This window comes from Amblyomma americanum, chromosome 10, assembly GCF_052857255.1.
Source record: "Amblyomma americanum isolate KBUSLIRL-KWMA chromosome 10, ASM5285725v1, whole genome shotgun sequence".
Lineage (NCBI taxonomy): Eukaryota > Metazoa > Arthropoda > Arachnida > Ixodida > Ixodidae > Amblyomma > Amblyomma americanum.
The window spans coordinates 5,060,435-5,132,320 of record NC_135506.1 but is presented as its reverse complement, the minus strand read 5'-3'; the positions used below and the strand labels follow the sequence as shown (position 1 = coordinate 5,132,320).

The 71,886-nt window shown below is 48.7% G+C and overlaps 1 protein-coding gene across 5 annotated transcripts; it reads left to right on the top strand.

Annotated features, from left to right (window-relative positions):
* Positions 1-52,334: 52,334 nt before the first annotated feature.
* Positions 52,335-69,225, top strand: LOC144107887 (uncharacterized). 5 transcript variants are annotated; one of them, XR_013309427.1, is made up of 6 exons: positions 52,335-52,972; positions 60,420-60,485; positions 62,308-62,483; positions 65,833-66,100; positions 66,950-67,030; positions 68,247-69,225. XR_013309427.1 is itself a non-coding variant. In XM_077641109.1 (4 exons), exons 1-4 carry the CDS (start codon positions 52,961-52,963, stop codon positions 68,282-68,284), a joined length of 399 nt encoding a protein of 132 aa, XP_077497235.1. In that variant the 5' UTR covers positions 52,341-52,960; the 3' UTR covers positions 68,285-69,225. The 5 variants fall into 5 exon arrangements, 2 of the variants coding, with proteins under 2 accessions (XP_077497235.1, XP_077497234.1); XR_013309429.1 differs by lacking the exon at positions 60,420-60,485 and having other exon boundaries at positions 52,340-52,972; positions 62,288-62,483; XR_013309428.1 differs by lacking the exon at positions 60,420-60,485 and having other exon boundaries at positions 52,342-52,972.
* The last annotated feature ends 2,661 nt before the right edge of the window (positions 69,226-71,886 follow it).

The following is a 71,886-nucleotide window of genomic DNA, read 5'->3' as shown; positions in this document are numbered from 1 at the left end:
AGGCCCTTATTGCTAGCATTTCTGGATATTAGGGGAGCCTATGACAACGTTACTCAGGAGCATTTGTGGGACATATTGGGCACATTGGATGTGGAAAATGGAGTAATTAATCTTTTAAAAGATATATATAGAGGTAACAGAGTGCTCATAAAATGGGAAAAAAATGTATCAGGGCCTGTAGAGATACAGCGGGGGCTTAGACAAGGATGTCCTCTGTCCCCTTTTTTGTTCATGTTGTACCTGCAAGGTTTGGAGGCCAAGCTAGAGGGGAGCGGACTAGGCTTCAACCTATCTTTTTTCAAGCAAGGGGAATTGATTAAACAGACATTACCGGGACTAATATATGCGGACGATATAGTGATAATGGCTGACAACAAGGAAGACCTGCAGAAGTTGTTAGACATATGCAGTACAGAGGGAGATAGATTAGGCTTCAAGTATAGTAAGGAAAAATCTGCAGTCATGATATTTAATGAAGAGGGCGGCGAGCATAGAATACAGGAGTTTGTGCTAAAAGTAGTGAATGAGTACAAGTATCTTGGGGTGTGGATAAATAACAGTGTTGAGTATCTGACAGAGCATGAAAAATATGTAATGAATAAAGCTAGTAGGAATGCAGCTGTCATGAAAAATAGGGCACTGTGGAATCACAATAGGTATGAGGTGGTAAGAGGGATCTGGAAAGGGGTGATGGTCCCTAGCCTGACCTTCGGGAATGCGGTCCTGTGTATGAGGCCAGATGTTCAAGCAAGGCTGGAAATTAGGCAACGGGGAGTAGGGAGGTTAGCTTTGGGAGCACATGGCAATACACCAAATCAGGGGTACAGGGTGATATGGGATGGGCGTCTTTCGAGAGCAGAGAGGCTAGCAGTAAGATAGCATTTGAGGAACGATTGAGAAGGATGGAGGAAAAGCGGTGGGCTAGGAAAGTTTTCAGATACCTGTATATAAAGAATGTTGACACGAAATGGAGAAAGCGAACTAGAAAATTGACAAGCAAATATCTGGACAGCAGTAAGGGGGCAAATCAGCAATTATCGGTTAAGAAAAAGGTTAAAGGAACAGAGAGAGCTTTGTGGAAAACAGGGATGCTGACGAAATCGGCACTAGAAACATACCGGACCTTTAAACAGGAAATTGTCAAAGAAAATATCTATGATAATTGTAGGGGAAGTTCTTTGTTGTTTGAGGCCAGGACTGGAGTTTTGCGGACTAAGACGTATAGAGTCAGGTACCAGGAGATAGACAATTTGTGCATTACGTGCGGAGAGGAGGAGGAAACAGCTGAACACTTGATACTTTTCTGTAAAGGGCTTCACCCTACAGTGGAAGGCAGCGGGGCTGACTTACCCAAGGCATTGGGGTTTAGGGATAGTGAAGGGAAAGTGGATTTTAAGAGGTTAGAAGTAACCAAGCGGAGATTATCTGATTGGTGGCTAAAAGCAAGACAGGAGTAAAATTTCACAAAACATGGCTAGGTGGCTTGAGCCACCGCCCGATGCAAAGGGTTCAGCCGTATCCATCCATCCATCCATCCATGGTCCATTCTCTGAAGCTCGACCGCGTTCAAGCAGGAGAGAAAAAGCACTCGACTACAAAAATAGATTTGTGGGCAGGCCAACACGTGCAAAGCATGGGCAAATCTTACTCATTTGAAGAGGAAGCACGCGCTACTCGCGCAGCTACTCATTGGAAGGGTTAGGAGGAGCCCCCCCCCCCCCCCCCTCGAAGCTGTGGTCCCCTTGTCGAACATCATGTAATCGCAGAGCTGGCAGACAAAGGCACAGAGAGACTGGGGGGGTCTCTCTCTGTATCCTTGTCTGCCAGCTATGCGATTCCACGACATTCCCTCTCATGCAAATAAAGGGGCATCTCCTCTCTCCGTTTTCGAAAAAGAATGCGAGATTGCCGTCTGCGAACGAATATTTTCTGTTGGAAAATTGTAGAGGTGGCTGACATTCTGCAAAATTTATACGTTTAACGTCCGTTCCATTCGTCTGCTCTCCCTGAACCAGTTCTGTAATGTTCCGCTGCGGTACCGTGTCGGTGCCGCCAGTGTGGAGCGCCAGTTTCAGAAGTTCAAGTGCAGCTTTGGCACTGGCTGCATCCAAAACGAATGGTCGAGTGCAGGCTTGGTCGTCTGCTTGCCTTTTCGCCGCCACCAAACTGCAGTCGGCAGTGTGGCGCCCATGTCAACGGCCTCCAACATCCCGAACCACGTGAAGAATTTTCAAACAGCACATCGCAGCGAAGTGTTCCCCATGAATAAGCCTCGATGCAACCACGCGGCAGCTAAGCGAAACGCACGTGTGTTCTTTCACTGAACACGACTGAGGTGTACGTGTTTACTTTTTTAGTTAACGTAACCGGCTTCGAGTACTTATAAAACTTTATTAGTACAAAGGAAAGACGCCGCTGACGGGTCCGTCGAGAGCACGATGGTCGAGAGATGCAAGGTGGCAGCGAGGGCCGCCGTCCCCACCTCCGTCGCCGCCTCCTCGGGTGGCCAATTACGATCCATAAGAGTCGGCGGGCCCGTGTGAGGCACCGTTCTCATCGACGAGTGGAACAATTTGAGTTTCTGCGCCATTTATCGCAAAGCGCAAGCCGTCGTCTGATTGCATTGCAGCTGCACCATTTCAGCACCGACAAATGAGGAGGTGCACAGTTTTCCTGGACTACACCTGCACAACGTCTGCACATTTTTGGAAGGAATGGCGTCGTGCAGACGGCGCCATCTTGCACGCGGCTGAAGCGAATGGTGAAGTGCAGCACCGCGAGAGTCAGTTTACCCGGTGCACGGTTTCGCCGATGAACCTTGCGTCACAGTCGGCGCAAGGAACTCTGTAGACAATGCCTGGGGCTCTTTCTCTCCATGGCCGGCCTATGGGAAGAGGCAGGCAAAGCGCAACAGAGTGTCTATGCTTGCGAGCAACCTGTAGGCACCCATTTTTCAGGTTTCGGCTGTTCTTTCCTTTGCTGGCAACCTCGGACATAAGCCAGAGGGACGTCTTTTGGTGGCGGCGGTGGCTATTGTGCATTGCTTTCTAAACGCATCTTGCTCTGTTTTTGAAGGCGAATGGTTTGATTATCGTGCGTTGTTCTTTTCTTCCGAAGAGTTCCGTGCCGCAGGTGTGTCTCAGCTCTCCTTAGTAATGTCTTCACCTCTGATGCTTTATGGACTGTCGGGGTGGTTCGAAGCGAAGTGGAGATACCGGCCTGAGTTAATGTGGTTGCGGTACACGGAGAATTTAAAGGCGCAGTGTTCAAAAAACAAGGACGTCCAAAAATGGCAGGTAGTTTTTTTTTTTCAAATGGGCAGTGAATTAAATATTCGGTTCAACGGAGTTTGATTGAGACTGGAAAATTAGGATTTCAGATCTCCTGATGGGTGAGAAGCAGTCCTCGATCGAATCACCTGACGAACACCTTTGCTCGAGGGTGCAATGCGTTGAGGGCTCCTTTTTCGATGTGTTCTATGATTGGATTGTTCATGACGACAGACATGGAGGCTCCCATTGCCCTTCCTTTCACTTGTTTGTTAATCCTGCTTTTGGCGAGAAATACGTGTTTGATAGGCGCAGTTCCAGGAGCCGGTACACATCGTCTAAACTCACCAGGGTTCGAGCGCCGAGAGTGTCGTCGCGTTGTAGGGCGTCTCGGGTAGAGGTCACCGCTAGATTGACGGGGATTCCGACCAAGGGGAAAATGGGAAGAGGGGGACACCGGACGTCCACAATCGGCAGCAGAAGGATCTCGGGTTTCTGAACTTTGGGCAGCCAATCCGTTGGTACTTACTAACTGGAGGTAGAGGATTTCGGAAGTTGAGGCGCTTTTGAAAGACTTATTTCAATGTTTTGGTTAGCGTTGATTAGTTAGTAGTAGTGGAGTCCTTGAATTTCCTTATTCTTGACTGCTACGTAAATTTGATATTTTCTCTTCCTATGTTCCCATCAGTCCAGATTTACTACTGTGTTGCACTTGTCTGCTGGAAGGATCACGATGTTGATACCTGTCTCGAGTTATCCTACCGCTTGCATTTCATGCGCTGGAAGGATAGCTCCTCTTCGGTGCACTTGGGTTTCTAGGTTAAACTTTTTGGCTAGAGATGCGTCATAGTTTTTTAATAGTACACGGGAAAGCATATGCGGTGCAAGGTGCTCGGTTGCGGCGATTGCGTACTGCTCCAATGCTGTGGCCAAAGTTGATGAAGACGACGGTACCCGAACCCAGCGCAAGAAACTGGCAGTTTGGCGCGCGGGCTGTTGTGAAATACTATGTCGAGAAAGAAATATAATGAAGCGGTCACTACTCTGATATCGTGACCAGCGAGTCTGGTCAGTTCGCGTATTCTTCGGCCAGACCAGACCGCAGTAGCACACTGCAATATCAAAGTCCGTTAGGTCCTTCCATCAAAGTCCGTTAGGTCCTTCCATCAGCCAGATTGTTTTAGGTTTTACAGGAGCCAGAAAAGAGACCAGGACTCGCTGTTCTGCACTACAGTAATTCTCTATTCTCCTCTCATGGGATTTAACGCCGCGTTCGCCAAAACCTTTTCTTTGCACCTTTGTAGCATTCATTGGGCAAAATCAATTAGGGGGAAGTGGAATACCTTTTTTGGGGGGGCGGGGAGGGGGGTCAGCGAAATATATCCTTTGGTTAGTTCTCCAATGTTAGTAATGCGCTTGCCTTAAAATTTCCCTTTCGTGGAAGCGGTCGAGGAACTCTAGAAGTGCGATGAAAAGAAAAACTGGGAAGAAAAAGAGGCACAAAATACGGGCTGTTAAGCGAAACAAGAGACAACCGAAGCAACGCCAGAACTTCTGTGTTCAGCTGGCATAAAAATGAAAATTTTCAGCGGAAATACTGACCTCCCTTCTTGGGGTGCCCTCTTCCTTTTCGGCAGTGCTGCGCAAATTACATGCACGTTTTTCAACACACAAGCCACTGTTTCTGTATGTCCAAAGCGAAAAAGGCAAAATGCTTTATTTGTGATAAAAGGGTCTCATGGAGTTGAATTCACATTTATTAGCAGACGAGAAACGCGATGGTCTGCGAAGTTAATCGCTACAACATATTCAGGAACGATGACTTGTGTCATTTTTACGTCTTTTGAGACAAGGAACTAACGCGGAGCAACCAACAAGCAAAAAGCCAGAAAAAGTGACAAAAATAAAGTTTCAAATAAAACAAATAAAAGCATTGCGAGTTGCGTTGCCTCCTTCTACTTGGCAATGCAAGCATTATCTGCTGGTAATCATTTAACATATAATCAATGGTAAGAAATTTATTAAAAACTTATAGCTGTTATTTTTAATATTTATTGGTCAATTAACTTTATTATTATAATATATTTGTTTTTCGTTCCGTTCTGGAGAAATTACTAATACTTCACCAATATCATGACATACTCAAAGTAATTAGCAAAATTGATTGCTTTATTATTTATTAACTTTCATATACATTAGTTCAGTGATTTGAGCACCAATTCTATCATCATTAATCATTACAAATCATAGTTCCGCGCTTATGGATGGTCGACAGTTCGTGAGGACACGCTCGGTCCACACGTGCTGTCCACAGCCCGTGGTGACATGCACTGTCCACGCGACTTGATCATGAGGCCAGAAATGCTTTCGCCTTAACAGAAGTAGCTGTTAAAATAAGCATACACAAAAATTACACGAGAAATCACTAAAGGTTTGGTGAAGAGCGCACCAATGGCAGTGGGGTTCTGGAATCTGCTGATTCCGAGTAGCTCGGGTAGAAAAGGTTAGCAACGGATCCCACAACCTCGACAAACTCAAAGAGCGAGAAATATTCGGTGTGGACGTCACTATAAAAAAAAAACAGCTTCCTAGCGCATTCCAGGCCGGTCTACGACGTCCGCCACGCGCAGATATTGGCGCAAGTGCAGCCAGCAGAAAAACGGCAGCGCATCGAGGCCGTGGCGACAGTCGCAGACGACGCTCTCCCGGACAACACCGGCGGCTCTCATGAAGGCGTTCATGTCGTCCAGGTCGTAGAGCTTTTTTCTGGTCGCGGCCTCGGCTTTCATCTCACCCATTGACAGCATCTCTCGAACTTTGGAGACGACCACGGGATCCGGGCCGAGTAATTCAAGAGCCTCTGCGCCCCTTTTGTCCACAGTGCGGCCAGTTACAAACCATGCGGCGCGGAACGGCAGCGCGTTGTTGCGTGCTAGCACTTCTTGAATGCGGTCCAGGTGCCTGGTTTCAGCATTTTTCCAGCGCGCCTCCACCGACAGTAAGGTGCAGTTGGTCTGGATAGCCTTGGCAAGCTGGCAGAAGAACTCCAGGCACGTTTTCTCGCTTAGCAGGTTGTACGTCAATGCACGAATCTTCTTGCTCGAGCAGACTATATCGACGAGAAGAACTGCGGTTCGCTCGCACCGACACCAGTTCTCAACGTGCAGGACCGTGATGCTTGTGTTGTCCCTGAGTGCGTCTAGCAACACGCGTGACTGCGCACGTTTTGCTTCGAAGTTCATTTCGACCTCGTTCAACGACCTAGTCTCCCTCAGGAACTGAGCGAGGACTTCAGCCTGCTCGGCTTCAATTTTCCATAACCTGGTGACCTTCAGGGTTGTCAGGTCATGCAGCTGTCCAAAACGGCGGAGTGCCTCGGCAATGTCATCGATATCCAGGCACAAGCTGCGAACCCGCTCTCCCTCGAACATCGTGTTCCTCAGCGGATGGTAGTCATAACTCCTTTCGAGTTTCCATCCGTGGCCATTGCCGGTGTCGCGAATGAAGCTGCTGCATCCGAAGTGGGCAACCAAGCATAGCTCTTCGATAGAACTGTTTTTTTTCAAAGCCCCAAAAAACAGGTGGCTGTTGTATTCCAAGAAATTGAAAGGCAGCGTGAGTTTCCGAAGAGACGTCAGTGTACGCACCATGTGGAAATAAAGCCGGTCCGCAATGCAAACTCCAGGGTACAAGTCGCCTTCGTATGCCGTTCCTGAGATTAGCACACGTGTCTGCTTTGAGATCCAGAATGAGCAGCTGCCTAACGCCAGCTCTTGTATTATCCCAACCCTAGATATGGACCTCACCAGGGCCCAGTACTCACTGATCTCGCCGTGAAATTCAGTGAGCTCTAAGCTAATCAGTGCCGTCGAGGTTTCCACCACTTCTGCAACTGCAGCCACACTCAAGGTTCTGTTTTCTGTTTTAGCGATCAGGTTCAGCGATTTCAGCGCCTTGTGTAATTTTAGAGCTTCGCAGAAAGGATGATATTCTTCCTTTTTCAGTAGGGACACGTCCAGGCAAAGGTCGCTGATGGCGGCGTTGCTCCTTAAAGCTGCTGTGACACACGACATCACTGGTAGCGATGTCAACGTTTTCCGAAATGACTTGACCGCCAGCCGATGCAACTTGGCATTTTCAGCGATCAGCCTTGCCAGGAGATTCATTCTCTCTCCCTCATTGCCGGGGTCAAAATATTCAAAGGTGATCTCCTCGATGTCGGGCAGGGAAACCATTGCATTTAAAACCGGTTCGAAACCAACTGAATTGAGTGGTATGCGCAAATGTAGGCTTCTAAGGCGAGTGCACTTGGGCACACCGTCACTTAAAAAGGGACGGTTCCACGACCTATCAAACACCCCCCCACCTACCGCTCGGATCGCGGTCACGCAGCTATGGTTCACGAGCAGCCAGTGGAAGAGAATCATCGCGCGTTGTCTGCGGCAGTCGAAATCCGAAGTGTGGAATTCGTCAGAGCAGAGGACGGCGACGACAAGTTCTCCAGAGCCGTCCCGTATCCCGAGCTGCGCGTTCATCTGGCCCAAGACTCTGTTCCATTGTTCCAGATGCTTCTGCACCTCGCAGCCAAGCGGGCTGCCTGGAACGCACCGCGCCGTCAGGTTGGCTCCGCGGCTCCACAGTAACGCCTTCAACTCCTGCAGTCTGGCGTACGCCACGTCGGCGGACGAGAAGTGCTCCGGGCACAGATCTCTCAAGTAGGCCGCATGCTGATGCAGAGCGCTGTCTTTTGGAGCCATCGTAACCTGCAAGAAAGCAGAACGTGTTCGAATCAGACTTTTGTGACATGGCATGATCTACGCAAGTGTCGCATGTTGTTTCTTTTTTGTTTTTGCTGAAAACAATTATCAAGAGAGAGCAAAAATGAAACAGAGAAGCACCAGAAAAAGGAAAGCTGACGCTGTATGCCAAATTGTCTGCACATTTTCTGCCTGGTTTATTGAACTCCGAGAAATTGTCCAGTCGGCTGAAAATTTATTTTTTTATCAAGGAAAAATTGTGCGCCTCACACCTCCCAGCATTTATGCTCCTGTCTCAGCATAACATGGTATTATACCAGCATATAAAGTTCATCATCATTATCATCACACATTCAATCCTTGAAGACCTCGTAGAGCGAATAAAGTAAAGAGGACGATGAGGAGCTTCTGCGTAAAAGTAAAAACAACGAGGTGATTGATGCTGATGCGCAGCACAAATCTGAACAAAACGCTTTAAAAAATTAAAAACAAAAAGGGAAAGGAAAGTACAAATGAGCTGCTAAAATATGCACTCGGAATGTAAGGGCAGATCGACATAATTATAAAGCTGAAGTGACACAGTAACAGCTCTTTAAATTTGACAGGGTTACGTTCAGTGGGAGCTGTGTATGGTAATTAATTTATTTCCAGAATTTACATGAGTAAAAGCGTTTTACGAAAAGTATCAGCTGATCCTGAAGGCGCTGAGTGCTCTCGGTGGCCAACAAACGTTGTCGCGAACGTGCTTCTGAACGAAGTCATTAATTAGCACGGACAGCAGTAGTTGTAGAATATTGCCGCCAACATTTGCAGTGTTTGTTCATTCTTCAAATCTGCCGCCACACAACTTTATCGCCTTGTTTGCGACACAAGACGCGACTAGATTTATCACAGCCTGGCAGCGCTGATTCTGCGTTGTTCCGGAATGTTCTAGTGACTCTGCACTCTTTATCTCGAAAGTTCGCTATTAGCTTTAAATTGCGCACTGACTGACTGAAAACTTTATTTTCAAAATATACACAGGGAGCTAGTGGAGCGGTCCTTTAGGGTCCGTTCCTTACAAATGCTAGGTGGGCTGCTCATTACAGCAGCCAATTGGCGGTAGCTGCTGCTCGGGCGCGCCCGACCAGGGCCTTTTGGCTCGCCAGGTCAGAGCAGCCGAGCAGGGCCGCCTCCCAGTCCTCCCGGGCAGGGTTGGGGATAGGGGGAAGTTGCGGAGTTGATTGGCATGCCCACACCATGTGGTAAATGTCCGAAGACTTTTCCCTGCAGTGCGGGCACTCCCCTGTGCACGCAGGGTCGAAATGTTTGATGCCTGCATGGCGCAGAAGTGTTTTATACCCCTGTCACACGGGACGTTTAATGTCATTCGCAGCAAATGACATTCACAACGAATGTCATTGCCTGCTGGCGTTCCCGTTCTACACGGGTACACAAAACGGCATTTGCAAATGATGGCGATGTCCATCGGCTAACTGCTACGACAGCAGAACGTTACAAATCATGTTTTTCATACACATATTTTATGTTTATTGCTAGTATCACACTGTTACACATTAATACACTCTTTAAAAATTTTTTGCAACGCCTTGCGGCAGCAATAGTCAACAAGCAATCCACTGAAATATCCAAAGCAAGACAGGATCAAAGCCGCTCACGATCCCTCCCGTACATGCCGCCCGCACTTCCTCCCGAATTCTTGACGTTTCGTCGTCAGTTCAACACGCCTTCTGCTGGGCTGGCGAAGCTGCAGAGTTGTTTTCTATTGCGAGCACTGAAGGCAAATGGAGTGACGACCACGCTACTCAGGCAAGATGGAGGACGGCTTGTAAACAAACGCGGCCGTCTCTACAGTAACTGGCGACAACTGGGAACAAGAGTGTAGTTGCGCAAATCGCTTCAAATACCTTATTTTACGTCAAAAATGATTCAAAAGTTCATTGCAGCAATTAAAATAAAGTATTCTTTGAATACGTTTTGTTCTCGCTAATCAGTTTTGTAATTTTTCGCCAAGCCGCTGTCGTCGAGATTACACAGGTCGCGCGTGCATGAGTTCGGGAAACTCATTCAATGGGCGAATGTCGTTAGCTGTGAATGTCATTGACTGTGCCCGTGTAGCAGCGAAAAAAACGCCATTCAAACGTAATGTCATTCGCTGCGAATGACATTCAACGTCCCGTGTGACAGGGGTATTAGTATAAAGGCGAAGGAGTAAGTGTTCCTCCGCCTTCGTGAGGCCCTTGCAGGGCTTACGAAAGATTGCGTGGCCGAATTGGTAATACTGGATGATTTCCTTGAAGGCAAAAGCCGGATTAAGGTCGGAGTCCGCATCGGGGGGAGGCGAGGGTGATGCCCGGAGAGTGAGCGCGCGGGCAGCTGCGTCGGCCGCCTCGTTGCCCTCGAGGCCCGTGTGCGCGGGAGTCCATACTATTGTGCGGGACGCGGGAGCCCCGGGATAATTACTATGTTGAAGAATTCGGTATGCCAAATAGGGAATAAAGCCCCTTTCTATGTTCCTGCAGGACCCCCGCGAGTCGGTAACGATGACCCGCGAGTCCTGATCGGCGGCGGCGAGCGCGATTGCCACCTCTTCCGCATGAGTACTGTCTTGAGCTTTGAACGTAAGGCTGTTCACTGCGGTGTTTTGGTGGACGACTGCGGCTGTGTACCAAACCCCATGATGTGGGCCGGTGGCGTCCACGTAAAATACTCCGTGTTTGTTTCCATAGTAGCGTGCCAAGGCTTCCGCCCGCGCGAGGCGCCGGCCACTATGGTCGTCTCGTGTCATGTTGGCCGGAAGAGGGCGTACGTGCAGGGCGTATCTCCAGATCTCGGAAATGCCCACGCGCTCTTCCGTTAGTGTTGGATGGTGGATGTGAAGTCGGGCAAGCAGGCGGCGACCCGACGGCGTCTTTCAGAGTCTTGTGCAGTGGTTTGTCAAGTGTGTTTCTCGGAGCTCCATGAAGGTGTTGACCATCCCCAAGCCCAGGAGGCGCTGGTTGGACGTGGTGACCGGGAGATCGAGAGCACGCTTGTAAGTCTTACGGAGAACCACCTCAAGGGCTTTCTCGTCACATTTGCGAAGGTGGAGGTAAGAAGTCGAGTACAAGACTCGACTGGTTACGAATGCGTGCGCCAGCCGCAAGGCATCTTTGCACCGTAACCCCCCGCGGTTATTGGAAACCCGGCGGATCATGCGGCCCACCTGGTCTCCCACCTTGCGCAATTTGGCCAGTGTTGTGTCGACACGGCGGTGTTTATTGATAAAGAGACCCAGTACTCTGATCTCCGCGTGTTCTGAGATGGGTCCGCTCGCTAGGGACAGTTCGATTTTGGTAGTGCACTTCGGCGAGGGTCGAACGTGCACAAATTCCGATTTGGCCGGGGAGCATTCAAGGCCGCAGCGGCGGGCGTAAGCGTCCACAATCTCCGCCGCTTGCTGCAGGTTGGCTTCAATGTCTCCTACCGATCCGTGCTTAGCCCAGATGGTGATGTCGTCGGCATATAGCGCGTGCTGTATGCCCTCGACACTTTCCAACTGCGTCGGAAGTTTCATCATTGCCAAATTGAATAGTAGAGGTGAGAGGACCGCGCCTTGCGGGGTACCTCTCGTACCTAATTGGTAGGGGCCGTGTTCTTCATCTTGTATCCGGATATACGATTGCCGGTCGGAGAGAAATTTCCTAATGTACTGAAACGTGTTGTGTCCACAGTTGGTTTGGGAGAGGTGCGTCAGAAATATGTCGTGTGTTACATTGCCGAAAGCCCCCTTCAAATCGAGGGCGAGTACTACCTTGTCATTAAGTGGGTATTCGACGGGATTGAGAATTTCGCGGTCTAGTTGAAGCAGGACATCCTGCGAGGACCGGTGCGGGCGGAACCCGAACATGGTGTCTGCGAATACATTTAGGTTTTCCAAAAACTCGGACAGCCTGTCTCGCACCATAGTCTCCATCAGCTTTCCCGCACAAGACGTGGGGGAGATGGAGCGGAGGTTGTCCATGTTTATGGTTTTGCCGGCTTTAGGAATGAAGGTGACCAGGGCGGTCTTCCATTCGATTGGGAGGGGTGCCTCACCTTGCCAGATTGAGTTTATATACGCGAGGAGTGTCTCGTAGGCCGGGTTGGGAAGGTAGGCAAGTAATTTCACAGTTATTTTGTCTCTTCCCGGCGCCGTTCCTCGTTTCATTTTACTCAAGGCCGCCTTCAGGTCGTGGAGCCGGAACGGTTGATCCAGCTCCGCGTTCTCAGAACCTGCATACGAGTACGCTGGCCCTCAGTGGTCCTTTTGGATGCAGAGGTATTGATCGCGTAGTTTCCATGCTAATTTAGAGGTATCCCCGTCGAAGCTACGGATAGCCCGTTGGAGATGTTTTTGTGTCTCGGCTCTGGTTTTAGTCGGATCGATCAAGGCGCGAAAGAGACGCCAAGTGCTCCGGCTAGACATATGTCTAGCGGCCGTGTTGCACCGGTCTACCCAATTCGAGTCGGCGAGCTGTGCCGCGTAGTCAGCCGCTCGCTGGGTGAGCTCGGCGATGCGAATTTTGAGCTTCCGATTATGTGTTTGGCGGCGCCATCTGCGGTCGAGGCTGCGCCGCGCCTCCCAGATGTGCAGGAGGTGGTTGTCCACCTCCGGCGTGGCCTCCGATAGTTGAACTGGAGTTTCTACCGAACGAAGGTGTGTAACCAATTCTTGTGACCATGCGTGGTAGCCTTGTTCGTGAATAGAGGCCGGATTAGTGTAGGTCTGCCGGAACTTTGTCCAGTCGGGTAGGCGTGCTTGGGCGTGGGATATTGCCAGTGGTTTAGTTCTGACGCTGGTGTTGAGTATGCAGTGGTCACTGCCGAGGGTTTCCTCGGTGTTGGCCCATTCTGCGTGTCTTATGTTTTTGGTGAAGGTAAGGTCCGGAGTTACCCACCCGCGTTGGATGTTCAGGGTCGGTGTGTAGGGTCAGGCCCAGCGTGGACGCAAGTTCCGCTAGCTTGCGGCCGCGCTTCTCTTCACACACGTACCCCCAGAGTGTGCTGCCGAGCACGCTTGTCGCTTCGCCGCCGTCGAGGGATTCAGTCCATTTTGGGTGCAAGTCAGCCCAATAAACAGTTTTCTTTTAGAAGACCTTTTGTCCGTCTTCATCGCTGCTTCGACTGCCGTCACCACTACGTGACATCTGGTGGAGGTGCTGGGTGGCCTTCCATGTTCCGAACGCCCCCTTCAAGTCGTGGCGCCAGCCTTCAGCGCTTCGTACCCGATGACGAGCCAGCAGTTCAGCGAGCCAGCCGACGTCTCCAGGGAGAGGAGCCTGAGTTAGGGACCCTGCCGGACCGAACCAGACAGCGAAAAGACGCTGCTACGAGCACCGCAACCTCGCCGAAGAAGTCGACACCGATCATACTGCAGCAGCCGCGGGTGCCGCCAACTTTCAATGGATCCCTAGGCGAAGAGCCTGAAGAATGGTTGGACCAGTTTGAGCGCGTGGCGTCATTCAACAAGTCGTATGATGCGGCAAAAATTGGACACGTGTTTTTCTCATTGGATGGCTCCGCACGCACGTGGTACGAAAACTACGAGTCGTCCCTTACGACATGGGAGCTATTCAAGAGAGAACTATTGAAGGTATTCACGAGTGTCGTAAAGAAAGAAAGAGCCGAACGACTCCTAGAGTCCAAGATCCAGGACAAATATTTTGTGCATATTAGTGGTTGTGCATATTAGTGGTTTTCCAAACAAGTTGGTGTAGTAGACGTGTGAGGCAATAATAATTGTTTTTTTTGTGGGGGGGGGGAGGGGAGGAAATGGCGCAATATCTGTCTCATATATCGTTGGACACCTGAACCGCGCCGTAAGGGAAGGGATAAAGTAGGGAGTGAAAGAAGAAAGAGGCGCCGTAGTGGAGGGCTCCGGAATAATTTCGACCACCTGGGGATCTTTAACGTGCACTGACATCGCACAGCACACGGGCGCCTTAGCGTTTTCCCTCCATAAAAACGCAGCCGCCGCGGTCGGGTTCGAACCCGGGAACTCCGGATCAGTAATCGAGCGCCCTAACCACTGAGCCACCGCGGCGGGTACGTGTGAGGCAAATAATGCATGATATAATCGGAGCTTGATTTGAATTGGAATGATTGTCCGGCAACGTGAGACAGCGCCAATTGCCTTGGAGACTTTCTTGCATATGTCTACAACATGCAAGTCCCAGATTAGAATACTGTTGAATATAACTCCTAGTATTTTGTGCGACTCAACTATTTCTACATTCAGGCCTTCATAGGTGATTGGAGGGTTTAATTGAAACACTTTATTTTTCGCTCTGAAAATCATTACTTTCGTCTTTGTTGGGTTGACTTTCAGTCAGTTTAACTTTGACCATGAGGACAACTTTATAAGAAAGTTTTGGCACTGCTCTCTCAGCACATTTGCATCTGGACCGGGCATAAGTATTGCAAAGTCGTCGGCGTACATGAAGAATTTAATTGATTTGTCAATGTGCTCAATATCATTGACAAAGACATTGAACAAGAGCGGTCCAAGTAGGCTTCCTTGCGGAACACCGTTAGTGACTGGTAGAAAGTTTGATCGATGGTTACCCAAGCTTACGATTTGTGCTCTGTCGCTTAAATAGGATTTAAATAATTCCAGGGGTGTGCCACGGACACCATATCAAGATAGTTTTGTTATAAGGATGCTATGGCTTAAAGAGTCAAAATCTTTCGTGAAGTCTACGAAAAGGTCAAGGGTAACAAAGTTTCTATCAATGTTATCCAATACAGTTTCTTTCAGAGTTAGGAGAGCAGTTTCGGTTCATCTCCCTGCTCTGAAACCATGTAAGTCATCGCTGAAAACATTTTTTAGTGCAAAATATTTCATGACACGTGTGAACACAAGCTTTTCCAGCCCTTTAGAAAAGACGGGAAGGATACTTATTGGCCTGTAACTAGCCGCGATGTTCTTATCACCACCTTTAAAAATGACCGAAACTCTAGATCGTTTCATTTCAGTAGGATAGACGCCAGATTCGAAAATTAATTTAAATATGTGCACCAATACTGGAAGAAGAAATTCCAGTACAGATTTTACTGGCTTGATTTGTAGATTATCACAATCTAATACCCCTGTCACACGGCCAGTTTCAATGGCTATCGAGTCGAAGGCCTTCGAAATTCTCAATCACCATCGAACTCGAAGGAGTTGTGCCGCTCCTACACGGCAAATCCCAATGGCCATTGAAATGGTTCTCGTGTCTTACGCCAACCTTTGTGGCGCCACAATCGCTACTTTGGATTTTGTAAAATTAACAAAAATATTTTATAAATGTATACTAAATGCTGAGATACACCCATACACGCAAGTCGTTTAAAACCCTTTTAATTGCACGTACGCGACGGACAGATGCAGGCACTGCTGTGGCCACTCGAACACAAGACGAGCCAAAGCCAAGCCACTCCAACTGCGTCGGAGCGCTGCTTCGTCAAGCTTAACACCTGGAAAATCCCCTTGATATATGAAAAACAAAAACTATTTGTCTCTTGAAACTTTATGCGAGGGTAAGAATGGGCAAATCGAAGGCGAATGCAACAGTTTATAACACGATATTGCTTTCAGCGACCCGCCGCGGTGGCTCAGTGGTTAGGGCGCTCGACTACTGATCCGGAGTTCCCGGGTTCGAACCCGACCGCGGCGGCTGCGTTTTTATGGAGGAAAAACGCCAAGGCGGCCGTGTGCTGTGCATGTCAGTGCACGTTAAAGATCCCCAGGTGGTCGAAATTATTCCGGAGCCCTCCACTACGGAACCTCTTCTTTCTTGTTTCACTCCCTCCTTTATCCCTTCCCATACGGCGCGGTTCAGGTGTCCAACGATATATGAGACAGATACTGCGCCGTTTCCTTTCCCCCAAAACCAATTATTATTATTATTTCAGCGATTAGCCACGAAGCTGTTATCGCTGTGAAGCGTGCGGGCAGGGCGCCGCCGTATTGTCAACGCTAAGTACGCAATTAACGCAAAGACCGCAACGCGAAATTAATGCGCTTATTGAGCTTAAAACCAGACTGATACAATTTTAAAATTATTGTACAGACTGCTTGCATTAAAGTTTAGGCGAATAATGTTTGTTCATGCTTTTGTACCGTGAATGTATCGTGTACGAAAGTGCTCTTGGCGCCGCTCGAAGCAAAGCTAGCAACCTTGGGCAGCGCTCGAAGGCCCTCGAAATCTCAATGGAGCTCCGCGCTGCGCCGTTGACTCGATAGACTATGACTCGATTGCCATTGAAATTGCCCGTGTAGCAGCGCTCGATCGCCTTTGAGTCGATAGACTATCGGTTCGAGGACCTTTGAAATCCCCAGGTGTGACAGGGGTATAAAGCAACGTTGTTATTTAGGCTTTTGAATGTTCTGGACATTTCGGTTTCGTCAGTGGGTTCCATAAAAAGACTGCATACGGGGCTAAGGAAGTTTAATGTGGAGAGAAACGAGCATGCTATAAAGAACGGAGGTAGCCTAAAAACAGTGAAGAGGAAACTAGGCATAGGTAAAAACCAGATGTATGCATTAAGAGACAAGCAGGGCAATGTCATTAGCAATATGGATAAGATAGTTAACGTAGCCGAAGAGTTCTACACAGACCTGTACAGTAGCCAATGTAATCAGAGCGTTAATGAGAAAGACAGCAGTGCACAGCAATGCGTCATCCCGCCAGTAACGAAAGATGAAGTAAAGAAAGCCTTAGAAGCAATGAAAAGGGGAAAAGCAGCTGGGGAGGACCAGGTAACAGCAGATCTGTTGAAGGATGGAGGGGACATCGTGCTAGAAAAACTAGCCACCCTGTATACGCAATGCCTTATGACCTCGACGCTACCAGAAGCTTGGAAGAATGCAAACATTATCTTAATTCATAAGAAGGGAGATGCCAAGGACTTGAAAAATTACAGGCCGATCAGCTTACTATCCGTTGCCTACAAAGTATTTACTAAGGTAATCGCTAATAGAGTCCGGGCAACGTTAGACTTTAATCAACCAAATGATCAGGCAGGCTTTCGTAAAGGATATTCCACAATAGATCATATTCACACTATCAATCAGGTGATAGAGAAATGCGGAGAATATAACCAACCTTTATATATAGCTTTCATTGATTACGAGAAAGCATTCGACTCAGTGGAAACCTCAGCAGTGATACAGGCATTGCGTAATCAGGGGGTAGAAGAGCCTTATGTCAAAATACTGGAAGATATATATAGCAACTGCACAGCTATTATAGTCCTCCATAAAGTCAGCAATAAAATTCCAATAAGGAAGGGCGTCAGGCAAGGAGACACGATTTCGCCAATGCTGTTCACCGCGTATTTACAGGAGGTATTTCGAGGCCTGAATTGGGAACAGTTGGGAATAAGAATAACTGGAGAATACCTAAATAATCTGCGATTTGCTGATGACATTGCCTTGCTGAGTCATTCAGGAGGTGAACTGCAAATCATGATCAATGAGTTAGACAGGCAGAGCAGATCGATGGGTCTAAAAATTAACATGCAGAAAACCAAGGTAATGTTCAACAGCCTAGCAAGGGAACAACAGTTCACAATTGGCAGCGAGAGCCTAGAAATTGTGACGGAATACGTCTACTTAGGGCAGGAAGTGACAGCTGATCCTGATCATGAGAGGGAGATAACTAGAAGGATAAGAATGGGGTGGAGCGCATATGGCAAATTCTCGCAGATCATGAGTGGCAGTTTACCAATTTTTCTCAAGAGGAAAATGTACAACAGCATAATCTTACCGGTACTCACCTACGGGGCAGAAACGTGGAGGCTAACGAAAAGAGTTCAGCTTAAGTTAAGGAAACGCAGCGAGCCATGGAAAAAAAAATAATAGGTGTAACGTTAAGAGATCGGAAGCGGGCAGAGTGGGTGAGGGAACAAACGCGGGTTAATGACATCCTAGTCGAAATCAAGAGGAAGAAATGGGCTTGGGCTGGGTATGTAATGCGAAGGCAAGATAACCGCTGGTCCTTAACGGTAACGGAGTGGATTCCAAGAGAAAGTAAGCGTAGCAGGGGGCGGCAGAAAGTTAGGGGGGCGGATGAGATCAAGAAGTTTGCAGGCAAAGGGTGGATGCAGCTGGCAAAAGATAGGGTTAATTGGAGAGACATGGGAGAGGCCTTTGCCCTGCAGTGGGTGTAGTAAGGCTGATGATGATGATGATGACGGGGCTGCAAATTATATTTTCATCCTGTGTCACGAGGTGTGCTGTTGCGCATATATGCTGACAAAATGCTTATTGAAGTAATCTGCAAGCGACTTGCCGGTCGATGGTGACATCGTCCGCGTATCTGAACACAGGCACAGCATGGGGACCCACCGGCAGGACAGTGCGTTTAACGCGCGTGTCGGCTGCTGGACGCTGCACCTGAGCTTCGGTAGCTAGGACATACAGAAAAGGGGAGAGCCTTGTGTAGCACCGCGCGCATCCGGGTGCGACTCTGGAACAGCTAAGGACATCCACGGAAACTGCGGCGGCCCTCCCCTGGTCCCCAAGAGTGATGCCCTAAGGGCCCAACATACGTCAGGACCAGTATCCCTCTTTCTAGCAACAACCACGATCACCCAGAGATGCGTCCCTGGACGATTACTGCCGCGCGCGGCGCAGCATAGAGAATCCGAAGAATGCCTAAGGAGCCTCCGCCTATGCGTGCGTGTTCTAGCTGCTTTATTAAGTATATAGCTATGGTTGAGGCGACCGAAAGCTTTCTCCTGATCGAGGAAGAGCAATAGGCCCCCCAGATTGCGAGACCCCAACCAGGTAAACAAGTCTTCTAAAGCCAGTCCGTGCAGCTCTATACCGAGTGCCCTGGGACACAGCAACCCTTCTGCGGCCCGAGGATAGTGCAGAGCTGGCGTTAGCCGCAAAGAGAGACACTTGGTAAGCAGCTTATAATCGCTGTTTAGCAAAGTTATAGGCCGCCATGCTGTCAAGTCGGTAGACTTGCTGCAATCCGTGCACAGCAAGGCGATCAGCCCTTCATTCATGCTCTCCGTTAGCGCACCTTGCTCCATCTGCTTGTTGAGGAGGTTCGCAAAAGGGCGCTTCAGGAGAGGCCAGAATGTATTATAGAAAGCTGGCGGAAATCCGCCTGTGCCCGGGCTGCGGTTCAGCTTCCTTAAATGCAGCGCCGCGTATCATCCTGCGGGCCTTCCAGAGGGAACTCATCCTGAAGCACAAGGCGTGGCTGTGTATAAGTCATCGTAGAAATTCCGCGCGTCGCTCTTCGTGGCGAGTCGGCGGTGCTACAAATGTCCAGCACACTACGCCTCGCGCTCCCATCGCTCGGCAAGCGAAGTTGCGCGTAACCGGTCCCAGCAGCGGTTGAGCAGGTGACGTAGTTCCCTGCGCAGCGCCGTCAGGGTTGGAGCGATGCTTGGTATCTGCGATAGGGCGGCGGATAGCGCGATAATGCTATCAGACACTATTCTAATCTCCTATCGCTCTTCCCGCGCTAGCTTTTCCCCCATTCCTTAAATGTTTCCATAACGCGTTGCTTCCTCAAGACTGCGCTGCCATATCGACGGGGCGATGTGCTGTTTGATCACACACGCGGCATCTTGGTCTATGCGTTCGTCATCGAGGAGCCTGACATCCAGTCTCCAGCACCCCTTGGCGCGTGGTGAAATGTCTGGGGCACACAGACGCAACCTGTGGTCGCTCAGGGCGGTTGGAAAAACACGTGCGGACTGAAGGCTCACAAGCGTCAATTGCTGTGCGAGTTGGTGCGTGTTCAAGAGAAAAAAACAGCGAAAAAAGTACGCAGTACCAGGAGATGACACACACAGACTGTCGCCGAACTTTTCAACTGATTTATTATTGGTTCCACCACGTATTTAGAGCCACTACTTGCGCAAGCGCACATGCACGCCACATTCATCAAAGTCCGGAAGTCATTACAAACTAGATAAAAAAAAATGCCGCTCTTTGTCAGTGAGAATAACCAGAATAAGATTACAGACCAGATAACAAATGCCACACTCTGTGAGAATAAAAGACGGATCGCTGATGTAAACACGTTCCTTCTTGTTGATTAGAAACGCTTCTAACTGTTCGCGCTCGTTCCTAGACTCCCCACGGCTGGTAATGGCTGTGCTGTTAACAAAAACCCGAGCAGTTTTGGCACTCCTTCACATGTATGGCGAGGTTGCTCCCTGTACCAAAACGCAGCATTCTGCCGTGTTCCCTGAGTCGCTCGTTTAAGCACTGTCCCGTCTACGCAATGTAAATTTTTCTACAAGAAGTAGCGATAGAATATACTACCCCCAGAGCACACTTCGTAAGCCTCGTTTGGTCGATCCCGGCGGTAGAATTTTTATGGAGGCGAAATTCCGGAGGCCCGTGTACTGTGCGATTTATTTCAAGAACCACGTTCCGCATTAAAAAGATACAAACACAGGAAAAGGCCAAGGAGACGGAGAGAGCGCGTTGGTGCACGTTAAGGAACCCCAGGTGGTCGAAATTTCCGGAGCCCTTCACTACGGCGTTCCTCATAGCCCGTGTCGCTTTGGGATGTAAAAACCCCATTAACCATAAAACTTCTTTTGCTGCCTTGTTTTGCAGGCAGGTTCTCGCTTGAAGTCGGAGATGCGGACGCAAAGACAGGAAAGCTTTCAGGGGGCCGAAACACCAAATTCACTCGAATGTTTCGGGAAACTTTTTTCCGCCAATGCAAAATGCCATGGTAGTAGGGAATCACCTCGAAGTTCCTTGTCCTCTCTGTTGCGTGCTCGGTATTGGCAGCAGGCTTCTCCATTTCTTTCCCCAACGTTTCAGCGACCGCCAACAGCAACGAGGAAGGAAAACCAGAGGCCCCTCGTCGGACCACCTGCTCGACAAGGCTCTGCTGCACAGCATGCGGGAAACTTTTTCTCAGTGCATTTCAGAGGCACAGGTTCCCAATCCCACGTTTCAGCATTTTCGAGTGAGCGGAAGCATAGGCTTAAGGCCTGAAAAAATTATCCCAAAAATTTCGAGTGAATTTGGTGGTTTTGGCCCCCCGAAAGCTTTCCAGCCGTTGCGTACGCATCTCCGGCCCCAAGCGAGAACCTGCCTGCAAATAAAGCACCAAACAAAGTTTACGAAGTGTGCTGTGGGGGAAGTATATTCTGTCCCTGGTTCTTGTGGAAAAAATTTCATTGGGCAGACGGGACAGTGCTTGAACGAGCCACTCTGGGAACACGGCAGAACGCTGCGTTTTGGTACAGGGAGCAACCTAACCATACATGTGAAGGAGTGCCAAAACTGATCCGGTTTTTCTTAACAGCACAGCAATTACCGGCCGTGGGAATTCTAGGCATGAGCGCGAACTGTTAGAAGCGTTTCTAATCAACAAGAACGAACGTGTTTGCATCAGCGAACTGTCTGCTATTCTCATTGGCAAAAGAGTGGCATTTTTTTAACTAGTTTGTAATGACGTCCAGACTTTGATGAGTGTGGCATGCATGTGTGCTTGCGCAAGTAGTGGCTTTAAATACGTGGTATAACCAATAATAAATCAGCTGAAAGTCCGGCGACGGTCTGTGTGTGTCTCCTCCTGGTCCTGTGTCTCTTTATCGCGACTGAATCCTGCTCGAGAGATTCGGCGAGACATACACGCTGTCGATTTCCCTCTCGCTACCACGGCCGCCCAGGTCCTGCCCGCACGACCTGGGTTTAGTACGCGCCAGCAGTCAGTCAAGTCCAACTCGTCTACGAGAGCACGCAATGCTCGTGTGCCCCTTGGATTGCGCCCCTCGCGCAGTGCTGTGACGCGATGGCATTAGCAATCGTCCGGATACGACACACAATGGAAATCGACAAGGGGTATGACTCGTGCAGGGCGCACCAGCTTATCTTCAAACCCCTCAAAGATCTGATGCTATTGGTCGCGGTGGCAAAGCGCGTAAATGTTTAGCACGCGCAAGCCATTGCTCAAATCCACGGAGATGATGCGGCATTCACAGTCCCGGTAACAACGCAGCACCTTGAGTCCGATGTCGCGAAAGAAAATTAGGGCGACACCCCCGAAGCCCTCTTGACAAAACTCCAGTAAGAGTTCGTACCGAACGACGTGTCAAAGTTAGCAATTTGCTCCTGCCTATGGACATATGTCTGTTACAAGGCTAACACATCGATGGGCTTGCTTCGCGCCACATGCACGACTTCCACCTGTTTAGCTGTCCATGTGATCTATCTATCTGTTGTTGCCAGAAAGAAAGAAAAAGGAAAGTGCACAGGCCTGCTCACTGGCTCAAGCCATGTGAGGCCGCGGCAATTGAGCATGCTTAATACAAGTGAGAAAGCCATGCTGGTGTGGGGCGAGAGTAAGAAAGGCGGGGTGGGGCAAGTCTGTTAGTGAGACGACTAGGGGGAGCACCCTCCGCGTCCGCGACAGGCGAGCCGAGACGGGTGTCTGGAGTTCACTCAACTATTGTCAGAGGGAAGCTCACAGTCACATGTCCGGCAGTATTGACAAGGCTTCTACTTGGGAGTGTCCTCCTCACTCTCAGACTCGCTTTCCACAGAACTAGTTGGGAGTGGTGGGACGCGCGCTTGTTTAGGGGCCCCCTTGCTGAAGAGCTGGAGCTAGCTGCTGCTGGTGGAGGGGAGGGGGGGGGGGGGCGGTTCTTTTTCTTGGGGGGCTGCGTTTCCGCTTCGCGGGGGCGCTCGTGGCGTCCATTTCTTCTTCCTCGTGGTTCTGTTGCTGCTTCTCCTGAGTGGCCGGAACCTCGTCCACTGGACCACCAGCCACGGCTGAGGTCTCTAGAGGCTTGCATCCGGCTTCTTCCGCTGCTACTGCTGATTCCGCGGGCGTCTGCACCTCGGCGGCTGCACTAGTGCTTGTGGCTTCATCTGTTGTCGCTGTAGAGGTTGCTGCCTGGCTGACGGCGGGCATGGGCTGCTCCCAGTCCACTGGCGGCTGCTCCTCTTCATCGTCATCGCCCACAGTCGACGTGAAAGTGCGTTCCTAGCACGCCCTCACGTCGTGGGCTTCGCCGCACTTGGGGCCGGCGGTCTCGCATGTCTCGTGCCCGTAGGCACCGCACCTAACGCACTGCGGAGTCTCGCAGCTGGTCCCCAAGTGGCCCTCGAAGCCACACTTCCGGCAGACGCGAACCACGACCTCGTACCCGCATTGAACGCTTGGCATCGACCACATTAGGCAAGTTGCGGACCGCCTTCTTCATCTCAATCTTAACGCGCCTGATACCCGTGGTGACCGCTGGGAATCCAGGCACGCTTTCCCTTGTCCCGCTAACAATCTTTCCGAAAGGCTCCAGCGCGTTAGCGAGCTCTACATCATGGGGCTCTGCGGAGTACCGGAAGACAAGCACCACCTTCGCTCTTGTCCCTCTATATTCGAAGGGCACAGCAGTGCCCGTCACCACGACCACGGGGTCTTGCACAATCCTCCCTACAGCAGCGCGCGTTAAGAAAGACTTTGTACTTTCTACCGGTAAAGTCCTGCACTCCACTTAACTCTGTCTTGCTGGACCTTTTGACTAATATCTTGGTCAGCTCCAGCGTCGTTGTGCCATGCGGCACTGGCAAGAAAAACGTAAAAGGCTTAAGCCTTTTCGCGGCCGGCATCGCGGCGCAAGCGCCCTGCACGCGCTCGCCTTCCCGCTCGGATCGGTCCTCAACACCCAGCGTTACGCACAAAATACACAACGCGGGTTAACGAAAACAGGCCGGCTGGCCAACTCACCCCTGCACAGCGAGGAGATCCACAACCGCCAGGGGTCAGCAGAGGCCTCGTCGTCGTACCCTCGTGTCGTGGAGCAAGGCAGTCCTAACCGCGGGGATCACCAGGAAGTCCAGCCTGGTCCCTGGTCGCCTGATGATGCCGATGATGAAGAAAGCGCCACCTGTACGCTCCGATGCGAGAACGGGAAGCGTTGAGCCTTGCGCACTCCGGAGGTGATGGGAAAGTGCGCTGCGGACAGCCTGGATGGATCGCAGCCCGACAGCGGATGTGCGACATAAAAGTATATAATATTAAAAATAATACATTAATATAATAATAATAATATTAATAATATATATTATATCCATAAAAGTATATAATATATAAAAAACAAAAAAGCAGGCCGCATAATGAGACTTTTCCGGAAACCATAGTAGGTGTTTAATTTTAACTTTCAAACCCGTGACGTCATGACAATTCAGGTGCGCTGTCGTTTTTGCGTACAGAAAGAGCACACGTGGTTGGCGTGGCTGCAGCGCCCATCTTTTTTTCTGTTAAATTGCATTTTTTATCATTTTTAAAAATGAACCACTATTATCAACTTTGTCCAGAACAGTTGGAAGTCGCGTGTGCAGTGACGAAATTTGCGTTCAAAGCCACCACGAATAGCAACAGAACGATCTCAGTGCTTTTGCAAACCACACATCTCACCCTTTTACCCAAGTTTGATTTGTTCCGTCGTGAAATTATATGCATGCAGTGAAGGAGACATGAAACGAAGTATTTCAGCAGTAATTTATTTACTGAAGTGACTGTCGCCCATAAATAAAGCGAAAAATTCGGCGACGCCGATAGCAACAAACGTGCTCGGTGGTCATCGAAGAGGAACCTTCAAGATAAGGCGCTAAAAAAGAACTGCAACAACCCAGAATAATGTCGAAATAGTAGCGCCTGTCTGCAATCCTTCCAGTTAACGCTGATCGCGCCTCGCTTAACAAAGTGATATTTCCGCGCGAACAGTGTTGAGCTCGAACAAACAAGTAGTACAACAGTCTTGCGGCATTACTTCTGTCAAAGAAGCATCGGCCGGATGATTAAACGAAAAGTAAGGTCAAAAACAAAGCAAAATAAACACTGGCAGTGCAAACACTGAGAGTGCAAAAAGTTTTTCACTGAGGCCGCGTCGTTAAATCGGCGTCGACACTCGTACGCGGTCACCAGGCTTGTATTGCGTGTGTTAAAACGGATGCTTGGGCGAGTTGGGAAGCCATTTTAAACAGAACAGCGCGAAGTTTGACAGCGGCAACCAGTCGTGTCTCCCTCGTTGTCCCTGTCAAATTGCGCGCTGTTCTGCTTTAAAAATGTATATAATATTGGGTGTGGCGACGGAGGATTACGCGGAATACGGAACAACCGGCCAAAGTGCCGAAGCGGAGGTGTTCCCAAGGTGTGTCAAAAATGACTCACACTCATCTGTTCTGGCTAGGCGTAACCAACACTGCTAACTACGGGCTGTATACCCCACCTTACCATTGTAAATGTATTTGCGCAGAAAAGATGCGAGGGAGCTGAAGGAGACCCAAACGGGAAAACGTACTGTTGCTTGTGGCAGCTGAGTGGTGGGTTACTGGAAAAAAGGTCCATTCTGTGACCACCACCCCTAGGCGAGTCATTCTTTCGTGCTTCCGTCCCCCAGCTTTGGCAGGATATGTACAGAAAGTTCTCGGCCCTACTTTTTGTTCGTGGAAGAACTAATACTTTCGTGCCGCGGTCTAGGAGGTGTCGCGGTAGAATTTACACACCTGGAGGGGAACTAAAGGTTCTTTCCTTTTTATGGTACTTAAGTGCTGCCATCTATAGACAGAAAAAGCTCAAATCTGAGTTGCCTCGTAGCTGATGAGCCCTCTTAAGTCTGCGAGTCAGCCCACCCTCTGCGATGCAGTTGAGGGTTGAGCCAACACCCTCTAAATACTTTCTTCAGGCCTCTCCAGGCCCTCCTTTCCACACGCGCTACGTCACGCCAAGTGTCCGGTCAGGCTGCTCACCAAGCGCGGCTCCGCTCCGCTCGGTTGTCTCCCTCGATGTGCTCGCGCTTGCCCGGGCAAGCACAGACACGAACGCAGTCTTGCAGTGAGCGTCTAGCTGCTGCTTGAGTCTTTCAGCCTGGCGTTGGGTGCATTTCCGTTCGCTCCTCGCACGGCTGTGTCTGTTTCGTGTGGCCGTTTCTTGTGTGGCGTGCGTACCTGTGCTAGCGCACGAATGGGAAACTGATTGCCTGCCGTGTAGCGAGTGCAACTTCGTGAAACATGGGCCGGTGCTGTGTTCCCGGGTGCCGCGGGAACTACCAGAATGGTCCCAAAGTACGTGTTTATTGCTTCCCAAGAGACGAAGTACGAAGAAAAGCCTGGTTGCGAGCCATTCCACGGAAGGATTTCACACCTACAGAGCATTCGAGGGTAAGACTCTGAAATATTGCTTAATAGGCGCTGGTAATTATCTTAGTTGTGAGCTGTCGCTCCCGGAAAGGCATGCTGTCTTTGTAGGCAATGATATCACTTCTTACACTTATGTATGAATTGTCCAGGAAGCATTTAGTTCTGTGGATGTGCATAAGGCTTGTGTAAAAGCTGTGTAAATATGTAAAAGCTGTTCACTATTCAGACTCTTTTTACTTAGTGTTTTAGGCAATGGAGAGTCATGGCGAATGGCCTTGCTTCATTTTCTCGTGCAGGTGTGTGAACTGCACTTCCACGCAGGCGACTTCATTACGACGTTGTCACACCAAGATGAACTGACAGGGAAAATAATAGAGGTGAAGCGTGACAGGCTACAGTTGAAGATTGATGCTGCGCCTTCTGTTTTTCCAAACTGCCCAAAATACTTGTCCTCAACGCCTGGACGGAGTGAATCGCCAGAGACGAAAAAAGCAAGAAGGGAAAACGCTGCTTTGCAGGAGGCTATGAGGAAGTCACTTCAGTCTAATGAGCTTGAACAGAAAAGAAACAAAGTTTCATCTTACGAGGAGTTCAAATCTAAGTTGCCTGGAATCTGCAACACGAAATTCTGGACCGTTTCTGTCGATGAGCAGTGCGTTAGGTTCCTTCTCATCGAGAATGATCCTTCACCTAATGTGAAATGCGCCTTGGTAGTTCTCCCTGATCTGTCACTTTCTGTTTTCTTGAATGGAGTGAAGCTTCTGTCGCTTCCTTCAGGCAGGATTCTGCCAGCTCAAGTATGCGACACCTCCAGCCTGTCCTTGCTGCTAGAAGAACTCGAGATAGGCTTGCATAATATACCTGAGGTGACGAAAGAGTCGAAACATACTAAAGTATTGCAGTTTGTCGGTTCACTGCTTGCAGACCTCATTGAGGACAGTGATACGACGAAAGAACAGTCTTCTTTGCTGAAATTTCTGGTTGAGCAGATAGAGCTTCTCCTCGCGAAACAGCATGTGTATAGCGCAGAGCTGCTGGTATTCGCCAGTATTTTGAATTCAATTTCTCCTCACGCATATCACTTCACAAGAGCTGCATCAAGAATCATTCTGCCCCATCCTTCCACACTGCGCCGTGTTTGCTCAAATTACAAAGCTGACCCTCTTGTGGAGCAAAATCAACCGCACTGTCTCTCCTACATCCGAGAACGAGTCAAATCAATGAAAGACCACGAGAAGACAGTGACCCTGATGATCGATGAGATCCACATAAAACCATACTTCGACTACAAAGGGGGCACAATAGTAGGATCGTCGGTTCATTCAACGGAACCAGCAACAACAGCCCATGTGTTCATGGTACAATCACTCCTTTCTGCAAACAAGGACGTCATTCACATATTACCTGTGAGCAAACTGAGCGCAGAAATTTTGCACGAGCATGCTAAGAACATAATCATTAATGTTGAGAAAATGGGGCTCAAAATTATCGCTGTGATAACGGACAACAATGCTCTGAACCGCAAGATGATGTCGTTATTTGCTACAAGTCCTCAGGTGAGCATTGTCTATCCCCATCCAGCCGATAACGCTCGCCCTCTTTTCTACGTGGTCGATCCTGTGCATCTCTTGAAGTGCATTAGGAACAATTGGATTAACCAGAAAAACCCTGGAACATGCCTCTATTTCCCTGAAATGGACTTGAGTGGAGCAATGCCCGAAGGGCCTCCTCGTATGAAAGCTGCTTCTTTCGCAGCTGTGCGGCAGCTTTATTCTTCAGAGAAGACGTCGCTTGTGAAGGCTGCTTACAGACTGAACGCAAAAGCCGTGAATCCAACCTCAATGGAGCGGCAAAATGTAAAGCTCGCTCTCGACGTCATTAATCAGTTTGTTTCAAATGCCCTCAGGACACATGGTTCCGCGTTCAAGATTCCTCAAGCTGAGTCGACTGCTCTTTTCATTGACGTTATCCTCACATGGTGGCAAATAGTCAATGTTAAGACCCCTTGCAAAGGCCAGAGGCTAAGGGACAGCATGCAAGACCCTGTAAGGTCTGTTGATGACACACAGTTAGCTTTCCTGAGCGGCGTTGTGGACTGGTTGGACGCTTGGGCAAGAATAAACATCACCAGTGGCTCGCTGACGAAAGAGACTCACAGTGCTTTGCGACTGACATGCTATTCTCTGGTAGAACTCTCGCGCTACTGCTTAGAAGAACTTCACTTCAAGTACGTACTGCTGGGCAAATTTCAGACGGATGCGCTAGAAGACCGGTTCGGCCGTTACCGCCAGCTGGCAGGATCACAGTACCACATTTCCGTGCGTCAGCTCTACGAATGTGAGAAGAAGCTTCGTCTTCAAAAACTTTTGACATTTCCACGCGAGGAAACAGAGTTTGAAGACGTAAGTGAGGATCTTGTCCCATGCAACTTTTCTGTGGCTGTCAGCGACGACGATATTACACACGCCCACTCTGACATGGATGCTATTGTCTACATTGCAGGATACGCTGCTCATGCTGCTTTAAAGAAGCTTTCATGTTCTGCTTGCTTCAGCACATTGGTGATTGAAAATCGAGAGATCGAAGCGGAAAATACTGCCATGATAGCTAACCTGTCGAGAGGAGGGCTGAAGTTTCCCCAGCCATGCACAGTTCACATGGTACTGATGACTAAACTAGTTGCAGAGAAGTTGTCTTTTGGAGCAACCGCGGAAGATTTTCTCTCCTGTAGAAATCAACGTGGTGTCGTGATTTCACAGACGATTTCCCTCCTGGACGAACACGACATTGAGACATGTGAAAATGGCCACACTGCACAAACTCTCCTGCGCTTGGTAGTACGCGTTGCAACCAACGTTGTTCTAAACAACTTTTGCAAACTAAGAAATGATGCCATACAAGACAATGCGCAGCAGAAGGCCGCAGCCCGGAAAGCAGCAACGCTTAAGAAGAAGTAAGTTTTATTCCCAAGCAATAAAAATGCTTTGCGCACACTTCATTGCTGGTGTCTCGTCGTTTTTTATTGTAAGGGTCAGATTAGCTGTACAAATACTCAACAGCGCAACATTATTGTGAGTGTCATTATTGCTGTGTGTGAAAGCTTTAAGCAAAACACAATACAGAATAAAACTAACACAATGCGCAGTAGACGGTGTTTTTTTTTTTCAATGTTCACGAACTTCTACTTTAACAACTAGATATACGCATGTGCGGTCTGTGCGGATGGATTTTACCGCACGGCAGACATCATGTATGTGATAGAACCTAATAATTAGATGATTAATTGAAATTAACTAATCAATTTTTTATTATAATGACCAATAATGCGAAATTGGCGGCCGTATGCTAAATTGTTTATTATAAAAAACTGTATTAGCAGCTCGAACTTTCTTGACAATAAGGTGTTCTGCAATAAAAAAAATATATAAAGCAGATAAAATGATAGCCTAAGGCGCGCACAAACTAGCGAATTTCTTTTCTGCAGCAACGACAAAAATGAAAATGAAGGAATCACTTATAAGGCAGCTACGTACGGCAGTACCCGAATAGTGCAGACGGGCGCGGCGCGCTGAAATCGCGGAGCGCGGGGCCTGCACGGTCCCTTGGCGTGACGTCACGCGGCCGGTGGAGAGGCCTTAGCATTGAGAGGGTGTTGGTTGAGCCCAGTCGACCCCCCCCCCCCCCCCCCCCACGATCAATTCAACTGAATTCAATTCAATCACCGTGTTGGAGGCTTAATCCCATATGTTGTCGTTCGCTGCCTGGTCGGCACAAAACGTCATGCAGGGGCTCTATGTCGGCATGCCCAAAATTGCAGGGTTTTAAGGCCGATTCACAAGACGGAGCGTTCGCCCGCGGCCTGCGCATCACGTGTTCGTGCGTCACCAAACTGTCAGGCGTGCTGTCGGCCCGCGGACTGGACAACCAAGGAAGTTCAAGCAGGACATGAAGTTGGGCTACTCGGTTCATAGTTGATGCAAATAAAAAACTGCGCGAAGTCGACGGGACAAGGAGAGAAGCACGCACAAAGCGCAGGACTTCCAACTGATTTTATTTTTCGAAAACGGGGAGCTTATAAATGCAAGAAGCATGACGAACAAGGTACAGACGCAGCACAAATGGAGCAGCGAGCGTAGGGCCACGACAGCATCAAGAGAGCCGCATGTGATTAGGACCCCCGGAAAGCCCGGATATGACCATCTTAGAAGTCAATCTTTTCTTGATAGAGAAATCGGAGGCGAGCTAACACAGCTGTCACCCTTTTTCGAGGCGAAGAACGCCTCGATAACTTCTCTTTCGGGTTTTGATTTCGCTCTTGAAAGGAATTTTGTTTTTTTCTAGATAGGAATGACAGTTGGTACCGCATTTCCTACAGTGCCGCCGAAGATTGCTGCCTGTTCCGATGCGTAAGGACCGCCTGTGCTCCAGAGCACGCTCATTAAAACATCGGCCAGTTTGGCCTACGTAGGTCCGTCCGAACTAAAGAGGAATTTCATAGATTACTTCTGAAATGCACCTAGTGAACTTGGTGCTGGTGCTTCTTTCTGCAAGTGGTGGTGGGGGGGGGTTGTTGTTCTGGTCAGTAAAGGACACAATATTTTCAGTTTGCGTGGCGCCGAAAAAACAACGCGGATCCCTTCCCTCTCCGCAACCTTCTTAATGTCGTGTGAAAGACAATGGAAATATGGCATGACAAATTGTGGCTTGGTTTCTGAGCGCTGTCCCTTACTATCGGAAGATTTTAACCTTTGAAGCAAGCTTTCGCAAGTGGTGAGGATTAGAAATTGGGGGCAGCCAGCTGAGAGAAGGCGTTCGACCGGATCTTGAAAACTAGATGACATGGAGTGGGAACAGGACTTCTGTAAGGCACATAGACAGCTAGACATAATGATGCCACGATTCACTATCTTGGAGTGAGCACCCTTAAAAGACTAAATTTTTGTTTGACTGTGGGCTATATTACAAGCACACATGGTCATCTGTGAAGTGCAAATTTTTCTAAAGACTGGATGCGGTTGTCCATTGTCAATTCAGGAGTAAAATGCAACCCCTCAGAGGAGAGGGCGTTAAGAATGTTAGTGACAGCGCTGTCAAGGTCATAGTTAAAATGCTTGTCTAAGATAGGTGGAAAGTCAGACAAAACTAAACACATGTAAAACAGGTTGCTTTAAAAGCTGTTTTTTTAAGCGTCTATCTAAAAATGTCATGAAAATGTCACACACTACAGGAGCGACAGCGGAACCAATCCAAATTCCAGACTTTTGAACATAAAAGCGATCGTCATAAAAGGTGGCTGCGGAACTAAGGTAAAACTGCAAAAGCTCTAAGAAATGCTCGGTAGAAATGCCAGTAGTATAAAGTGCCTCTCCCCTCGCGGGAGTTAGCGCAACACCCTCTCAATGCTAAGGCCTCTCCACCGGCCGCGTGACGTCACGCCAAGGGACCGTGCAGGCCCCGCGCTCCGCGATTTCAGCGCGCCGCGCCCGTCTGCACTATTCGGGTACTGCCGTACGTAGCTGCCTTATAAGTGATTCCTTCATTTTCATTTTTGTCGTTGCTGCAGAAAAGAAATTCGCTAGTTTGTGCGCGCCTTAGGCTATCATTTTATCTGCTTTATATATTTTTTTTATTGCAGAACACCTTATTGTCAAGAAAGTTCGAGCTGCTAATACAGTTTTTTATAATAAACAATTTAGCATACGGCCGCCAATTTCGCATTATTGGTCATTATAATAAAAAATTGATTAGTTAATTTCAATTAATCATCTAATTATTAGGTTCTATCACGTACATGATGTCTGCCGTGCGGTAAAATCCATCCGCACAGACCGCACATGCGTATATCTAGTTGTTAAAGTAGAAGTTCGTGAACATTGAAAAAAAAAAACACCGTCTACTGCGCATTGTGTTAGTTTTATTCTGTATTGTGTTTTGCTTAAAGCTTTCACACACAGCAATAATGACACTCACAATAATGTTGCGCTGTTGAGTATTTGTACAGCTAATCTGACCCTTACAATAAAAAACGACGAGACACCAGCAATGAAGTGTGCGCAAAGCATTTTTATTGCTTGGGAATAAAACTTACTTCTTCTTAAGCGTTGCTGCTTTCCGGGCTGCGGCCTTCTGCTGCGCATTGTCTTGTATGGCATCATTTCTTAGTTTGCAAAAGTTGTTTAGAACAACGTTGGTTGCAACGCGTACTACCAAGCGCAGGAGAGTTTGTGCAGTGTGGCCATTTTCACATGTCTCAATGTCGTGTTCGTCCAGGAGGGAAATCGTCTGTGAAATCACGACACCACGTTGATTTCTACAGGAGAGAAAATCTTCCGCGGTTGCTCCAAAAGACAACTTCTCTGCAACTAGTTTAGTCATCAGTACCATGTGAACTGTGCATGGCTGGGGAAACTTCAGCCCTCCTCTCGACAGGTTAGCTATCATGGCAGTATTTTCCGCTTCGATCTCTCGATTTTCAATCACCAATGTGCTGAAGCAAGCAGAACATGAAAGCTTCTTTAAAGCAGCATGAGCAGCGTATCCTGCAATGTAGACAATAGCATCCATGTCAGAGTGGGCGTGTGTAATATCGTCGTCGCTGACAGCCACAGAAAAGTTGCATGGGACAAGATCCTCACTTACGTCTTCAAACTCTGTTTCCTCGCGTGGAAATGTCAAAAGTTTTTGAAGACGAAGCTTCTTCTCACATTCGTAGAGCTGACGCACGGAAATGTGGTACTGTGATCCTGCCAGCTGGCGGTAACGGCCGAACCGGTCTTCTAGCGCATCCGTCTGAAATTTGCCCAGCAGTACGTACTTGAAGTGAAGTTCTTCTAAGCAGTAGCGCGAGAGTTCTACCAGAGAATAGCATGTCAGTCGCAAAGCACTGTGAGTCTCTTTCGTCAGCGAGCCACTGGTGATGTTTATTCTTGCCCAAGCGTCCAACCAGTCCACAACGCCGCTCAGGAAAGCTAACTGTGTGTCATCAACAGACCTTACAGGGTCTTGCATGCTGTCCCTTAGCCTCTGGCCTTTGCAAGGGGTCTTAACATTGACTATTTGCCACCATGTGAGGATAACGTCAATGAAAAGAGCAGTCGACTCAGCTTGAGGAATCTTGAACGCGGAACCATGTGTCCTGAGGGCATTTGAAACAAACTGATTAATGACGTCGAGAGCGAGCTTTACATTTTGCCGCTCCATTGAGGTTGGATTCACGGCTTTTGCGTTCAGTCTGTAAGCAGCCTTCACAAGCGACGTCTTCTCTGAAGAATAAAGCTGCCGCACAGCTGCGAAAGAAGCAGCTTTCATACGAGGAGGCCCTTCGGGCATTGCTCCACTCAAGTCCATTTCAGGGAAATAGAGGCATGTTCCAGGGTTTTTCTGGTTAATCCAATTGTTCCTAATGCACTTCAAGAGATGCACAGGATCGACCACGTAGAAAAGAGGGCGAGCGTTATCGGCTGGATGGGGATAGACAATGCTCACCTGAGGACTTGTAGCAAATAACGACATCATCTTGCGGTTCAGAGCATTGTTGTCCGTTATCACAGCGATAATTTTGAGCCCCATTTTCTCAACATTAATGATTATGTTCTTAGCATGCTCGTGCAAAATTTCTGCGCTCAGTTTGCTCACAGGTAATATGTGAATGACGTCCTTGTTTGCAGAAAGGAGTGATTGTACCATGAACACATGGGCTGTTGTTGCTGGTTCCGTTGAATGAACCGACGATCCTACTATTGTGCCCCCTTTGTAGTCGAAGTATGGTTTTATGTGGATCTCATCGATCATCAGGGTCACTGTCTTCTCGTGGTCTTTCATTGATTTGACTCGTTCTCGGATGTAGGAGAGACAGTGCGGTTGATTTTGCTCCACAAGAGGGTCAGCTTTGTAATTTGAGCAAACACGGCGCAGTGTGGAAGGATGGGGCAGAATGATTCTTGATGCAGCTCTTGTGAAGTGATATGCGTGAGGAGAAATTGAATTCAAAATACTGGCGAATACCAGCAGCTCTGCGCTATACACATGCTGTTTCGCGAGGAGAAGCTCTATCTGCTCAACCAGAAATTTCAGCAAAGAAGACTGTTCTTTCGTCGTATCACTGTCCTCAATGAGGTCTGCAAGCAGTGAACCGACAAACTGCAATACTTTAGTATGTTTCGACTCTTTCGTCACCTCAGGTATATTATGCAAGCCTATCTCGAGTTCTTCTAGCAGCAAGGACAGGCTGGAGGTGTCGCATACTTGAGCTGGCAGAATCCTGCCTGAAGGAAGCGACAGAAGCTTCACTCCATTCAAGAAAACAGAAAGTGACAGATCAGGGAGAACTACCAAGGCGCATTTCACATTAGGTGAAGGATCATTCTCGATGAGAAGGAACCTAACGCACTGCTCATCGACAGAAACGGTCCAGAATTTCGTGTTGCAGATTCCAGGCAACTTAGATTTGAACTCCTCGTAAGATGAAACTTTGTTTCTTTTCTGTTCAAGCTCATTAGACTGAAGTGACTTCCTCATAGCCTCCTGCAAAGCAGCGTTTTCCCTTCTTGCTTTTTTCGTCTCTGGCGATTCACTCCGTCCAGGCGTTGAGGACAAGTATTTTGGGCAGTTTGGAAAAACAGAAGGCGCAGCATCAATCTTCAACTGTAGCCTGTCACGCTTCACCTCTATTATTTTCCCTGTCAGTTCATCTTGGTGTGACAACGTCGTAATGAAGTCGCCTGCGTGGAAGTGCAGTTCACACACCTGCACGAGAAAATGAAGCAAGGCCATTCGCCATGACTCTCCATTGCCTAAAACACTAAGTAAAAAGAGTCTGAATAGTGAACAGCTTTTACATATTTACACAGCTTTTACACAAGCCTTATGCACATCCACAGAACTAAATGCTTCCTGGACAATTCATACATAAGTGTAAGAAGTGATATCATTGCCTACAAAGACAGCATGCCTTTCCGGGAGCGACAGCTCACAACTAAGATAATTACCAGCGCCTATTAAGCAATATTTCAGAGTCTTACCCTCGAATGCTCTGTAGGTGTGAAATCCTTCCGTGGAATGGCTCGCAACCAGGCTTTTCTTCGTACTTCGTCTCTTGGGAAGCAATAAACACGTACTTTGGGACCATTCTGGTAGTTCCCGCGGCACCCGGGAACACAGCACCGGCCCATGTTTCACGAAGTTGCACTCGCTACACGGCAGGCAATCAGTTTCCCATTCGTGCGCTAGCACAGGTACGCACGCCACACAAGAAACGGCCACACGAAACAGACACAGCCGTGCGAGGAGCGAACGGAAATGCACCCAACGCCAGGCTGAAAGACTCAAGCAGCAGCTAGACGCTCACTGCAAGACTGCGTTCGTGTCTGTGCTTGCCCGGGCAAGCGCGAGCACATCGAGGGAGACAACCGAGCGGAGCGGAGCCGCGCTTGGTGAGCAGCCTGACCGGACACTTGGCGTGACGTAGCGCGTGTGGAAAGGAGGGCCTGGAGAGGCCTGAAGAAAGTATTTAGAGGGTGTTGGTTAGCGGCGGTCCGCGAAGATGCGCCCGCTAGCTCCGGCAGCCACTGCTCTTGCCAATAGACACTTTTAGTTGGGGCGTATACGCAGTAAGTTTGCTTACGCATGTAATACTGCGTTGCGTACGTTGTGAATAGTGTAAACACGACACTTTAGTTGGCCGTGCCGTAGCGTCCCTCAGCGCACGCGTAAACAGCAGCGCCATCTAGTCACAAGACGTCAAAGCACATCAACGCTCGGTGGAAGAAATTTTTAACCGTGATTACTGATAACTAAAAAGAGTGCATTGCGAGTTTTTTTTTTTGTTCTAAGAAGAAAAACTATGTAAACCGAAGCAAATGTAAGAACTGACTAAAAGCTAGAACCCTGCTTCGCCAGGGGTCGTTGCTACAAGAAAAACACACCACATTTAGTTAGGCTCAGGAGCTTGAAAATCGCGAAATTATCCGAAAAACAGGGGCTAGTATCGCTTATACTGGTACGTGTGGCCAAGAGTAGGCGAAATAAAAGCGAACCGCTACCATTTGAGCGAACTATTGCGTAAGAGAATCCAGCGCCGCCATCTTGTCCACGCGGCACGTAGCGTCCCACATTGCGTACGCTACGCGGGCGGGCGTTCGCAACGCGCGGTTATGTACGTTGCGTTCTGCGCATGCGCATTTGTTACCCGCGGTGTCGTTGCGTGCGCAAGCTCACTGCATACGTCCAACTAAAGTGTCTAATATTTCGGCTGCCGCATTTCGCTTAGTGACGTTTAACTAGCGCGCTGTTTTCACAAGCTGTAATGCGTTCGCTAGCAAGACTGCTTACGCCATTGAGGTATTGGACAAAGGGCCGCACATGCACCATTCCGTCGCAGTCATGGGTCGCGAGGAAAAACCAGCTTCACCTGTGTTGCCAAACGCTTTGAAATAATCTGGCAACAGTGGTACATCCAGCGCGTCGTCTGCTCTCTTGGTCCGTCGCATCCACATGACGACATAGGATCGCATGCCAGTTTTTAGTGGCGCATGAACACGTGATGCGCGGGCCGCGGGCGAACGGACCGCCGTGTGAATCGACAGCGTGCAGGATTCGGGGATAATATTGTTCAGAAGTACCCGACTCAATAATAAATTGACCATTTGCGGAAAAGTTTCTGCGCATGCGTGGTGAAGGCGCAGCCAGCGCCCCCTCTAGGCGATTCGATTTTGGTTGTGAAAGCAAAAACAAAAAGACAAAACCAAAACAGCTCCATTCTTTCCCGAAGCACGCGCCAGAAGCGAAAACGCGTTTGCATCGCGTACGTGATATGCGCGAGCGAGACGCTGGCTGACATTCTCGCTAAAGAAGGGGTGCTAACAACGCACAAAGCGACTACCACCGTCGGACTCCTTCTCCCTCCCCCGAAGGACCCTCACCCTAAAGAAAGGGCCCAAGGCGTTGTATACAAAATCCCCCGCTCGGTCTGCCCGGCCTCGTACACAGGGGAGAGGAGGAACTTCGCAAAAAGCGCGAGTCAACACAAAGCGACGTCCGACAGATGAACCGTCAACGCTGCGTTGAGGCCGAATACTGCGAGGCATGTGCGACCAGCGAATTGGCTTTTATGGCACTATTGTACTGTAAACCGAAGCTAACCCGCGCAGGAGGCTTCTCCGAGTCGTGGCGCATGCAACGGACACGGAAGAATGCTAATCGCTCCCTGGGGACACTTCTCTCTTCTTACATTCATGGTTTGCGGCCACCGACCCGGAGGTCTTCCACGCGTGGGCTTAAAAATCCAAGCTGGGCCTCCGCCGCGGTGGCTCAGTGGTTAGGGCGCTCGACTACTGATCCGGAGTTCCCGGGTTCGAACCCGACCGCGGCGGCTGCGTTTTTATGGAGGAAAAACGCCAAGGCGCCTGTGTGCTGTGCGATGTCAGTGCACGTTAAAGATCCCCAGGTGGTCGAAATTATTCCGGAGCCCTCCACTACGGACCTATTTGTTCCTCTCTTCTTTCACTCCCTCCTTTATCCCTTCCCTTACGGCGCGGTTCAGGTGTCCAACGATATATGAGACAGATACTGCGCCATTTCCTTTCCACCAAAAACCAAACCTCGCCCGAAGTCACACCGAGCAGAAGGGATCAAGCCGGTCCCGAAACGTCGTTTTTTTTTTCTTCCTAAAATTAACTTGGTTGGCGTCAGTCATCTTTCTCCTAAATTAAATTTCCCAACCAGAGAGACTTTTGTCAAATGTTTTCTTTTGAGTCAAAAACACTGTCATGTCGGGTACATAACAGACATTACCGACGCCTCTTGTTTTTCATACTTCAGCTGCTTCGTCAACCACTGATTAGAGAGCTCCCCCTACGCGCATTGCTCTTCTAAGCTCTAGCACCTTCACTGATCATGTATTATCGAATGTTATTTCACCATGTATTATCGAATGTTAGATCGCAGGAGTCATTAGTTATACTTTACGTGCCATTGCCTCGTTTCCATTTTAATCTAGTGCTCTAATAACGCTACCCCCAGAAAACGCGGCAGACAATCAATTGATAGAAATCTGTTTTGTTGAAGTAGCAACCGAGGCTAACTTAGTAGTGTACTACGAGAAAAATGCGCCAATTGCACGTGAAGTAATTTTCCCGCGAAGTTAAAAAAAATAAGATACACATGCACATTGCTGCGCCCCGACCGCGAGACCCCACGATGTCGGAAATAAAGTTCATTCATTCATTCACGAGTAAGTCCGACCACTCATTGGCATTCTGTTGCCCGGAACTCATGGATAACCAAAGGTTTCCCAAGCTGTACAAAATTAAAAAAATGCGTGCTTAAAAAAGTTCAAAATCAGCTATTTAATGTTCGCCTAAAACAGCGCTTTCAAAAAATACTCGGATATCCTCTGTGAAATGCTTAAACACACTAAACAAGAGCACCGCCGGAATGAAATGCTGAAATACTAAAAGTACACGACACTCATAACAATTCGGTAGCTATTAAGGAATTCTTTAATTTAGCCAATGTCTCCGGAACCGGGATGGGCAGGAGGGTGGGATCTCTGCCGGCAGAGATGCGGCAGAGATGGAAAAAGAGGGACTGGGAAATTGTATCAGTGATCCTTCGGTGTTTTTATCAATGAAAGACTTAGCTTTCTTAGGTGCAAGGCAGAGGGCGAAAGTGTGAAACTTGTGCACTGTTTGGTAGGTTTTTATTGTTTTTAAATGTTTTTATTGTTTTGGTTTTCGTCTTTCCCTGACACATCATGACCTTGACAAGATAATCATTGTTAGTTGTTTGTACCTGCGCAATACCTGACCTTTATAAGGCTGTCAGCGCCAAATAAAGACCATTCAGTGGAAGTAAGCTCTTGTGTTGTGTCCTGTGTATTCTGTGCGCTATGAATCCTCATGCTGATTACCCACTAGCCCGAACCCTGACCCTTCTACGAGATTATGACAAAATTTTAGCACCATGCGTGAATGCTCTCGTAGCTTCTTTTTCGTTGCCCGCTCCATCGCGCGTTGAAAGCGGCTCACAGCACTTGCCCATTCGGCCTTCTTGCTTGAGAAAGCAAAAAGCGTCGGAACGAAGTCTAAATGCCGCGGTGACATTCGAGGCCTTCCTGGCCATGAATAAAACACTTCGTGATAGACTGCACACGCATTTAAACACAGTACCTCGTCCGCACCTGTCACAAAGTGATTCCCGCACAGTCTTGACGTGCTTGACGGTGCCCCAGGGCGGCACGATCGTCGAGCCGGCGAACTGCTTTTATCCACGCTTCGCGTCGAAGGCTGTCGCGGGAAGCGCTCGGAAAGCGAAAAAATCCGAGTTTACTTCCCTTTACATATTGGGCATTGCTGCCGTATGCAACACATTTCATAGGTATCGCCAAATGCGTCGCGCTGAACGCCCGACGGCTGCAGCAACGCACCCCGCGTAGGAAGCCGGTTTGTTTACACTTCCACGACCGGTCTCGAGTGGAGCGAGCGACCCTTCCAATATGTTTCGCGACACCGCCGCCAGGGGATGGGCGCATGCGCAGTCGAGTCGTGAAAAAAGGCGGATTGAACCCAATGTACGCCGGCGTCCTATGCTCCAGTCAACGCCAACGTGTACTACTCTAGTGACCTGCCTCTGCCCCAACGTTGTCCGCAAGAAAGCACATCTATCCGTAATTACACCGCCACAGAGCTCAAAGCGCTAATATTAGTTTGACAGTAGTATTAGTTGATGGAGTCGATGGTTTTAAATGCACGCCACGAGAGTGCGTTGCACTTTAACACGAGACGTGATCGGCTGCGGCGACGGCTCAGTGCTCTCGCGCAGTGGCCGGCGAAGCTGGCCTGTCCGCGCCGCCGCGAGCTCGATTTACAGTCACGACAATATTTATTTTATTTATAAGTGGTTTGCATCAGGGCGCCCTCAGACAAACCGGTGAGCCGGTTTGACCGCGTGGAATAGCGGTTTCGACTAAAATGCACGTGTTATAGCTTCAGCTTGCACAATCAACGTTGGCTTGCTTTTAACGCTTTCCTGCTTTACTGCCTGTTGTGTGGGGCACCAGAATTAGTAAGCGAGATGTATGTTCCTCCTTTAACGTGATTTAACGTGAGCAGGAGGAGAGAGCGGGCATGAGTCGATATTTTGGGATGCTTTCGAAACGTGAACAGAGCCCGCATTGACCATCACCGTCGCTTCGCCCCACCCGCAGCAACGCCAGGACGACAGCTTCAAATGTGTGCATGTTGATTTTCATTCTTGTCGCGCGATTTTTTTCTCCTGCTTCTTTAGCAAATATTTCGTGTACGCGCTAAATGAGGACTCGCCGGTCAAAGTACACGGTTGAGCATTTGCCGCGTAAGCGCGGAATTTCCTCATCTATGAAATAATGAGGGCGACTGCAGTGCAGTGCTGTTGTTTACATAGTCACGTACAAACACTGTGTTGTTTTGGCGCCAAAATCTTTGTTTGTATGATCATCAACTAGCCCAGCACAGTTAACTCCTCTAAAACAGCTTGTGCTCGTTTGCATGACATAAATCGTAAGCTGCGCTTAACTTATACTAAAGAAAAGAAGTTTTTCTAGAAGTTGTACGCTTGCTTCTTTACATTCGCCTCAGTCCCGCCGAAACAACTGGTTTTAAACGCCATGTCCCCGCCCTCGGTGGGGACAGTAGCCAATCAGGTAACTCCACAAGCATCCACCCAAGAAATTATTGGTGAAAACAAAACAGCGACAATAATCGATTGGTAAAAGAAAACACAGACAATCAATGATCGGGGAAAGAAGATAGCGACAAACACTGTGCAAATATGTGAATTTTCCACCATCGGGATTGCGAAGGAATTCTCCCTCCTTCCCGCGAACATTCTCGCTTTCCCGCAGTGCGGGTTGTTTCAACCTCTGGTTAAACCCAGTCTGGAGGAGAGGCCACCTCGGAGGCCCACCCATTCAGCAGCGACATCCACAAGCTGTCTTCATGCACAGTAGACGGATGGAAGGGCGTCTGTCGGGTGTCCCTTCCCTGACCAGGTGAGGTTGGCCCTCACCCCCCCCCCCTCCCTCCAAAGGGGTGAGGGGACATTCTTCACGGTCGCAGCTTGCCTGACAATGCCTTGTTGATGGCGCCTCAAGCCGTCAACGAAAGCCGCCGTAGACACCCTCTCCTTTGAGCAGCGTCGCCGCAGACGTGGGACAAAAGCCACGCGACGCGGATTATACCATGGCTCGTCACCACCCACGTGCGCCCGCCTCGCGCAAGAACATGCGCAATGCGATGCGACCGGACGTATACTGCATTCCCGGAAGGAGTTTGACCTTTCCCGTAATCATCCCCTGTACTGCTTCCCCTTTCCCGAGGGCAGAATAAAAAACTCAGTGGCACTCCTTTTCCGCGAACCCATAGACGCGCCAATTGAGAATGCATAGCGCCGCGAACTTCACTACTGCAGCCAGTGCTCGTTTGCATGACATAGATGGCTATCTGCGCTAAAAACAAAAGTTAATTTTTGTATCAGCTATGTAGCGTTTCTTGTTTACGCACTGCTATACAACTCTGTGGGAAGCGCCGATGCGATCGAGCTCCTGGGGAACACTTGGTATAGCCGGGTTGGGGACATCGCGTGTGACCGGCGGTTCTCGCCAAATTTCCCTGCTTTCTAGGGTGCGAACAATACTTGTTTTAGGTGACTTTATCAAGAAGTATGTTCAGCGACCTTTCGCATTAATTGCAACGGCCTTATTTGTTACCCCTAAGCGACGACAGTGTTCCCGTTCATTGCGTGCGCGTCCTGCAATGTAAGCAATAGCCGATCTCAGGTCGCTAGCATTTTTTCAACATTCGCCAAAACTTGCGCGTTGGCTCTCCACAACCGCCGAAATGGCACGCAAGAACCCTGCGGACTCGTTGTGCCTATCGCGGAACAGGGTCGTTAGTCACTTGTCAAAGCGAGAGCAGCCGTTCAAAGTGCGCGCACTAAATTTAGTTGCCGATGACTTAAAGCAACTTATCACTAAAAAGCACAACGGATGGAGAAATTAAGAACGAGATTTTAAGGCCTCGAAAGAATTTTTTTGTTCTTATGTCGGAGCACTACTGTTGAGATTACGCACTCGCTTTACCAGACCACGTGGTGTGAGTTCTCCGAACTCACTGAGGGGCAAATGCGTTTTACAGCGAGTGTCACTAAAACTCATCGTGTGACACTGCGCGAATGACGCATTAGGCGAATGTCACCCGTTGACAGTGACACTAAATGTGCCTGTGTGACAGCGGGATAACGCGTGAAAATTTGGCCGAGAGCAGCGACAGGCGAAGGGAGCGCCCTTATGATTTCGTACCGTAGTAAACTATCATGTTTAAGGCGACGTAAAAAAGAATACCAATTCTAAATACTTTCAGCGTCAAGAGCATCGACAGGTAGGCAATGAAGTTTTTCGACTGACGAAAAGGGGTACTTTTAATTGCCTCGAAAACGCATTCTAGCTTGTACTTGACATGCCTTCAACTGTCCGTCCGTGTGGCTACAAAAAGCTACGGGATGCGGGCATGCGCAAAAAAAAAAAAAAAGTTATTTAGGCGCAGTAATGTAAGACGATCATTTGAAGCTTTGGAAGTTTGACAGCGCGTCCGTACCCCTTCATCTCGTGACGATACCAGGCGACATTGTCGAGAGGCAGCGGTACAATTAACTTTTTTTTTTTAATGCACGCATCCCGTAAACTCCTGGCTCCCGATAGCACATACAATTCGTTTCAACGCGTTTAGACTGCGACCAATGAATAACTCACTGTTTCGGATGTCGGCAAGTTTCCTTCCTAGAGAAAGGTAGATCCTTGGTACGGCTTCCTCTGCCTTGGACACGTCGGAGGGTTTGGACGACAAAGCCCGGGGAGCCTGCCCGACGCCTGCGGTGCACGACTGGTAGTGGTGGTGGTTGGTAGTGGGAAATTTCCTAAGGAGGGGGATACTGTTCCCTGATTGGGTCGGCCGAGTAGTGGCATGCAAGGGGCAAGAGGCGGAGGGAAGGATGGGGAGGGAAGACTGCCGCGTCGCCTCGCCACTTTGCCCCTGTATCTCTGACAGCAACCAGCGAGGAGGAAAGGACAGGCTGCTGGCATGCGCTGACTCAGACGGGCTGCCAGCTCGCGCAAAAGAGGAACGGCATGCAGCTGTGCCAGCTCGACGGCTGTCTGTTTGCAGGCACTCGATACGAGCGAGCCACCCTCCAAAGCGGCGTTTACAAGAACTGGACTGGGCCGGATTGAGTTGGGCTATTGGGTCGAAAACCTGTTACTGCGTTCCTGTAAACACGCGTCCAGTGGTAGGAGACGGCGAGGGCGCGGAATATCAATATTTGAAATTGAAAATTGATTTCTTAGGGAAAGGAAATTGCGCAGTATCTTCCTCACATATCGGTGGACACCTGAACCGCACCGCAACGGAAGGGATAAAGGAAGGAGTGAAAGAAGGAAGAAATGCGGTAGTGGAGGGCTCCGGAATCATTGTGACCACCTGGAGATCTTTGACGTGCACTGACATCGCACACCACACGGGCGCCTTAGCGTTTCGCCTCCATAAATATTTAATTTGAGCGGCCGGCGCGCGACTGCCAAGTGAGAGAGCGTGCGAGCGTCGATGCCCCCACACGCAGACAATAAACACTTTAAGTTGGGGCGTACCCAGTAAGCTTGCGTACGCACCTCTTACTGCGTTGCGTACGCTGTGAATAGTGTAAACACGACACTTTTAGTTGGCCGTGGTGTAGCGTCCCTCTCGCGCACGCGTAGAACGTAGCGCCATCTAGTGACAAGATGTCAAAGTACATCAACGCTCGGTTGAAGAAATTTTCATCTGTGATTACTGATAACCTGCCGCGGTGGCTCAGTGGTTAGGGCGCTCGGCTACTGATCCGGAGTTCCCGGTTTCGAACCGCGACCGCGGCGGCTGCGTTTTTATGGAGGAAAAACGCTAAGGCGCCCGTGTGCTGTGCGATGTCAGTGCACGTTAAAGATCCCCAGGTGGTCGAAATTATTCCGGAGCCCTCCACTACGGCACCTCATTCTTCCTTTCTTCTTTCACTCCCTCCCTTATCCCTTCCCTTACGGCGTGGTTCAGGTGTCCAACGATATATGAGACAGATACTGCGCCATTTCCTTTCCCCAAAAACCAATTATTATTATTAGATTACTGATAACTAGGGTGAGTGCATTGCGAGCCTTTTTTTTTGTTCCGAGAAGGTAAACTATGCAAACCTATGAAAATGTAAGAACTGACTAAAAGCTAGAAAACTGCTTCACCAGGTGTCGTTGCTACGAGGAAAACACCGCATTTAGTTAGGCCTAGGAGCTTGAAAATTGCCAAATTATATGAAAAACAGGCTAGTTATCGGTTATACCAGTACTTGTGGGCGAGAGTAGGCGAAATAAAAGCGAACCGCTGCCATTTGAGCGAGATATTGCGTAAGAGCATCCAGCGGCGACATGTATTTATTCCGAAGCGGGCAAGATGGTCGCCGCCATGTTCTCTACGCAGCACGTAGCGTCCCACGTTGCGTGCGGGCGGGCGTCCGCAACGCGCGGATAGATACGTTGCGTTCTGCGCATACCGTGGTGTCGTTGCGTGCGCAAGATCACTGCGTACGTCCAACTAAAAGTGTGTAATGGTCGCTCGCGACGTTCTGCCTTGCAGAGGGCACCCATCTGTGCCGGCGTGGAAGACATCGCGTGGGCCGCGACCGGCCCACGCGATGACAAGGCCTTGTCTTGTTAATCTGTCATGTGTGCGCAAGCTTGGTTGATAACTAAAGGGTATAAATGTGATCGTTTCTCAAATAAATACAGTCGATAGTCCAGCGTCGTCCTGTGTTCCTTGTTCCTGTGTCTTCGTCTTTTGCGCTGGTTTCCTTCTTCATTCCTACAGTTTGTTACTGCTAAAGGCCATGACTTAGAATTCAGCAAACTATAAGTCCATTCATACTTTTTGCAGTTTGGGGGCAGAAATTGGGTGCTGTTTTCTGAGCTGGGAAGTCGGTACCACTCACGTTTTTTCGAAATCCCATTTGATGAGTCTGGATTTTTTTGTGTATTATTTTTGTGATTAAAAATTACACTTGCTTGTGTTGCTATGGCACATAAGATGTACGTTTCTGGTCATTACTTGCAGGCTTGAAGCGGAGGCTTGTTGCCAAGCGAAGGGGTTCATCTGTGCTGGCAGGTAAAACACCACCTAGTGTGTTGTCATGGCTGCTGCGGCATCTGTGCCAGTGAGCGGATGCTGTGCACTTCCCTTGTGTGGACTAGAGGCATGTTCCAGTGTGGTGCTGCATCCATTGCCTGAAGAAGAGACCCTGCGCCAAGCCTGGATCACCTTTGTGCTCCGCTGTCCCGGCGGAGGCGGCCGAGGGTGGACGCCGCCAGTGGACCAGCAGAGCTTTGTGTGCTCGCTGCACTTCGGATCCAACTCCTATGCGTACTATCACAGTGCAGCCCTGAAGAAGTGCTTGCGGACAGATGCCGTGCCCACAGTCTACCCCAGGCGTGAGAGACGTCGCATCTTTGCCATAGCCAGTAGGATCATGGCCGAAAGGAGAGAGGCAGAAAACATTGAAGGTCAGTTCCAAGGTGCAGCTTGCACCCTGAGGGGCATTGCTCTCTCGCCTTGAGGGCAACCCCAGTGAACATTAAAACTCTTATGGACGTCTTACGGACGTTCAGAACGTCAGCAGAACGTCGAAGGGAGTTCCAGTGCTTATTGGGACGGCTTGCATCGTGTAATGCAACAGTCTTCCGCAAGGTTCCTGGAACCGTGGGGTTCCTTGCACTGCTTTCTAAGTCTATGCATGCCCCAATCGGCACCTTTCCTTCATAATATTCATATCTCAATTGCCTATAGCAGACTTTCACCCTACAGACAGTCATTGTTATTTTAATTTTGGTTGGCATAGGCAATATCGCTGTTTATGCAGTGGAGCTGCATTATCGATTTATGCTATGCCGAGGCACACCGCGCCCACATCTCTGTACTTGCCTGTACACGTTCACAACAATAAAAAGCCAAGATCAAGCGCATATAGCTCTTGTGTCCATAGCATGAATCTACTATTGAAATAAGTGAGCTGGAAATGAAGCACGCAGCTGCTCCCTTCGACAAACTAGCCATTGTTTATATCAGCCGCACTGGAGACTTTCAGGCACAGGATAGGCACCACTTGTCACTGTGTCTTGGCCGGGTGATGGATATAGACGGCATTCTTTGCGTTTTAGTGCTTGAATGGTTGAGATATCAATTCAAACTTCAACAAGCACACCGGGAGGCCTCTGATTACGAGCTGGAGCAGTTGGGACAGCCTCCATTTGTCCGTCTTGTACTCTTTGTGGCAGCAGCGAGTTTCACCTGCTCTTGAGCTACAACAGACGTCACAAGTGATATCAGTCATGTGAAAATGGCTTCTATAGATACAGATGTTTGGAGAGCCGAAAGAAACGAATGCGTTTTCCTGCTGTAGTGCGGCCCATTACAGCACTGCACGTCATTTGCATTCATACGGCACAGCGGACAACGACGCATTTTCATGCAGTCTCTTGCAGCCAAGCTGACAGCCCAACACAGCGCACAGCACATTGTCCCATGCAGCATTTCACACACACTACACAGAATGAAATAAAGAAATTCCGAGTCATTTGGTCATGATGCAAGCGTGTCATGTCGCTGCCTAGTGGCAGGCGCCTTTCTTCATGGCCCCCATGGAACTGTTAGCACGACGGCACGGCCACTCCTGGCAGCGCACAAAGTGTTACAATAGTGTTACACAGAGGCGGCCTGACCAGAAAGCTATTGAAGGACTGTGGCTATACAAACTGTTAAAAGCCGCAGGCCATGTTTCAGTAGCTTTGGCAGTATGGCCCTGCTTCCCAAGAGCATCAATCTGACAGTATTGGACGTCTGTGGTTTACTAACCTAATTACTCTGCTGGAGCCTGTGGAAAAATGTTTTCAGATATAATCCTGGCGTTCAGTCTTTGTCAGCATCCCTCCGCAAGGATTATCGTTTAGCTTCAAGAAAAAAAATAGCCCTTTATTGTGTAGGCGATTAATTGATTCCTTGACCATATTATGTTTTATGTGTAGACCACCACCATAGATTAGTAATCAAGACATGCCATTGACAGCCTTTTTTTTGCCAATAAGCAAAGTAAAAGTGACTAAGCAAGTAAGTAAGGTAAATTAGGTAAGTGAAATTGAGTAGAAATATAAAGTAGTTTCTGAGTTGAGGTTTTATGCTTCATAATGCAATTATTCTGCTGCAGTATTGTTGGCATCCTAGTAATACTTTACACTTTTCTGCTCAGGGAATCGGAACTTTTTCTAGGAAGCCAGAGAGGTGTGTGCATCAGTCATCTGGGTCATCTGGTCCATCAGGTTTGAATGCAGGTCGGTACTTGATGTTCATTATTGGTATGTGTGTACATTATGGTCGCTGCTGCACTCACTCGGCATGGTTTGGGAACAGTATGCAAAATGTATGTTTGAAACAAAATATACCACCAGTAATTTTCTCATTGTGATCTTTGGAAACAGTTTTGTGTTGGAGAGTGCTGGTTTTATTTTTATAAACACACTAATGCAGGGTCCAGAAAAAAATAAAAGTTGGTTAACTGATGGATTTGAAGAGATTAGTTAAATCCTTGAGCAGATGCTCAACTTACCAAAGTTGGGACCAGAGCCCTTCCCAGAGAAAAACAGTTTCTCTGTTGTATTGGAGTGGAAGTGTCTTAGCATGCTTGATTTCATATCGTCCCTGCATTAAAGAAAACTGTAGCTTTGTGCAGGCAACTTGTAGTTTTTTCGCCACTGTGAAAACTGATATGTTTAGCCTCATGTTTCTTGCATGATGTCCTCGGCCGCTCATCTGCCGCAGCATCTCAGTGCAACTCATCCCCGTGTTATGTGTTTCTGTGCATGCCTTAGCAGCATTTTTGTAGTATTTAATCTGCACAGACACAAACATGGAGTGAGGGACTCAGCACCACTTCCTGCTAACCTCCAAAGCAAGCGCACCTGTAGGCATTTTGAAACCACAGCCAGACATGCATTGCAACACAAAAAAGGTGCAGGAAACTACGACCAAGGCACACAGAAACAGGATGATAATACCCTCCACCAGGCAGCTCTGGCCAAACTGCATCCCAGCGCCACTGAGCCAGGCTAGAAGGAAGTGAATCATGTGGTGTGCACATATGTGCCCCAATAAATAGATTTCACAAAGCCCACTGCACATGGGTGAGCGTACCGGAAGCATCCAAGCTGCCATCTTAGTATTAGTCTTTTGCAGCATCTCAGTGACAGAGCATTTTACATGGTTCCTTGAATGGGTTCTATTCGGCCTCTCCTGGGTGGCATCTATTTTGTGTTCAGGTAAAGCTGCACAAACAAAGGTGCCCATAGACAAAGTGAAGATGAGACAGGAACACTGAACTGACAGCTGATTTTTATTGAGAAAAACATGCACAATATGTAGGAAAGCAGTGGCAATGTGTATCAGACGCAGTCAACATCACATGGTGTATATAGCCATAAAAACGATTAAATACATAACAAAGTGATAAAACTAAAAGACAAAATCTTTAAAGGGATGGTGCAAAAAAATATACACTGGATGACTATATAACAGTTTGTCACATGGTGTAAAGAGCCATAAAATTAATATGACATCTATAACAAGATGACAAGTGGTAAAAAACGATTAAATCTCAATTCGATTCTTCATTTTCTTTCTATGGAAAGGGGTAGCTGAGGCAAAAGGATGACTTCTGGCAAAATTAATGATAGAAAAAATATGCACCGAATGAATACGATGAGGTGTAGCTAAAAACTGCAGCGGTATTAACAAAAAAACAATGAAACGGTAACTTTCAATGAATCAGGCATGCATGGTCAACATATGAAAAATTTTACAATGTTCTAAAAAGGCAAGTTCACTCCTGTACAATGATCTTGATGAGTCAATGATGCACTCCAAGCCCTTTCTTTTCATAACGAAAGCTTCCTTCAACTCATGGGCTACACTGTCTTTTTTCATGATTAAGAAAAATAATTATGATGTGCATTTAAGACTGCTTACATACTTTGAATGCGGAAGCATTGTCTCAGAGTGAGCTCTGTTCCTTCCTTCATGGTGACACACGTACTCATTAGCATGCAGTAGTAAGGAAATGCACACACTAGGTTCACCTTTATTCTCCTAGAAGTAACGCGGTTTTGTGGCCGTGCTCATCTTGCAGTCTCAAGGTTTTAGGTTCAATTCCCTGCACCTTCGAAGAAATTTTATTTTTTATTTGCTGTAGACGTCCCTATCTTATGATCTACTGCTGACGTCATGCAAGAGCGTGGTGACTGAGAAGTTTTGTGCCATGGACCGCAGCGGGTGCCGGCTTTTGTGCTAAAGGGGCGTATAATGCATCCACATTAAAAGAACAGGACCAGGCTTTGCATAGGGCTCGCACACCTCACACACCTTTTTACGAATGAAACAAAACAAACCTACCTGTGACGCATGTGGAGCGATGACCACATTTTAATTCCATACCCAAAACCACGAAGAAAGCGTTTTACTGTTTTTTTACAGTGATTACATTCCATCCCATCTCAGCTTACTCTTGGGAGAAAATGCTATTGTAGACTTGGTCATGTGTCTTTGGCTAAACTACGCATTTCTTTTGCAGGGAGATGTGGTCCCCTACAAGCTGAATGTGGTGCCACACAGACGAAGCGAAGAGGCCTAGTACCAGGTGTCTACTACTTCTTTATTCTCCCTGGTGGATGGCTCCAGCAGTCGGCGCCAACACGTGGCACAACCAAAGGCGGTGCAGCGCTGATGATGGCAATAGCGCTGCTACATCTTTATTCCAACAAATGTACATTTTCAACCTTGTATCCAGCACACAAAAGCTTTGTACGCCTATCACATGGACAGGTTGAATGTCCATTTAGTCAGTGGATGTGAAACTCAATGGGGATCGGCCAGTGCGAAACGGCGGTTTTCAACAACCACTTAACTCTATGGGCATAGACTTCATTGAATTTTTGCAGATAGCCATTGGAATCTCAAGGGCCACTGAAAACAGCCTCGCAGTTACCACATGTTGAAAATGCAAGACATAAAAACTTCAAATAAACAAAAATATTTTCAATTTAATGATAAAAATTTTGACTACATAGCTAGTTCATAAACTGGTTTTTATATCGTAGCCAGAATGACAACTCCGCAGAATGTCTGGGGGTCAGATGTAAACAAACTGATGCTGTTCTTGTCGTGTAGTGTCACGGCGTTCAGATGCATTTCTGCCATTTTCGCTTCCTTGTGCACATTGTGACAACCAAGACCAAGAAGGTCCTGCTGCATTTTAATTTTTTTTTTCACTTCATTTAGTTTCTCAAAGGTTCCATACTTAGTATTCATCATATTACATTTAACCTCGTTCATTGCATGGACCGCACATACAGCTACACAAATATCAAAGCTGATCTCATTTTGTCATTTCAGTGGTTACTTATCACTTTTTGCTTGAAATGCAATTTCTAAAAATTTTGCTAGTAAATAATCACCAAAAAACAGACCTAACCCCTGTGTATACCTTAAATACTGTGGTAAGGTATATCAAACATGCCTTATCAGATGAATTAAGAGTTATGATTGTAACTGGTGATTTAAAAATTTTTCTTTCATTTGTGGCCTTGTACATGAGTGTTTTCGTGGATGAATTAGTAGTTGCAAGGCTGCCTCAGTGGCAGATATAACACATTTCTGTGGTCCTAAGTGTATAAAAGATTCTGTGTGCACCTTCCTTCATGGAATACCTCATGTATCAGATCAGTGGATACCGTATTTACTCTCGTAATCCTCGCACTTTTTTTCCCTGAAAATCAACGCGAAGTTTGGGGGCACGATAATTATGCGGGGAAAATTTTCAAGCAAATGTTTCGGAGTGTTAAATGCAAAGATGAATGGGTGCAAGATCAGGATTGTCAGATCCGCAATTGTAAATATAACGAAAACAATACTTTCAAGCGTAACTTACCTTCGTTATGAAAGTACAGGGTGAACGTAAGCTCAAGCTGCTAAAGCACTTTATTTGCCGCGCGCAACCCCCCCGTCATTACTCGCGTTGCGTACGTCCTGCAGGCAATTCTACTCTTCATCAGAGTCTGTGTCGACACTGGAATCGATGGTTTCTTCATCTTCCGATGCTTCTTCGTCGCCCCACACCAGCTGGTCCTCGGTCGCATCCAGGGCGTTCGAAATTTGTTTTCTTGAAGCTTCTGGTCTTTTGATCTTGCTGCCCGGCGTCAGAACATGTCCACCTTCGGCCATCGATTCTGCGTACAGCCTCCGGACGTTATCTTTAAATGGCTTGTTCAAAGATACGTCAAGAGGCTGTAGCATTGATGTGAGGCCGCCGGGTATAAAAGCCAGGTCCGTGCGCAGTTCCTTGAACTTCGCCCGAACAGACTCTTGAAGATGGCCCCGAAAGCTATCAAGCACGAGGAGCGACGGAAAAAGAAGCGCTCCCGGTCGCCGCCCCCACACAGTCTTCACCCAGTCCACCATAAGGTCCGCGGTCATCCACCCCTTTTCTTGGACGCGCATGTGTATACCAGGGGGGAGCTTTCCTTTCGGGAGGGTCTTCCGCTTGAAAATGACGTACGGTGGGAACTTCCGCCCGTCCGCCGTCACGCCTAGCATGACCGTGCACCTGTTTTATGCGAAGCATATTAACGTAGGTTTCGGGCCTTCGCGCGACGCCCGGCGGTGGCCACCATTGACCCTGAAGTGGGGTCACATGACGTCACGTGATGACGTCACACAGGCTGCAGATGGGGCCTCATATCGCGCCGTCGGTGGCCACCATTGACCTTCAAGTAGGTCACGTGACATGACGTCACGTGATGACGTCACACCGGCTGCAGATGGGGCCTCATATCGCGCCGTCGGTCGCCTCCCGGCGGTGGCCACCATTGACCCTGAAGTGAGATCACATGATGTGACGTCACGTGATGGCGTCACATCGGCTGCAGGTGGGGCCTCATATCGCGCCGTCGGACGTCGCCCGGCGGAGGCCTCCACGCTTCGGTTCGCGCCGTCGCGGCGGCGGCGCCACCATCGCTGCATCACGTGATATGTGACGTCACGCCAGGGATGAAGCGGCGCGCGCCTGCCGTCGCGTCAGTCTCTGTGCCCGCAACCGCGCCAGCGTCTTTGCGCCGGGCGTGTATGCGGTCAAGATGCCTCCAAACACTAAGGACGTTAATAGGAATGCAAAACGAAGGCTGCAGCGTGCTACGGAAACCGATGAAGAACGCGAAGAACGCCTAGCCAAGCGGCGCGCTCAATATGCGGCTCGACGACAACGCTCCGAGGGTGTAAGTGAAGCCTCAACCAGTGATTCAACTAGCGGAATCGGCGACTCCGTCAGCATTTCTACCAGTTCGGAGCGCTGGAATGCCACTAAACGACAGAGACGTGCCATGGAAACCATCGAAGAGCGACAACAGCGACTCGAAAAGGAACGACTGAGACAGGAAGGGAGAAATGTTGCCAACCGACAGAAGCGTGCTTTAGAAACTCCCGAAGAACGAGAGCAGCGCCTCGAAAAGGAGCGGCCCAGACGAGAAACGGAGAAGGAAAATCGGAAGAGGCGACGCATCGAAGAGGCGGCCATGCGTCAGCTACAGCAACGACAAACCAGCGAGGAGATTGCCGAAGAGCGCCGCAGGGAGCACGACACAAGAGTGGCCGAGTTTGATGCCGCAACACGTGAGTTTGCCAAGCGCTTCACCAACAATCCGTTTGGTTATGCATGTTCGGTGTGCGCCCGCCTATGGCACAAAGAAAAGCTTACGCCGGTGACTCCCGCGATGTTCCCCACGCTGTGCCAAGCATTTTTCGGCACCTGTAGTCCTGACGTGCACAGTCCGAGCGCCTGTCTGTTCGACTGTCCTGCTGCTGGGCATATCGAAATTCAGCGGAGTTTGGTCCGCGTTCCCTATCTGGGAGAGCAAGAAGTTTTTCTCCTGCCGGATCCTGATAACGAATCGATGGAAGTCCACTATTTTCTCTTCATAGGCTGCGGGCAGGCGCTGGCAAAGCGTCGTTCGCCTCCTGAGCGAGAGTCCATTGCGCCGCATAAAGGCCGTTTCACATGATGCGATTGTTGCCGCAGCGCAGTGCGATTTCTGCCGCTGTGCGACAGAATGGCGTAGCGGTGGTGGCGGTGGTGAGTGGATGAGCGGTAGCGGCGGTGGCAGCGGATGATAGTACAGTACCGCCGCCTAGTAGCACGCGCGCCCAACCATGGCAGTTAGTTGTGGCCGTAGTCAACAGATGGCGATAGAAGTTCGTGTGTGGCGTGTGTGTGTGGCGTGTGTGTGGCGTGTGGCGTGTTGCCTGCTTCTTGGATACGGCGCGAGGTTTGAATGTGACGGGGAAGTTCGTAAGCAGCATATGATGGTCGTCAAGTCCAGACGCTGTGCTAGTATCGGCGACAAGCTCACCATCATCTGTTGATCAACCCCGAAGCCTGGATTCCCGTCGCAAAGTGTACGTAGGCTTAAGCGCCTCCATCGTCATTTCACGGCGGGAAGGCAACGTGCAAGGAAGCAACCCCCCCCCCCCCAACCCGTGACCCCCTCTCCCTTCCGACCAGTCTCTCCCGTCCGACCGGTTTTCCCCTGTAGTCGGCCCTGCAGAAATTCCCGGAACGTCATGGCGAAGGGAGTGAAGAGGCGACAACAAACAGACGAAGACCAGGTGCAGTGTGACAAGTGTGGGAGGTGGGCTTACCTGGAGGAGACAGGGTTTCCAGACCTGAAAACGGCTACGACGAGCCCCTTCGTTTGCAAACAATGCATCATGATAGAGGCGTTGCAAAAAAAGGTACTGGATGCGAACACAGAGATGGAGGCGCTGAGGTGTGTCATCTTGCAGATGAAAGAGCAACTCCAACAGCAGGACCAACTCCCAGTACCATCAGGCAAACCTCTACGCGGAGACGATGCTTCCGGCTCTGAGTCGACCCAAGTGGAGCAAGCCAGTACTTCTCCCAGCACCCCTAGTGGCCTTGAAATTCCACTGTACATCGAGAAGTCCTCAGAATCACCCACGGCTGTTGGGGGGGTTCAAGGGGAGTCAGAGGTGCGAAGGCTACCGCAAGGCGAGCCAAGCACACCTACAGTGACCACAGAAAGTCCTGATGTTGTGGAGGCTGGCGCCCACACAAGTAGCACAGTGGCGGGCGATGAGCTCGACAAGGCCTTACCCAGTGGGTGCGCCTCAAATCGATCAGAGAGAGCAAGCAAACCGGCGCAGAGGGATAAAAGCGGCCAGGAATCCGGCCAGCGGGGCAACAGCGAGATACACCCCCCACTGAGAGACGACGCCGACTCGGTTCGGGCACCTTACGAGAGACAGGCTCCACCCGACTCCTCACGAGAAGTGTGGGTCGTGGGTGATGGCAACGCACCAAGAATAGCCAGGGCACTACGACGGCAACTGGGCAAGCGTATGAGGGTGGAATGCGTCTATGACCGCCATGCGACTGTGGCCGATGTGTACCGGAGGCTCGCTCAACACCACAGCGGGCCCAGGCGCAACCTGCAGCTGCTAGTCCTGCACGCAGGTGTGGCGGATGTTATTAAAGGTGCCCAGCCGGAAGCGGTCGTCAAGTCAATCAGACAGCTTTTCGCCCCCTATGCTCAAAAGATGGCAATATGTTCCGTCCCCGAAGTTAAAACACGTGGAAAAGAGCCACGGGCGAGGGCAATGCTCCTCAACACACAGCTGAGGAAGATGTGCGCCTCGGGGAACACAGTTTTCGTTGACTTCTCCGAGCTCTTGGAGGGCGACAAACGGATGGCGCAGGATGGCGTACACTACCTGGCAGCCACAGCTCGCCAAGCAGCAAAAGAAGTGGCACTCGCGGCTCGCTCTTTTTTAGAGTGGAGGCGGGAGCCTCGGAGCGGACGACCCAACCGACTGCATCCGAAAGCGCCGGTCCTGAAGAGCGGTCGGCCGGCCCTAGGAAAACACACACCCCGTCGACAAATGGAACTGGCCGGGAAGAAACCGAACACAGCCGATGCGGTCGGGGCAGCGGGACCAGCCCCAGCAGACCAAGGTGTCCGGGCGAGCTCCGGAACAAGGACAGGCCTCACACAGGCGCCTTCACCTTGGGACCAACCGATGTATTGGGAACAGCTGCCCCCCAGGACGCAGCTGCCGCTGTCGGCGGCCCCATGGCATCTGGGCACGATGCGGAGCAATGTGATGACATCGCACGGTGGCCCAACCCCTCTCCAGGCGACGCCGCACCTCTCGCAATTGGCTCACCCGGGGGGAGTGCCCGGCGACCTTTTCCAGATGGTAGGCGACTTCGTCCGACACCACATACGGCAGCAGTGGCCGCGGCAAGCGCAGTAAGGGGCGCGCAGCAGCGTCGCCGCCCTGCACCTCGGCGCAAGGAGCAAAGAAGCTTCAGAGTTGGCTTTCTCAATCTGCACGGCGCTCGACGAGAACAAAAGTGGGCGGAACTGTACAGCGCGCTTCGGACAGAGGAAGTATCCGTATACGCGGTTGCCGAAACCCACCTCCGCGATCTCGAGGAGCCTCCCATCGACCCGAGCTGGTGTTGGGCGGGAAAGAACAGATTGGGTGAAAGTCGGAAAGGTGGAGGTGTGGGAGTGATGTGGCGCCGTGATTTGGAGTGGCAGGCGCAAGAGTGCAGTGATCGTGTGGGTCATGACGAGGCATGCAGCGACCACTTATGGGTGGTAGGCGATCTTCTTGGGGTCCCCACAGCGCTATGCGTGGTATATCTTTCCGTACGCAGCAGTCGTCCGGACACTAACCGTGGTTTAGTGGAGTGCGTGTGCAGAGACGCTCACCTGGTTGCAAAGGACAGGGAGGTGATCATTCTTGGGGACTTCAACGGCCACCTCTCTGAGCTTGACGGATACACTGACGCTAACGGTGACCTTCTCCTCTGGCTGGCGGAACAGCTCCAGCTCAACATCGCTAATCTAGACTCGAGATGCAACGGTCAATATACGTGGTGCGCCAGAAACAGTGCAACATGTATTGACTATGCGCTGGTATCGCCTCGTCTTCTGAGCCTTATGCAGCACCTCCACATTGATGAAGAGGGGTTGGTTAGCATGGGCAGCGACCATAATCGCCTGCGTCTGGACTTCACCCACACACATCGTCGGAAAAACAGACCCCAACGGTCGAAAGCTCTCTACCTTCCGGTAAGGCAGATGGAGGTCGTCGCCAAGGAATTCGAAGAGAGCCAGAGGCGGCTAGGAGCCGCTACATACGGCGAGTACATGGAAGCCTTGCGTGCGATAATGCGCTCACATATGGTCCACAAGGGACATAGGCAAGCCTACAAGAAGCCATGGTGGGACAGGCAGGTGGCAGAGGCATGGCAAGCGCGCCGGGACGCGAACCGCGCCCATCGCAGGGCGATGAAAGATAAGGACCAGGGTGCAGCAGCAGTGGCGTGGGACATGTACCTGAAACGCAAACATGAAATGCAATCACTGGTGCAGGCAAAGTTGGCTGCCGCAAATCTCAAGCAAATGCAAACCCTGCGGGCAGAGGGCAAGTCGGCGGCTCAGAAATTCTGGCGGTATGTCAGCTCCCTGGACAGGGAAAGGGTGGGGCCAACAGAAATGGTCGATAGTGCCACGGGACAGCCCATCACCGACCTGCAACAACACGTCACGGACTACTTGTCAGGCCTCTATGGGCCACCAGCCTGCATGCCTGAGGACAAGCTTGAAGGGTCATCGCCCTCAGCTCCATCCCAGGACCAACCAGATATCGCATGGGAGGTCACACTGCCAGGCATGAACCGGGCACTGGGCCGCATCAGCGCTTGCACAGCCACGGGACCCGATGGAATACCAGCTCGCCTACTAAAACTACTCGGTCCAAACTCGAGAGAACAGCTGGCCGAGTTGTTTACCACCATTATTAACGGCGGAGACATACCCGAGGACTGGCGCAATGGCAGGGTGGTGCTCCTGCTGAAGCCCGGCGGTAATGCGGCCCACATCGGCGACTACCGGGCACTCACGGTCACTAGCGTGGTGTACCGAGTTTTCATGCAAGTCTTGAAAGCGTGGATCAGCGGATGGGCAGAATCAGCGCACGTCCTAACGGAGCTGCAGAATGGGTTTCGTCCGGGCAGACGGCTAGAAGACAACCTCTTCGTACTCACCAGCTGTACAGAAATTGCCAGGAAGGAAGGCAGGAGACTCATCTGCTGCTTTCTGGACGTCGAAAAGGCCTATGATAACGTCCCGCACGAAACTCTCTTCCATCGCCTTGGTACTCTGGGAATGGCACCACCACTTCTCGAGACGATAAAGAGGTTGTACAGGGAAAACGTAGTCACAGCCGTTTTTGGCAATGTGCATTCGGAACGGGTCTACGTACACAGGGGGCTTCGGCAGGGATGTCCATTGTCTCCCCTCCTCTACCTCCTGTATGTGGCCGGACTGGAAAAGGCACTCCTGCAGGCAAACCTGGGATTCGGCCTTAAGTACAGCACCACAGGAATTGACAACTCCAGCCGACTGCCGGGTCTTGCCTTTGCTGATGATTTGGTAATCATGGGAGAAAACACAGAGGATGTGCAAAAAATGCTAGACATTTGTGCCGCGGAGCTGCGAAGCCTTGGCCTCAAGTTCAACCAGCGAAAATGCAGGGTTGTTCAGCTGGCAGGCGAGGCGAATGATCAGCTATCGCTGACGATGAATGAAGAGACCCTGACAGTCGACAGATCGTATAAATACCTGGGCATAAATTTGTGTGCTGAGACTGACATGTTCAGACTGCACGAGGCTAAGGTCCGTCAATCTGCACTTCGAGCGCAATGCATCCTCCGACGTCGGTGCCTGTGGGGGTGCCACCAGTACACCATGGTCCGCGACCTCTGGAAGCTCGCGCACGTGCCAGGACTCACATTCGCCAACGCGGTGGTCTGCCTCCCATCAGCCACCAGAAATTGGTTAGAGCGCAGACAAACAGAGGTCGGCCGCACTGCAGTCGGATGTCATGGACGGGTGGCCAATGCAGCCATTCAAGGCGACCTGGGATGGTCTAGTTTTGAGGCAAGGGAGGCATGCAGCAAGCTGGAGTACCGCGGTCGACTGCAGTTCATGAGCCACAACCGATGGGCAAGGCGGGTCTTTGAATACCTCGCTGCGACATGCCTACGCACTACATGGGTGAAGCGCCTCCACAAGATAGAAGGCAAGTATGGACTTTTCCAGACACCCATAAGTGCCGAATCGGCAACGGCATGGAAACAGGAGGCAAGGAGACGGGTCCAGGAAAAAGAGAATCGCCAATGGCTGCAGGCGCTCGCGGAAAAACCGACACTGGCAGTGTACCGCGAGTGCAAAAACAGCATCGGACCTGAAAAGATTTTTGACAACGGCCTGGGTAGCGCATTGCTGTTTGAGGCCCGTGCCGGAGCGCTGCGAACACTGGTGTACCGCCGTCACTTCGACGCAACACCAGAAGCACAGGCAGCAATATGCCGAGCGTGTGGCGACGCGGAGGAAACCATCGAGCACGTGGTGATGTCGTGCCAGAGACTCCATCCAATGCCGACAGAGGGCACCACATTACCACAGGCGCTCGGGTTTCACGGTCCTGCAGTGGACGACGAAGGAGACAGCTCCAAGGTCAAGAGCGAGGGGGTGCTGCGAACCAAGCGTCGACTAACTCTTTGGTGGAGCACTGTGTTTAAAAGCGCGAAGCCGCAGAGTCGGAAGTGAACGAGGTCGACGAGCGAACCCCCCCCCCATTTACCTCCTGACTTTAGCCTTTGCGTGTTTTTTTCTTCTTTTTCCATTTTTCTGTGCGTTTTATCTTTATTACTCTCCTGGTGTGCTTCCATCTTCTTGTTTTTTTTGTTTGTTTTTTTGGCCGGGTGCCCAACCTAGTGGTGCCCACCCGTTACAAAGGGCAAGGCCTCAGGTATCTATCTATCTATCTAAAAGTAGTGAATGAGTACAAGTATCTTGGGGTGTGGATAAATAACAGTGTTGAGTATCTGACAGAGCATGAAAAATATGTAATGAATAAAGCTAGTAGGAATGCAGCTGTCATGAAAAATAGGGCACTGTGGAATTACAATAGTTATGAGGTGGTAAGAGGGATCTGGAAATGGGTGATGGTCCCTAGCCTGACCTTCGGGAATGCGGTCCTGCGTATGAGGCCAGATGTTCAAGCAAGGCTGGAAATTAGGCAACGGGGAGTAGGGTGGTTAGCTTTGGGAGCACATGGCAATACACCAAATCAGGGGGTACAGGGTGATATGGGATGGGCGTCTTTCGAGAGCAGAGAGGCTAGCAGTAAGATAGCATTTGAGGAACGATTGAGAAAGATGGAGGAAAAGCGGTGGGCTAGGAAAGTTTTCAGATACCTGTATATAAAGAATGTTGACACGAAATGGAGAAAGCGAACGAGAAAATTGACAAGCAAATATCTGGACAGCAGTAAGCGGGCAAATCAGCAATTATCGGTTAAGAAAAAGGTTAAAGGAACAGAGAGAGCTTTGTGGAAAACAGGGATGCTGACGAAATCGGCACTGGAAACATACCGGACCTTTAAACAGGAAATTGTCAAAGAAAATATCTATGATAACTGTAGGGGAAGTTCTTTGTTGTTTGAGGCCAGGAGTGGAGTTTGGACTAAGACGTATAGAGTCAGGTACCAGGAGACAGACACTTTGTGCATTGCGTGCGGAGAGGAGGAGGAAACGGCTGAACACTTGATACTTTTCTGTAAAGGGCTTCACCCTACAGTGGAAGGCAGCGGGGCTGACTTACCCAAGTCATTGGGGTTTAGGGATAGTGAAGGGAAAGTGGATTTTAAGAGGTTAGAAGTAACCAAGCGATGGTTACCTGATTGGTGGCTAAAAGCAAGACAGGAGTAAAATTTCACAAGACATGGCTAGGTGGCTTGAGCCACCACCCGATGTAAAGGGTTCAGCCGTATCCATCCATCCAGACGGCTCGCGGCAGTAATTTTGGGGGTACGATGATTATGCGGGGGAAAAAAAATTTTCCAATTTTTGATAGCCAATGTGGGGGGTGCGAGCATTACGCGAGTGCGAGCATTATGCAAGTAAATACGGTATATTTGGGCTATTCCGACTACGGTGTACTGCTTGCTGCCTTACATACAGATTTTTCGCGGTCCTGCAAGGTGCACCTTAATGAGGTTTCCTGTGCTAGGTTCCACTTGGTTGCCGGTAAGCCACAGTTCACATGCAGTGTTCACTTTTAATGTGAGAGCATTACTTGGCTCCTTGAGCAAAAACCCCACCATCGTCACAAACCCTTGGCAGAAGCAGAAAATCCCTCCTGGCCATCACAAGGCAGGGGTAGATCAAGAAAGGCACATGGACTTTCGCGGTGAATGGAAACAAGTTTGGAGGTGCCCCTGCACTGGCTATGCAGTACCCTGGGTAGCAAAGCAGTCAAGATGGGGGTGGCTGGGCCCCTCCCTTGCATGCACTGGGCGAGTGGTCGCCCTCCCGACAGACTTGATGTGGTGCATGTACACAGTGGCCTGTTGGCTCCGCGAGGTATGCTAGGAAATACGATGCCGACTGTAGCATTCATGTAAATGTGGCTTATGAATTCCTCACCATCCAGAGTTGAACTGCTCGTCTACATCAGGCGAGACAGCAAAGCGCCACCAGAGGCAGCAGTTGACTGCCGACCAAGTACGAGACCATCGCAAACCAGCAAAATGTGCAAAGCGAGCTGGTGCAGTGAAACAGCGTTTACCCTTTAACCCCCTGGCAACAACTCAGCGACGCATTCAGCAACAAGTAAAAATGGTCTCGCATTTACACATCATACGAATTTCTTAGATGCCCCCTTAATTTTTTTTTCAACGACTGTAATGTATACGCTACAGAAAGAAAGTTGCTGGCTCAGATGGTGTGTGATGTCCCCTATAGCTAAGATTACTTTTTGTTTGACACGTCAGTACAGCAAGGTCGAGGAAGTAAACATGGCCAGCAAAGACTGCATGAGGGTAGTGTAAAAGCAAATGGTGGGCCAAGTGGGGTAATTGTCAAAAACAAACTACATGGTGAAGCCAATCCTGGGCAAATGGAAATAATGTAGACAAGAATATACATATATATTCGCTGATTCGAATCCGGCTCGACAGACCAAACCACTTCAACTTCCTCTTCATTGCTTCGTCTACCATGGCCTTCGTGGCTCTTCTGTAAGCCCTTAGCAACACACACACAGTGATTTTATGCAGTATGATTTCATGCAGACAGTCATGATAAACCACATTTTATCTGCACACTTAGAGGGACACCAACAAAGTAAATAAATAAAATAAATAAGGATTGAAGCTAGCCATTATCTATAGATTACCGTGTTATAATCACTAGGAAGTGAATATCACTGAAAGCAGAAATTTTATAAGTTGGAGTAGACCAAAAATGGAATACAGGTGTCACCATCTCTGGACGATTTTTGAAGTAAACTGCATGCATCAATTTGGAAATTTGCGGGAATTCCAGAGGCTATGCTACATTATTGCCAATCACTTCAAGAAAGTGATCACGGAGTCTTTTTCAGCTCGGACATCACAAGCTTCCAAGGAAAATTTTCAGATTCAATTCAAACGTCAGCATACCCAGAAAGGGTCATATAATCAATTTTTACTAATAACAAAACTTGGAAGGAGTTGTCCTCAGTTTCCCTTTAAAACTTGAGGAACCAAGGAAAAAACATTTTACTGTTTTTAACAATGAACACATTTCGTTATACTAGCCTGCTCTCAGGAGAAAATGCCTTTCATGTATCTCTGGGTTTTCTAAAAGAAGGGAATGTTTGAAACAAGGTGTAACTTTGAAAACTTTTTATTCTTTTATTGCAGCACACAACCATTATCAACCCTGTGTTTGGTGCATGATAGTAGCCACTTTTGTGCCATGAAAATTCAACCTTTTTTGTTTTACACGGTGATGCTTTAGTTGTGCCTGTCCTGATTACCGGATGTGGCCTTGTGCTGTTTTGTTAGGCTTTGTCTTATCTCTTCAGGCACAGAAGGTGGCAAGGAGGCAGCGCACAGGCGTGCACATTGCACGAATACAGTAGCAGCAGCAGTGCATCGTGCAGATGCTTCTGTTCAGTGCTACATGCAAGTCAAGTCTGTGCAGTGCAACTTAAGCACAAAGCGGTCAGCGCGCACACAAACTTCAAGAAGAAAATGAAAGGTGCTCAGCTATTCTTCTTGTTTTCCTTGTTATGATTCGCTTTATTAGGTGCAGAAGTAAGGCCAGTGGCAGTGCAGGAGTGGTAATTAAGGTACTGATGATCATCTTGGTTTCTGTTTTCAAAGTCTGTTCATGCTGATTAAGACTCTGCTTTTGTTTCATGTTCAAGAGAGGGAAGCAGTGACGCTTTTACTGTGCTATTTCTTCAGCCCACTCATTTCCATTACAGGACAGTGGCGTCTTCGATATCTGTATAATTAATCCTGTTTTCTGCTGGCGGTGGCCGCCCTACATTCCTTGGTTGGATCATAGCGCCTCTTCCTCTTGCTAGGCGCTAAGCTGTTTGTTAGGTTGCTTGGATCTACAAAGCAGAATTCATCTTAGGTTGCCTATAGTGCAGCATTAATACATCCTAAGCTATTAACTCATCTAGGAAGATAGCATCTTCTAGCAAGTTGTAAAAGTACTGAGAGAGGAACCATTCGCAATTGAAGCAGGCATTGAATTCCATGCTTTAGTTGCTCTTGGGGAAAATGGTTTATTTTAGTACATCACTGCATTTAACTGGTGGCAGGATGTACAAATTTTTGCCATGTCTGGAGCAGTCAGTCATTTGGCGATAGTATTTCATAGAATGGCTTCCAGCCCAGACTGCCAGCACAAGACTTCATGTAGCTAAAAGACCTAATATAGCTAAAATTTCCATTACTAGTGCCTGTGGTGAGCAGATGATTGACTCACTCATTTCGATGAGTCTCATGGTGAACATCCATGCAATCTACTAGTCTGAGAAAGCATGCAGTTGCCCTTCTGGTCCTGCTCACTTCTCTTGCTTGCTCGAGATGTGTCATGGTTCCAGACAGGATGCTATATTTCATTCAGTATTGTTTAAGTTACAGGTGCTATGTGGTGGGAGGGGGTTTTGTTTTTTAGGCACACACTGTGTTTTAGTTGGAATTTCACACAAATCTCGTATATTGTTAGATATGTGGATCCCTATTATTGTTCTGTCTGGGGATCTTTGGCCTGAGCTGCTTTTGCTGCAGTAAACCTATCGCCAGCATCACCCTTTTCATTTTTATCGTTAGTGTCTTGATATCCAAGGCATTCTCGCGGTAGACCACAAAAGTGCTCTACCGAAGGAGCAGAGCTGATAGTGTGACTAATTACAGGTAAAGCTGCATTTGATATGATGCATAACACAAGATATGGTTGGAGCTCAAGCCATGAACCAGCAGTGCTGAATGGGTATGCACTCAGCTACCAATAAAAAAACAGGGCTGCCACTGGAACCTATTTCGGTGCACTGTGTCACTGCACATTCAAGTGCAAACACTGGTAGCACTTTGCAGGCCATATTAAGGGCATCTTTACACTCAATGCATTTTGTTTTGCTTATTTTATGGAACCCTCACAAAGCTGGTAAGCAGACTGAAGAAAGCATTCATGCTTTCAAAGTAGCTTAGGTGTCAGATGCTGATTGAATTTTGCAGCTGAGTTTAGCTTCAAGTCTCCTAGACTGACCATGAATATTCAGGAATCACTACTGATGTGTTTGCTGCGCACTTGTTCCTTCATGATTTTTCTTGTTGGAATTTACACTGTTCTTAATGACTGAAAACAGGCTTTCCCATCTATCCATCCTCCAGAACCTGCTATCATCCTTTTGCACAGTTGTCCTTTCATGTTTCCTGTGCGACCAAAGTAGTTTCGATCGATGGCCATCGATTCACGATCGATGGCAAACGGAGTTCTCTAGTTGCAGTCAGCGTGACCTTTCATGAAGAGCAATGTTGATGGCAGCCGAGAGCCGGTGTAGCTGGCGCAGCCACTACACGCTAGCAGGTCAGAAAACAAGGTATACCACCACGCGGTCTATCATAGCATCAGGCTACAGCACAGTCAACGAGTGGCAATGGCCTCTTCAGTAAAGATTGCAAACGAGCATGCAATCATTTTCGATCACAGCAGCGCATGAAGAACATGTCTTGAGAGGATAGGCGAACAGGCAAAGCTGTGGCATGCATGCACTCCGGTTGGTACGGGGTGACTGCTTTTATCCTGCATAGTTTTTGTACGCTGGAATCCAGGAACAGTGTATTTTAAGCTATAGGGGAAGAGAAAAAAGTAGATGATGAAACACCTCGAAGCAAGACCTGCACAATAGTGTCTCGTACACCGTGACTCGCATACTGCGTCTCACGGCATAGCTTCATTTCTGTGCTTTTTGGTTTGCGATGCAATTTTGGAGCACCGCGTATCAATCATTGCAGCAAGATCGATTCGAAACGGCTAAGCAATTTACGTCCTGTCAAAAATATCTCATTTTTCGGGCGGCATTCGCTGCTCTGCTTCGGGCACCACGAGAGCGTGGAAGAAATGGTCCTACACACATTGTGACTCCAAGTTGCCACTATTTGTTTCCTGAGGCATCTTGTTTTATTATTCTGAGCATGCATTGACATCGCTACACTCTTGTTTTATTATTCTGAGCATGCATTGACATCGCTACACCAGTGAGGAACTATCTCTCCACCTTCGAGATTCAATATATAAAGGCAACTGATCACTCCATGAGCTCTGTTATGTAAGCATTAATTTAAATTCACTTTTTTACTAAACACAGCCGTTATGTGGATTGTTCTTCGATATTATTGCTACCATTGTCTGATCCCCCTTTCATTCTTGGCAAATAGCACGCAGGGTAACAGGACACAGACAAGAAGGCACAGACACATCACTGGCTGATAACTAAAGAATTTCTTGGTTTGCTCGCTATAAATACAGAAAGCATAGTATAAAATACAAAGAAAGACATGAATAGCGTCATTTTTGTCACATCTGTCGTCATTTCTTATCCAGAGAGTCAATTTCTTATTTTGTTAACTTTGGTGATAGTGTGCTTGCGCAGGTTGTACGACTCTTATGTATGATGTGTCCTGTTGCCCTGCGCGCGTTTTGCCTAGAATCATGCATCAACTGGCCCGAGTACTTCCTGTGACCCCTTTTCTTTTTAATGCCAGGAAGGTCGTTGGGGAATTATGACGGTAATGAGTGCATGGGTTGAAGGCAGCAACTTTGGCTGGTTTACAAATGCTGCCCTATTTTGTTGGCAGTCACATTTCTGCAGGCTCAATTGTTTTCTTCAGCTGCATGCAGAATTTGCAGTAGTGACATCTTGCTTTAGACCTTAATTCCTTATAAGGGCAATCTATTAAATATAATTTTCGGTAAATATATATGGGTGCGGATGAAAGTCTTTTCCAGTCTTTTACCCCTAGCTTTATGTGAGCTGTGCATTGTTGGTTCCTGCATTTTAATGAAAGTGCTCTCCCTTTTTAATACACAGGTTCAGACGTCACACAGACCGGACAAGGTGCAGCTGGGCAAGACTCTCCAGATCAAATGCACCCTGCGAGCCACTACATGGAATACACTCTTACCAGCATGTGTTACTACCAGCATAAACCTGCAAGAAAGAAGACACACGAGTGCAGGCACTGCGGCTAGAGCTTCATGTAGAAGAGCAAGCTGGTGGACCATCTCCGAATCTATACCAGCGACCGCCCATACCATTGTGACCATTGTGGTAGCAGCTTTACACAAAAGGCTCATTGGTAAGCACACCAGCGCACTTACACAGCAAGCGTCCTTACCATTGTGACCACTGTAGAAAAGGCTTTGCTGTGAAACGCACCGTGGAAAAAACACCTACGAACCCACACTGGCGAACGGCCATACTGTTGTGATCATTGGGGTAGCATCTTTACAGGAAAGACTAACCTTGTGGCACGCATCCGTACCTACATGGGTGAAAAGCCGTTTCAGTGCCAGCTGTGCCCCATGGTCTTTGCACAAAATATAGGCCTTGTAAGACATGCGCAATCCCACGAGGGTGAAAAGCCATTTCACTATAACTTGTGCCCAAAGACGTTCACAAACTATCTCAGTTTTCAAACACCCCAAAGAGGAAAATCATAGCGGGGATGGCAGTGCTCTATGAAATCCATTGGATGCATGCTGGCTTAGTAAACTGTGATGAATGTTACTAACCTGTGTTGGTAATGTGGTACATTTTTAAGCTTTCATCTTGATGAACTTGTCTGAGAAAGTCATTTAAATTCACTTACCTAGATTTCAGTGGCACACAGCAGTTGTTTAGATATTTTCTGTACAAACACACCAGTCTACCCAGCTTTTAAACTTGCTGAATGGAGAAAAAATCTTGACATGCAGAGAAAGCATCACTTGGTTTTGCTAAAATGCTTTCAACAACTTCTAGCAAAATACTTTCGATATCAGCTTATCTGATTATTATTACTGGTGCCATTTTTCAGCCTGCCTCCATCAAAAACTTGGGGCAAATAAATGGGTTTCCCTCGTTATTTGTACTGCATTTTGAGTGCATTTGGTTTGTAAAACTGTTGATTAATTCATGAATTTATTATCACTGCGGCTCTCTTTAGATGGTTGCACAACGGCTTCCTTTGAAGTGAGAAAACAAAGATGGAAAACTTTCCCTGTGCTTCCCTTGGTTTCCTTTACTGGTAAGTAGCATAACAAGGTTATCTTACAGCTACGGTCCTCACCGCTTAATCACATTCCACTTGGCACTCGCAGCAATGTGACTGTCATGTTAAGGTTAGCTTACACACAACATACGCACCCTTGAAATTCCAAGATTCATCAGCCATTAATTCAGTTGGTAGAGCACCATACTCAAAATTTTGATGTTGTGGGCTCGAATCCCATGGGCAGCATGTGGCTGTTTTTTCTTCTACCTTCTAATCAGTTACCTTTCAGCCATAAAATGATTACACTGGCAGTATCCGAAATTAGAAATTCAAAAACAAAATAAAAAATTCTATGCTTTTTTTTATTTTGCTAACTATTGACTCCCTTCACAAGTTTGTTATAATGAGCACCTGATTTCCTTACCCTTGTCTGCTCAGTGATATGCTATAGTGTGTTAAAGGGACACTGAGGAGAAATTGAAGTTGGCTTGTATCCATAGAATACCAGCTCCTGATCACAAAAACGCCACTCTTCCTGAAAACAAAGCTCTTGTAATGTAGAAAATAGCAAGAACCAAAATACAGGTATCACCGCCACAGGCCAATCTCGCAAGTACAAGCGTGATGACTTCCTAGGACAAGAGGCGCCACCATGGAGGAATTTTCCTTACTTCATGGAAGTCACGAATCTCTGAGGCTTGCAAAGGAAGGTAGCGCACCGCACCGCTACCCGCCGGAAATCACGGAGTCTGCGTTTACGTCACGTTCCACGGCACTCCGTTCTGTGTCGTCATAAGAGTTCTCCGTGTCGTCATAAGAGTTCTCGAGTTTGAATCGGAGCGGCGGGAAAAAATTTTTCAACTTCGAATCCAAATTTCTTTGAAATAAATGCATCTTTCGCTCCCGGACAAGCGTCAGCAAAGCCATGAAATGCGGAACTATCAGATATTGCTAACAAAAAAATTTTGATAGGGTTCTCCTCAGTGTCCCTTTAAAGAGGTCGATGGACGAACCAATGACAACTGGCCTTGTATCAAACACTTTTCCGGAAATGGGTACGGTCATGTGGCTAAAATTTCAAACTTTCCATCAATTTTTTTTTGTACAGAGATCATAATTCTTCAATTTAATGTTCTCTTACAGAGATACAATGTACGTCCACTAAGAATAGTCGCCCTCAAGCCAACAAAAACTCCCTTTGCACCATCATTCTGCATTGTAATGAAAGTATTATTTCTTTAAAACACAGGTTTCGTCATCACACAGCGGACATGGCGCACCTCCTAGACAAGATACTACCCCCCCCCCCCCTCCCCCACCCTCAGAGGGCTCGGAGCTCCTGACCACTTGGGAGGAATGGGAGATCCTACTGTTAGACAGACGTGGCTAGGCAGAAGATCACCCTTGACCAGGCCGCCCACGTCATGGAACCCCATGAACTCATGAATGTATAGTGCAGTAGGGTCGTGCGGGGACCGAAGGACCTATGTGTCCGAAATTTCTTGGTCATTAAAGTTATTTCTTTCTCTCTACCCACCGAAGGCACACTGTGAGCCTCAGCATGGAATCTACTGCCAGCATGTGTAACCACCTGGATAAACCCACAGCAGAGGAGCCGCACGACTGCAGCCACTGCAACAAGAGATTCACGAACAAAAAAGCCCTAGTGAGGCACCTCTAAATTCACACTAGGGACCGCCCATTGTGGCAGTAGCTTTGTACAAAAGAGCAACTTTGTGGATGACCTCCATATTCACGTAGGTGAGCATCAAAACGAGTGTGACCGCTGCTAATGCAGTTTTTCACAGAAGCGCAACCTGGTGAAGCACTGGCAAGCATCCATACCATTTTGACCACCGTGGCAGTGCATTGATATGAAAAGAAGCCCTGTTGGTACACATATATGTCCTTAGGGGTGAAAAACCATTTCATTGCCAACTATAGGCTATGGCCTTTGCGAAGAATATTGACCTCGTGAGCCATGTGCAGTCCCAGAAGAGTGAAAAGCCATTTCAGTGCAAATTTTGTCGCAAGACATTTGCCCACAAGCACAGTTTGAACCACCTTAAAAAAGAAATGCAAAAGGGATCACAGTGTTCCGTGAAACCTATTGGCAACATGTTTTGCTAGCTATCCTGTTATTTACTGCTAGCTGTAAACATGCTTAGTACCTTACAAGTGCTACTTCCTGATCTATATTAATAGCATGTTACATTTGTAAAATTTCTTCCATACTGAAGATCTTGCTTAAAAAAGGCATTTATATGCCCTTGTATTTCACTGGCACACAGCAGCTCTATCTTTTCTGTACAAACACACCAGCTATACTCGGCTTAAAGGGGCTCGAATAAAGTTTGCAGTATGCCTGTGATGTTAAAGGACGCTGCTTCACCAGTATGAACCAGCAGGAATTTCGTCGATGTGCTTTGTAGAAGCTGAGTTACCGTAGTCAAAATTTGAATTTTAGCACCCTCACGCTTTTCCCTCTCCTCTCGTTATTTTTTGCGTGCTGGAATGTCGGTGCTCCTTCTCCAGCCCCAACTCTGGTGGTGGAGCTTCCGGACCCACCAGAGCTGCGTGGTTTATTGGCCACGCCCATGGTAGCTGCCTGTCCTCTGAAAGGATCTAACCAATAGCCACCTCACAACTTGCATGTATACACAGGTGCGAGCGACGGAGGTGGGTGCGAGCATGAAAAAGTCGCTGGAAAGGGCTCGCCAACTTTCGCGCGTGATTGTGGGTTCTCTGCTGCGTGTAGAAGTGTACTATTTGGCTCAGGTGTTCGTGACAACACAATGCAGTGATTGAGTGATTTGATGTGCTCTCCTGGGAAGGTGTTTCAGAGCCCCTTTTAAGATATTAAACTTGCATGATTCAAAACAAAATCGTCTCGTTTGCAGCTGGCATCACTTCCTTTTAAGAAATTGCCTTCAACAACTTATAAAGGACTTTTGATACCAACATATTTAACTGATACCATATTGCAACCTGCCTCTATTAAGGCCTTTGCCACCACTATTTATATTTGTACGTTCAGAGCGCATCCAATTTTACGACATTGTTGATGAATTCACGAATTATCACTGTAGCTATCTGTATTTGCTTTCATAGAAGCACAGGAAAAGCCTGTTTCTGCATTTTCCTTTGTAGTTTGTGTACATGTTTAACTGCGAGGTGCATTGCAACTCTTAAGTTTTCCTTATTTTTGTCCTATTTATCATATTTCCTGCCTTAAACATATTCTCGTAGTATAGTGCCTTGTATACAAAAGCTAATATATTAGCTAATGTACAGACAATATCCTTAATATTTTAGTTAATTCTTTTTTGTCAACATTCACGGCGTATCATAAGCTTCTCTTACATTTGTAAAATACCTGGTTTAATTTCTCCAATAGCGTGCCAGAATAGACCCCAAATAATGTTATGCCGTATCTAAAACATCCTCCGAGAGCATTGAGCACCGTTTCCCGTAGTCTAGCGCAGGTACTATTTCTGGTGTGGAAAATCGCAGCATGCTTCCCCCAGCCACGAATCTAGCCAATCATTAATGGGATTGTGGCTAAATGCGTACGTGTGATCAGAGGCAGCGGCAAATGATTTCTGTGGCAGTGGCATTCATGCGTGGTGCTAATCATTTCGCGGACGAGCTACCGCTCTTCTCTCGTCAGTCCCTGCAGGGCAAGCGGCGGCATTATTTTTTTTTTTACCCCTTAGGGTAATTGCTCTCGTACCAGCAGTGGATTAGCTAGTCTATGCATGTATCCTCTGCCCTGTATGTATACTCCCGATGCGTGTATCGCCTCACCCGAATCTCCGATTCTAGAGCCCGCTGCGGACTGCCCCCGACTCGGACCGGTATGGCGGCCACCGGTGGTCCGGAAAAGCGACGCGCCGGCCAAGCTGCAGTCTACCAGGACCGCAGTGTCTATACGCTCTGCAGGTCAGGGTCGCGCGGTGGCTTATATCATCGGCGGGGATCTCGGTCGGCCTGTCCGTCGGTCGGTGGCGAGGTCACGCGGTGGCCTTGACCGCGGCGCGACTGGGCCTGGCCGCCGAGGCGGACCAAGGTCGCTGATTTGTGGCATGCACGGAAACGCCACCGGAAGAGAATTCGCTGCGGAGGCTTTTCCCGCATGCTTCACCATGAACTGATCACACGCGCAACCTATACATATTTATTACTGTGTAAATAGTTGTTTTTCTTTGTGTATATTACCTCTCCCCCCTATCCTCTATAAAAGCTCAGGTGCCTCAGTATCGATGGCAGATGCCGGGGCTAACAAAAACTTTTTCCTTCGTTTTTATTATTATTTTAATAAAACCACTTACTACTACTACTTCCCGCAGGCACGTCGCGACGACCACCGGCTTCCTTCTTGTACCTCCTGACAAGCCCCTCCCCAACTCCATGCTCCAGCTGCACATGCCCGAGTATGCATACGCATGCTTCATATGTATATGTCTATTCATACAAGGCGTGTGTCTCTATACGTGTACCATCCCTGCCGATGAACTGTGGGCCGTGACACCAGGGCCGCGTTGAAGGACATGCTCGTGTTGTTTTGGCCGATGCACCGATCAAGGCCCATATTGGCGAAGCGGAGCTTCACGCGTTTGCCGAAAGCGATGCGCTTGCAAGTACGTGCCACTCTTGGGCTTTGCAACACAACTGCGGGCACGCACAAATAAACAAAAAAGACGGGGGTAATGTGAAGCGAGGACATTCGCAGTAACAGCGACGGAGTGTGAATCCTCGGTGACTGAAGCATCCGCCCAACGGCACGGACAGTGCGAAGCACAAACATTAGTGAAAGAGTGAAAAGATCCCCCCCTCCCATTTATCCTACCACGGACCCACCTCCACCTTCCAGGGGGCCTCCCATCCAA

Bases quoted from the DNA above. Each gene is read 5' to 3' on its own strand.
- LOC144107887 (XM_077641108.1), top strand. From the start codon at position 52,441: ATGCCTCCAAACACTAAGGACGTTAATAGGAATGCAAAACGAAGGCTG. The intron at 52,973-65,832 runs GTGAGTTTGCCA...TTTAATACACAG, and splicing joins CGAGTTTGATGCCGCAACAC to GTTCAGACGTCACACAGACC.